Raw genomic sequence first — 72,089 nt, forward strand, 5'->3', positions numbered from 1 at the left:
GTTAAAAACATTATAGGATGAACAATCTTAGAAAGAAACCAACTAGGAACTACAAGAAAAACCTATGACTAACATAGGGTAGAAAAACCAACTTACAAAGAAAACATTGGAAAAATAAATACTGATTTTTTTTCCCCAAAATTTTAACTAGATTTTCATTCTTTGTATGATACCCTCATTAATGTTGTTGACTTTCATAGTAACACTATCAAGAGGGGTCATAGTGTTATCCTTGTTGCAAAGCCTCATGGTGGGATTGAGTACAGTCTTGTTTGCATCTTCCAATTTAGCATTCACTTCCTCTAAAGGATCCTTGTATCTCTTTCAAAAACCAACTTCCATTGAATTCTCCTTCTTGACCAATTTGGTACCAAAGGTGATAGATTCACTCTTGGACATAACCTAGAGAACTTCATCATATTAATTTATCCCAGAAAAGCCATAAAAAGTGATAGAACCTTAAATTTCAAGATAAAAAATGGTGTTAAAATTTCAATTTTTCCATTTTAGAAGGACATGCACAAGAGGCTTCTGAAATAGTGAAAATTAGGATTTCATGGGTACAAAATAGAAGTAGGTCTGAAATGGTAATATTTTGCCAATTTGCATGATGGAAATTTGACATGCTCCAAAAATGTGATTTGTCCCCATTTTAGAGTAGGTTTCCCATGGGTTACACAAAGTCATAATTTTGGGTGAAGGACACAAGAAGGCTTGCGAAATAGGGATTTTTTGAATTTCACAAGGGCAGTTGATTTGACGTAGTTAATTAGTGATTTTTGATGTTTTGGAAAGCATGTAGACTATATAATGTGAAATGGAGAAATTTTTCCAAAGTATAGAAGTTGTTTTAAATATTCATCGAAATGGTGAAAAGGGGCTTCCAATACATTAATGATCATCGTAATTTTGGAAGAGGGAGCCTCATAAGCATGCAAATAGAAAAATGACCATTGTTGGAATATTTTGAGAAGTACAAGGTAATTTTTTGAAATTTTAATTGGAAATAACTACATGTTGTACTTACACACCCAAACATGTATGGAATGTCATCAGTGAAATTTATGAGTTAATGAGTTATTAAATGTCACTTTTTTATTAGACCCTCATCGCAAGATGAATGTACAACAAAAATTTCAATGTGCATACTTTGGTAAATTCTTCAACTTGTGGGGTTTCATATTATAAGTGGAGAATGGGGATGCAATATAGGCGCATCTAGTGGGCTAAGAAGCCAAGAAAATTATGCAACCTTATCTATCTACTAAAGAAGAACACCAGTTTGACATCATCAATAGCGAATACCAATGTGTATGGAACCACATAACAAAATATCTAGACTATACAAGTGATTGTCATGAGCTTGAACTAGAAGAAGATAGGGATACAATTTCATGGGTATTGGTGGAATGGGAGGAACAATTGGGTGAATGTGCATATATCAATGATATGCTCAATTTTTTTTTTCCCTTCTCCCTTGAAGATTGTGACAATTTTATTATTTTTTAAGCCATTAATATTATGAATATTTTTCATTAGTCTAGTTAAACAATTTTGAAAGGGTAGACTAAAGCTTTGTTGCACATCTTCATTTACTATAAGGAGAGGTACCAAGACCCTTAAAAATGAGGATAATATCTTATAGCAATATAATATTATCTAGTAAAATATATACAGACTTGGGCATGTCACAAAATTGGACAACTTTTGCAAGTTTTGAGTGGATATTGTAATTGGACACCTCTCTATTGTACTCTTATTGAAGTTAATGAAAATAATTTGTTTCACTTAATAATTGTGTAGAATCATCCTCTATATTTATATAGATTGTCCTCTTGGATTTACATTTCCATTGATAGTTCAAAATTCAATACATTCCTTTGACAATTAAAATTCACAATATTTGTATATTTTATTCCATTAGTCTTCTAAGATTGAAATTAAAAAATAATTGATCTACAGTTTGTATTCAAGTTCTCTATCTACTGATTGATCATAAGAACACACAATCTCTAAAGATTTTTTATGATCTTGAAGTCTATATTGAATTTACTCTACTGTGTGTAATTGGAGTGAGGAACTAGTCCAATTTGATTTCAATAAAGAATATTATTAGTTGGCATTGGTGGAGTTATTTTTCATACTCAAGTGTTCTACAGTCCATGAACCCATATTTATTCAAAACATTTAAAACACTAGAATGAGAATGTGCTTGGATGTATGTGAAATAGCTATATGATATCTAAACAGATGAAATAGATGAATGATCTAACAAGATAAGCTCATGAAAATATTATAAATTTGATACTAAATAATGATAGATGATACTAAATGATACTAATAACTTATAGAAATGATGCTAATGACTTGATAACTCTTAGTTCCATAATACCTACAGTAAGTGTGCATAAAACACACCCCCTTTGCTCTTGAAATGACCTTGTATTTATAGATTTTTCTAGAATGGTAAAGTTTAGATTTTACTTTAGCTTTAGGAAGACAATTTTTAAATGTGGTCCACCGATGATAAGGAATTCATGAATGGAAATTGAAATTGGACTATTATACAAAAAAGGGGTATGTGATGAGAAATACTCATTGTTCCTTATTTTCTTTTATTATGTTTATCTTTTGGGATAGTTTCAAAAAGGTATGTGAGGATAAATACTCATTGTTTCTTTTTTCTTTTATTAAATTTATCTTCTGGTATATCTTCAAAAAGGTGATGATAAATAATTATTTGATTTTTTTTTTTCCTTTTTCTTTTTGAATTAATTTTTCTTTCTGAATTAATTTAGAATTTGAATTAACTATAATTTTTGAATTAATTTAGAATTTGAATAAATTTTTTGTTCACAATTAATTTAGAATTTGGATTGATTTTCCTTTTTATTTAGTTTAGAATATGGATTTGATTTAGAATTTGGATTGCTTTTCCTTTTTTATTTAGTTTAGAATTTGGAATTGATTTAGAATTTGTATTATTAATTTGATAAAGAACTTAGCCAATTAATTGATTAAATTAATTAGGCAAACAAATTGTTCTTGCGATTAATTTAAATGTTTTTTGTTTTCCCCATTTTTTCTAATATGGTCTTTAATCCTTGCTGATTTGATTAAAATCTTGGTGTTGAAGTCCTACCATTTTTATGGTGTTTAAAAATGACCCTCTTTGAGCTAATATGCAAAGCATATTATTTCATGAATATCTGATTGTTGACACCTTTAGGTTTACCTATTGATATGATGATTGGGAACTATGATTGTTGATGATTTCGTGATCTAATTTTGACATGGTACATGAATGTTGGCAATTTAATGACTGATTTTGATGTGGATATGATGATGTTCAAAACTATGGCGTTTAATGCCCTTGTCTTTGAAAATTTTGCTTGGATGCCCCTATTTGATTGATTGATTGTGCTTGTTTGTCTTTATGATGATATGAATATTGGTATGATATTGGATATTGAAGTGGTGTCCCCTCAGATATTAAAATGGAATGAGTCAGTTGCAAGATATGGATATTCCAAATTTTTTTCAAAAAATGATGTTGTGTGATAAAAAGGATTATTTAATGCGAAATATGTGATCAGTACCAATGTAGCTAGTCAGATTGGAGATGTCTACCCCAGAGAATATCATATCTATCAAATCAATTAGAGGACATGAATTATTCATTCAAATTGGTTAGATGGATAAGATATTCCCTTCTCAAGATATAGAGTTGGGAAAATGTTGTTTCCTCTCAACACATAGAGGTGGGCAAATGCGGTGTGCATCTCAAAATACATAGTTGGACGAATGATTCGTTCATGGTCAAACTATTATCTTGAAAGATAATTTGGATGACACTTAGATTTATTTAGGATAACTACCTTTAATGATGTGATTGATTAGATATGAAAATATGACTAAGGTAATTGGATAGACGTGTGAGGGTTATACCCATGACCATTTGAGTTAATTAAGCTTGGGATAACAAAAAATGAAGGGACAAAATGTGTGTATAGATAATGAGAAGATACAATGGTGCAAAGATCTTCAATTTTTGTGATATACATAGTCTATCGAGCCTACATCTTCAATTGAAGAGGATTGATGAGGATCCTAGTAACGATTTTTATAGTAGATGTAGAGAGAGATTTGATGAGTTAGGTGGCACTAGGTATACCAGGTACATGATCAAAAGATGAAGGCTTGGGTACCTCTAGTGAGAAGGAACCATCAGATTAGATTGTAGAATATGAACACCTGCACAATCCAATCTATAACAGAAAAGATGATAAACAAGAAAAATAAACAAACCTCCAATAATGAAGAAATAGAGTATGCTCTATTTTTTAGAGTAGAATCAAACAACTTTTTTATTGCAGATTATACTATTCCAAAAAACCATTACACTCAATACCATTGCTGGTATATTTATTTAGAAAAAGAACTAATTAAAACTACTACCTAATCTCAAGTTCTATATGACATCTTCACCATGATTGCATGCATTATTAAACATCAAATTTAGGAATTTGTATGACTACTAAAAAAAACTGCCAATAACCATGCAAGCTAACAACTATACATGAAAGTTCTAATTTTAATTGTTGTGAATAGTGGTGGAACTGGAATTTTCTATTTTTGAGCAGCAACAATCTTGGCATTAATCTTCATACTCCCCCTTGATTCTGAGAGGGCCAACAATCTGATCTCTGAGTGTCAAAAACTGATCTTTTGCAACTGCCTTTGTGAAGATGTCTGCAATTTGCTCCTTTGTGTTGATGTACTTCAACTCAACCGCTTTATTTTGTACCAAATCTCTGATGAAATGTTGTTTCAAATCAAAGTGTTTGGTCCTACTGTGACGAACCAGATTCTTGGCCAATTTAATGGCACTTATGTTGTCACAAAAAATCACAGTAGGCTGAACCTGTATCTCTCCAATTTCTTCAAGAAGCTTTCTAAGCCATAAAGCTTGTGTGCTAGCTGAAGTGACCGCAACATATTTCACTTTTGTAAAAGAGAGAGAAACCATACTTTGCTTCTTTGAACTCCATGTAATTAAACTAGAACCCAAAGAAGAACAATTACCAAATGTAGATTTTTGGTCATCCAAACAACCTCCCCAATCTGAATCACTAAAGCCAACAAGCTCAAACTTATTAGAAGAATAGTGAATGCCAAAATCTACTGTGCTTTTCACATACCTCAAAATCTCTTGGCTGCCTTCATATGTTCCTCTGATGGATTTGTCATATACCTTGAAACCAATGAAACTGAATAAGCAATATCAGGCCTTGTGTGAGTTAAAAATATCAAACTCCCCACAATGCTCCTGTATAATGTCTCATCAACAATTTTAGCACCATCATCTCTACATAATGTAACTCCATGAGAAATTGGAGTGGAAAGAGGTTTACAATCAACCGTATCAAATTTCTTCAACATATCTTTTGCATACTTTTCTTGACAATTAAAAATTTCATCTTTACCTTGATAAACCTCCATGCCAAAAAAGTACTTCATGAGACCTAAATCTTTCATCTTAAACTCATTCATCATAGAAATTTTAAACTCATCTTTCATCTTTGAACTACTACCCATATATAAAAAATCATCAACATACAAACTCACAATGAGAATATCATTACCTTCTTGTTTGTAGTAAAGGGTAGGCTCACTCTTACTTCTTTGAAAGCCATTCTGTTGAAAATATCTATCAATTCTTGCATACAGTGCATGTGGTGCTTGTTTGAGGCCATACAAAGCCTTCTTCAACTTGTAGACATAATCTTCTTTGCCTTGAATCTCAAAACCTTGTGGCTGTCCCACATATACCTCTTCTTCTAAGTACCCATTCAAGAAGGCACTTTTCACATCCATGTGATAAAAACTCCATTTCTTTTGAGCTGCAAGAGAGATTAGCATCCTAATAGTTTCTTGTCTTGCTACTGCTGCAAAAGTTTCTTCATAGTCAATGCCATACCTTTGAGTGAAACCTTTAGCACCCAATCTGGCCTTGTGTCTTTCAACACTCCCATCACTATTATACTTGGTCTTATAGACCCATTTTGTGCCAATCTTCTTCTTGTTATGTGGAAGATCTACAAGCTCCCATGTTTCATTCCTATCAATAGAATCCATCTCTTCATTCATTGCTTGCATCCAAACCTCATTAGCGCATGCATCTTCAAAACATGATGGCTCAAAAACAGCTTTAGCAAGTAATGCAAAATTTACTGTCTCACCTATTGGATCTTCTTCATGTGCTTGATTTTGACACCTCTCATAGATATCACTCAATCTTCTTACCTTCCTTGTAGGACTTGAGGATGGAATTTCTCTTGGGATTGGTGAGGGGTTTCTTGGTGGGCTTGGTGATCTTGAAATAGAACCATTAGCTGGCTGCTCATTATCATTATCAGCAATATCATCATCACCCAAAACTGATTTTGGCTTTCCAACATGTTGTTTTTGGTGACCATAAACTCCCCCTTCATCAAAAATCACATCTCTTGAAACAACAATCTTATTAGTAATAGGATTGAATAATCTATAAGCTTTTCTTTCCTCACTATAGCCCACAAAAATACATGATTCACTTTTAGCATCTAGCTTTTGCCTATTCTAATCATGGATGCTAACATAAGCCAAACAACCAAAAACTTTAAAATGATTTACGTTAGGCTTTTTCTCATACCATGCTTCATATGGAGTCATCTTGTGTAGGGCACTTGTAGGACTCCTGTTGAGAATATATATGGTTGTAGCAACTGAATTAGCCCAATAAGAATTGTTCAAACCCTTGGTTTGTAACATGCTCCTTGTCATTTCTACCATAGTACGATTCTTCTTTTCAGCCACTCCATTCTATTGGGGTGTGTATGTAGTTGTGAGTTGTCTTTCGATGCCATTCATCTTACAAAAATTCTAAAAATCATTTGAGCAAAATTCTTCTCCTTGATCTGTTCTCAAACATCTGATTGTGTTCCCTTTCTCATTCTCTACACGAACTTTAAACCTCTTGAATGTATCAAAGGCTTCATCCTTAGTCTTCAAAAAATATACCCAACACATGCGTGAGTAATCATCTATGAAAGTAATGAAATATGATGACTTACCCAAGCTTTGTGTTTGCATTGGACCACAAATATCTGAATGAATAAACTGAAGTGGGTGTTGGGCCCTCCATGCATTTCCTTTTGGAAATGATTCCCTTGAATGTTTCCGTTTTGCACACCCTTCACAAATCTGTTTATGCTCTTCAACCTTAGGTAATCCAAGAACTAATGCATTTGATGTTAGATTCTTCAAACTATTGAAATACAAATGGCCATACTTGAGATGCCACAACCAACTTTTATCCTCATAAGCCATATTGACAAGTTGATTGTCATTTTGACCAAACTTCAAAGGAAACATCCTATTCTTTGTCATAGGAACAACTGTAATCACTTTATTTTTTTGATTCTTATCATAGATAGTACATTGCATGTTCTCAAATACCACTCTATAATTCTTCTCACATAGCTTCCCAACACTCAATAAATTATGCTTCAACTTGGGAGTATAATAAATATCTTGAACACTTTTCATACCTTCCTTTTTCTGAACATCCATGGCTCCTTTGGCTGCAACATCCACAGTATTGTTATTACCAAGGGTAATATTGGATCTGTAACTATCATCAAGCTTTGAAAATATTTCTCTGTTACCAGACATATGGTTAGAGCATCTAGAATCTAAATACCAAACATCATTCACATTACTTTCACCTTTCCCATAACACAAAAATAAATTACCCGAGGAAGGATCCTCATCTTGTTGGGCATAATTTGCATTATTATTACCTGATTTCAGTCTACATTCTCTCTCAAAATGTCCATACTTATTGCAATGATAGCATTGGATGTTCCTTTTATCAAATCTACCTCTACCTCTTCCTCCTTGAGCACCTGCTCTTCCTCTAGATCCTCTTGAAAAATTCTGATTTTGGCCCCTTCTCGAGCCTTTGTTGTTGTTACTACTGCTACTAGCACCATTGTTCTTTGAAATTTGCAATTGGGAAGTAAAAGCCTTCTCATTAACACTGGTAGATGTGTCCCTTATTCTATCCTCATGTGATATAAGAGATCCAACCAATTCATCATACTCCATGGTAGCTAAATTTTTGCTTTCTTCTATGGCAATTACTACAATATTCCATCTCGGGGCTAGAGATCTCAATACCTTTTGTATTATTTGCTCTTGAGCAATAGATTCACCCTAAGTGGCCATTTTATGAGTCACATCTTTCACTCTCACACAGAAATCTCCCACACTCTCTCTCTCCTTCATCTTCAAGTTCTCATATTCTCTTTTCAAGGTTTGTAGCTTCACAACCTTGATATGTTCATTGCCATGGTAAGCATCTTTTAGAGTCTTCCAGGCCTCTTTTGTTATCTGTGCATCAGCAATTCGGGGAAACAAGCTCTTATCAAGAGCCATCTGAATGTGAAACAATGTCATTGCATTCTTCTTCTCAACTTCTTTCTTCAATTTCCTGTCATTAGGTTGGAGAGTATTCCAATCTGTAGGCTCTTCATATCTGGATTCAATGATCTCCCAAAAATCTTTCCCAATCAAAAAAGTCTTCATCTTGATTGACCAATATTGGTAATCAACTCCATCAAACTCTGGGATTTGCAAATTGTTTGCCATGCTGCTGTCTTCCAAACACCTTCAGCTCTAATACCAAATGTAGAATATGAACACCTGCATAATCCAATCTATAAAAGCAAAGATGATAAACAAGCAAAATAAACAAACCTACAACAATGAAGAAACAGAGTACGCTCTATTTTTTAGAGCAGAATCAAACAACTTTTTTATTGCAGATTATACTATTCTAAAAAACTGTTACACTCAATACCATTGCTGGTATATTTATTTAGAAAAAGAACTAATTAAAACTACTACCTAATCTCAAGTTCTATATGACATCTTCAGCATGGTTGCATGCATTATTAAACATCAAATTTAGGAATTGGTATGACTACTAAAAAAAACTGCCGATAACCATGCAATCTAACAACTATGCATGAAAGTTCTAATTTTAATTGTTGTGAACAGTGGTGGAACTAGAATTTTCTATTTCTAAGCAGCAGCAATCTTGGCGTTAATCTTCATAGATATGGGTTTGGTGCCCCTAGTAAGTAGGGCTCTTTAGATCAAATACATAGATATGGAATTGATACCCCTAGTAATGAGATCCAATGATGACATTGGCTAGATTCTTGTTATTTAACATAGATGTAACATAGGGATATTTTATGTATCAATATTTTCTCAATCCATTGATATCTATGAAGATAAATATCGAGCATGCAAAACATACTGATAAAGCCAACACAAACACAAACAGTTGGCATGAGATACCTGCAAATGTTGTGAGGTCGTTGTATTCCATCCTTAGCTGCTGCTACTCCTTAATCTTTGCATATATCATATAAAAAAAGATGCTTAGAACTACACAGACAATCAGTAAACATACCTCGCCAAACAGTGGTCTCAGTTGACTATGTGATTGAATATCACAGCCAAAAAAGGTGATAGAGATGCCCATCACTGCCAGTGAGCAATTCACGTACTTCCACTTCTTCATATTTTTCTCTATTTGGAGAACATATTCCTCATATTGGGTGTTATTTACCCTATCATTTTGACTATCATTTTCTTCTTCCTCTAGTTGGATATGAGATTCAGAATAATCATCATCTCTTAGCCCATTACCTGATTCCTCCATGATTGCCATTTCGTTCGTAGAAGTAGCTACTATTTCCGAATTGGACTCCATTTTTGCCCTTTCTTTAAAATTTAGATTATCTTAATATGAGATCACTTGCTTCATCTTTAGTAAAATGCATTGCAGTTTCAGGTTGGCTATGAAAGGCGTGCACTAGTTAACCAGACCACAGCGCACAAAATGAACTTATATGTTCTAGCCAAGTGGATTTCATATGGTGAAGGAATATTCTTGTAAACAAGTATATGATTATATTTCAAGTATTACAAAGATGATTGTATTCAGCGAAATTTCAGTGAGCTTACGAGCTCTTTGGACCCGACATGAGTCCGGCAAGATAAATATGAAGTCGTGGTAAGAATTAACAAGGTGGGACGAAAAGCAAAAGGTAGATTTATCTATAATAATAAGCATTTGAAAGGGGGAGGTTTAAGATAATACAATAACTAGATAAAGAACGTGTTTAAGATAATACAATATCTAGATAAAGAACACATTTAGGATGCATGACACTAGAGTTTGTCTATATTGTATTATTATTTATTGCAAGCAGTTACACTTGTGTATCCAGAATATACATAAGGGCTGCATGCAACACTAGTCCCTTCCTTTGGCAGGATTGGTGAGAAGTGAGTAGGATGAATGGATATAAGAGATTACTAGAATATACGATATTGAAATTTAGTGCACAGTCAACTATGTAAAGAAGTGGATCTAAATATAAGTAGAAATAGCCATATATCGGAAATGAATGAGCATGTTGAAGAAGCACATTTATGAAAAAAAAAGTGGAAGATTATGTAGGAGAATCAGCTACCATACTGGGCAAAACAATCCACCCATAAGTTTTTTTCAAAGTTCCAATTTCTTTCTGGGCAAAAAATTCCACTGCATCAGTTTTTGTTTATACGTCCAATTTCTTTCTGAAACACACTAGTCAAATGAGGTTAACACAGAGTATTATAATTTCTCACAAAACTGAACAATGAAAGTTAGATGCGGTTAACACAAAGTATTATAATTGCTCAAGGAAATGAACAATGAAAGCCCATGGCACTATACTGAATTTCAGGTTAAGTTTCATTGTAGTCCAAGCTAACAACAACTAGGTAAAGATCAGCTATGACCTCTATTGATGGACAAGTTTCCACTGCATGACTTATGCTACAGGTCATTCAGTTATGCTTCTGGTTCAACTACGTCAGTGACTTGATCAATTGAATATGGCTCTACATCTACTACTATTGGTGCCTACCTAGAATTTGTTTTTTTAACTCACGGCTCCCTCTAAAATTCTAATGGTGACTTCTAGAGGGGATTACATGAGCCTTTAGGTTTGTTGATTGCTGATTTCAAAATAGCAGAGCACAATGAGAAGTAGAACTGGCTTTTGATTTCAATGTCTATGTTTTCAATGCTTCAAAGCCAACGAAAGTGTGATATTGATGCATTGACAAAAGATCTAAAGACATTGGGAATAAGTGTACAAGATAGTCAATTTGTAGTGAAAGAGCAATTATTTGGCCCATACTAGGAGGAATGAAAATCATTTAATATTCCTACATACTATATATAGATTTTGTTTCAAGCATCACTGACAGAATAGGATATCGAATGACCTAGATATTTCACCATCAGAAGAATGTACCCAAACATGCCAAATCTACAGATAAAAGAGTTGTTCAAGAAGTGATCAAATTTTGTGGCATCTTCTATTATCTAACACATCTAGCAAAGAACGGGGGAGGAATAAATGACAATTGTAATTATTCTAATACTCTATTTATCTATAATTAGAATAGACCAATCTAGGTAAGCACACTTCCTTCGGTCGTTCGCTGTCTTGGCCCATACACCTGCAGACTTTAGGAGGAGTATGGACATTGGTTGTGGCTGATCCATTCTCATTCCAACTTATGTATGCACGTTGATCGTGGCTGCTCAATTCTCATTCATTGATTGGAAAACAATCAGATTTTCAGTTCCAACGGATTTGGGGCATTTTCACAAAAATTTTACCCATTCTACATTTAGTATAACCTCTGAGACTATAGCTTTTGATATAATAGAATGTATAGTACATAATTGCTTCTACTGTGTAAATTCTCCACTACAAAGCACACAAGTTTATTCAGCTAAGATGCAAGAGGGACATGTCCAATGCTAAATGCAGTGAGGCCTATAGAAACCTAAATGTGATTACATCATTAGGAAATCTTATTTAGTTATCTCTTAGGACATTATTGGTTAAATATTTATTATTTAATTAATTAATTATTATCCTTTAGTTAATTAATTAATTTAATTAACTATAGTTCAATTGATAAAATCAAATGATAACCTGAAATCAATTTATCAATTGAATGATTATTCCTTTATTAAATTAAATAAATCTTCAAATTTATTTAATTTAATCTTATATCCTTTATTTATTAAATAAATTATTTAATAGATCATTCCTAACCCCTAAAACATCCCTAAACACTACCTTTATCCCTAATCCAACTCATTCACCCATACTAACCTCACTTAGCCTCCTAACTAACCCATCCCATCAAAGCTAAGCCACTTGCCCCCTAACCCCCTTTCTAAACTAAGTCCAATCCCCTTCTAAAAATGTGCACAACTTTAAGCAAGGGTTAAGACATGCTAATGCAAGCCAAAGCCAACAACTCTCCCTTATCCTCTTCCATCCCTATCCAAGAGTATTAATGGCTCTTACTTGCCATTAATACCTCTTACATCCCGCACAATGTCTCTTACATCCCTCTTACACACTCATCCTCCCTCATTACTCCCTTTGACGAACTCTTATCCCATCTTCTCACACTCATCCTTCTTGTGACAAGTGTCACTCTCCTATTGGCTCTAAACATGCATAATCCATGTGCTCTCCTTTCGAAGCATCATAGCCCTCATTCATTCTTTCTCCTTCCTCACATCCTAACCCTCCATTTCTCTAACCTTTAGCCTATAAATGAAACCCTCTCCCTTCACAAATATTGTCCATTTTTATGCAAACTTATAATGCTATTTTGAGAGCCTAAAACTACCAAAATACCATCATAATGTTGAAATCCATCCATACCCCCATTGTTGAAACCCTCATCCATATACACACTTGATGGAAAACCCCCACTTATTGAAAGCTTGAGCACATCATGAGCATACATTCACTATCCATTAGGAAAATATCTACGTCATTGTAGGTTATACCATAAGAAGCCTACCATTCTTGGTTTTTCTTCCTTCATGGTGATAACCTTAGTCCTATCATAAGTGTTAGCTTATTTAGTTGTCTGAATATTTTTTTATTAAGTTAGTATTCCTTTTACACTAATTAGATTAGGTGATACATTTTGGCACACTCAGTGAGACCTCACATTTGGGTCACTACAATCTCACTTTCGCTTGTTAATATTTGAACTAACCAAACTGTCATTTTGTGTTTATTTGTGTACACAGGTGGTTTTCTAATAGTTTTTGTCGGCACCAAAGTCTTCGTAGTTAAGTGTGCTCAAGATGGAGTAGTACTGGGATGAGTGACCTCCCAGGAAGTCCTGGTGCTTCACCCCTATGAGCATCACATAGATCCAATGAGTGCTAAGTGTTCCATTTATTCTCATGAGAGATGGATTCATGTTGAATCACTGCTCATGAGATATGGGTCAATGAGTTTGACTCAAAAATCATATAATTAAATGTTGATAGCAATATCACAACCAAAGTCTCCTATCAAGAATTATGGTCCCAGCCATAAAAGAAAAATCCAACTTAGAAAAAAATTTCTCACCTCTTGTTCACGATCCTACAAATGCAAAATTGCAAACTCGCGGCTGTGGGATCACTGTCTTAAACCTGTGGGAATGCAGACCTATGAAGAAAAGATCTATCTCTATTCCAAAACAAAATGCAATGTTCTATTAAAACATCCCTTTCATTCCTACCAACACTATTCCCACAAGAACACTAGTTTTTACCAGTGGGATCACTGTTAAAGACTCACGAAAATGCTTGAGTTGTTTAGTCAACCAATACTCCCCACTTTTTTCCTCCTCCATTAAACCTGCTGACAAATTCATCGATAGGAATGATCCCTCATAGACTCGTGGGATCATCATTTTGTGGGATCACCCTATGATTTTTTACTCGTGGCCCATTTTTCTATGGTTTCACCAATTCTCTGTACTGCAATCTCACCACCTCTCAGTTGCATTCTCGTGCCATGGGATTGTTGTTTAAACCTGCAAGATCACTGTGTATGTCCATAAGATAATTGAATTGGCATTTTTGTTATAGGTATTTGTTGGAGAAAAATACTAATAGGTTTTGCAGGTTTTCTTAGATACTTGCTAAATAATTCATCTTTAAATGCTATGAAAATAAACAAAATTTTCCTTTTTGTGGAATGTATGCCTAGATTTTAGAATGCGTTTCATTGGAATGCTTGGATAGTTTAATTAAAAAGATCCACTATTAAATGCCAAGTATTTAAAATTGAACCAATGCTATGAACACTTCATTTAAAGGGGCAAACGAACATTATCTATGAACACCTCAATTTTAGTGCTTAAAATGAACTCATAAAATCTTGAATGCCTTAAGGATAAAATTGTTCTTCTTCCCTCCTTTTCAAATCTTTCATGCATGATTTACCTTTTATTAACTCGATTTCTTTTTATTGACTATTGTTGTAAAGTTGGAACGAACAATTGAATGCTAAGCTCATGTGTGTCTTCAAAAACTAGCTTGATTAGAATACACTAAAGCATCCAAATAGAAATGAATCAAGTGCCTTGTGTGTTTTGAGATTGTGTCCTCTAGCACATCTTGGTCTTTTCTATTTTTTTGCAACATAAGACTTTAAAGTACATGATGCATGTACCAAAAGTTATTAGCAAGATCATCCGCAACAACCTAGGAGTACTTCTAGCAAGTTCATTCACCTCTGAGAATCACATCCACTTTGGTGAGAAGCTCAAATGGGTAAAAAGTCTGGTTGGTATATAAACGAGGGGCAAGGTAAACTGTCTTGCTCTATCACCCAAGTTTGGGTGGTGTGTTTCTAGGAGTAGCCTAAGGTAGGAAAACTTTCTCATGATTTCAGCATGTCTAAAATAGATTCTTAAATGGATCACATATGTAACAAATATTTGGAGAGGCTCCACAGACCCTTTTACAACCCTATTTTAGTCATTCTTGATTTTATCCATGGTATGTTTATTTACAGTACAAGGGAAACAACATCTCTCAAGAATCCCTCACCATTGTGCTCCCCTAGTAGAGGCATAAGGCCACTTGGGTTTCATCTTCAAGGGTTGGTGTTCCCACAAAAGGGGAACTTCTATTTTCCATGCCTTGAAGATTCTTTGATGTGTATCATTTGTTGATCGACTCTTGTATCGACTCACCTCTTTGATTAGAGGGACATATTGCACTAGAATCAAGAGACATCAAGTTGTGGGCTATTGAATAGCATATTTCAACCAAAATTTGACCTTAGGGATAAAGAGTGTGTTTGAATTGTCTTATTTGTGCTCAAGATAGGTGAAAAACATTTGTAAAAACATACACAGTTTCTATGGTTACTATCAAATCCTTTTGCTAAAGAGATCATTTGTTTGTCTTTCTCAAAGTTGCTCTATCCTTTGAGAAACTATTTTCTCACAATTCATCATGATAAAAAGATCCCATCCTTGTTATTTCAAAAAAGGTTGTTAGCAAGTCCATTCGCGACATCTTTTGTCTCATTGGTTCAACTTTATCTTTTCCAAAACTATACTTGTTATCTCAAAAACAACTAGTAGCAAAATCTAGTTGTGAACAAACCTTTTTCTCCTTAGTCCAAATTTCTCTCTTTCAAAATATCCTTGTTACCTATCCTACTTGAAAAAAAACAACACATTTGTCTTCAAAATAGGTTCTCCTTACTTTTGTTCAAAAGGATTGTTAACAAGTTTATTCATAACAAATCCTAAACCTAGTTTTCCCCACTTTACTACTTCACCATTTCTAGAAACTTAGCTATTCCTCAACGGATTTATGTTTCCAACCCAAGGTTAAAAAAGTATATTTAGCATAGTCATTTCCTATAAACACCCATAGTTGTGATCAAATATCTTAGAGTTATCTCATGTTAGGCCAAACTAAGACCAAGTTCAAAAAGGCTAAACTTCCACAAACACCAGTTTACAAGGAAATAGGAGTAGAACACAAGAAATATATCCCCAATCTAGAGATCTCCAAACTAGACCAAGTTGAGAACGATGATGTAGATATTGCATTAAAAACTGAGTAGAATTACAAAATTCAGAACCTAACTCTCCAATGTGGTGTCGACCATAGCCTTATCAACAACTCTAGTGTTACTCACTCTGATTAGATCTTTATTTTTTCACACATACTCATGCACTTATCTCCTCATAGGTTTAGTCTTTCACATAAAATAACTACCCCATTCAAGCATTTTAAATAGAATCATCTCCTCTCATTTTGACAACAACCTTAGGTTTTCAAGAATCCTCCGCATATATCATTAAACCCTAGCACCCTCCACTTTTTACTCATCTTCTTAGAAACATTTGTGCACCACTTCATTAAGCCTTGTTTTTTGTAAAATAAGTTTCCATCCTTCTCACCATCATAGTTGTCCTTAAAACTAAGCATTGTCTAGGATAGGTTGTCACTTGTGTCCCACATCACCTTGAGCAAAAGGTTGGGATACACACTTGATCCTTCTTTGTCTTCCAAAAATGGACATAAGGCTACCTTAGGGTTTAATATCACCATCATATTTTCAAGATCATACTTAAGGGACACACAATCTCCTTCAGTTAGTATCATATCATTTAGGTTCTCAAGGTACCACTAAATGCACTTTCACACACTCTTCTTTACATTTTTTAAGGAAACCAATCCACCTTAGTCACACTTAGACAAATCACTTTTTCATGTACACTTAGTGTCATCCTTTTTTCATTTTTTCCTTAGAGAAGTTGTCTTTTCATGCCACCCACCACACATTTTGGTAAGAACACACAGAAAAAGAAGGATATGGATCCTAGTCATAGTAGTAGCACAGCTCTAGCTCAGCCATACCCCATAGTTTACATGACACCACTAGGTCCACCACTACAAATCCCTAGAGAGACATGTTCTTACATAGATATTGATACTTTCATGAACCAACCTGGCCATGCAACCATTGTTAATGCCATCATAGCTCAAAATAAGAAAACCATCATGGAAAACTTCTTAAGGGACAATGTTGGCACCTTTGAGTTTGGACACCCACCACCTACCAACATTACAGATCTTGCACATCCTCTATTTGGATGGAAACCATCATTCGTAGTGTCATCTATCCCTAATGATACTTTCTTTTCACCCAATAGTGGGTACCAACCACCACTAATAGAACCAACAGAGCCAAATATCTCTTCAACGCAGGTGACTACTCCCATTCCACAAGCCACCCATCCCATCCTCGCTCAACCCTTAATACACACAACATCTCAACAAACCATAAGTGTATCATCTAAATTTTCTTCCACCACCCTTCTCCCCACTTCACAAAATCCCCCTTTTCAACCCAACAACACTACATTTTCCCTTCCATCTTAAAACACATCCAATCCGTTCAGTATCATAATGCCTTCACTAGGGTCAAATACTTCATCTTCCATCCCACCCAACATCAGTATCAATCCATTTGTCACTAGCTAAAGTATGTTAGCCTCATTTCTTTTAGGGCCTTAGAGTTTTGGTACTACACAAGGACTTGCCACTAGCCTCCCCTTCAACACTACATCCATGTTGATACCCTAGTCACTTTCATCCCTCACTCCTCAAGTCTATTCATTACCACCCATGACCTACTATTTTTCTATGCCACCCTTAGGCCATAGCCAAACCACCCCTCCCTTGAAATACTCTATTGTGAATACTCTTCCTCACATCAACTACTTAGCCCCTATTAATACTTAGCTACTTTCTCAAGCAGGAGCACAACCAACATATATTGGGCAAGGCATACACTCCCAAAGCATGGACTAGGTCTTACCTACACTACCATCTTTTCAACCACAATCATCACACTAGAAATATGCCTAGGCATCCCCACTATATTATGTAGTAGGGCAAAAACCTCATACTCAATAGTCTACCTAGCAGATGCCATAGTATGCACAAACTACATTCCAACAACCCATAGCATCCATCCAAACTATCATGCAACCTATTTTTCCACCACCACCATATGGGAGTCAGGGTTTTCCATACTAGTATTCAAAATCTGTTACATATCCCACACTACACTCATTACCCTACCTTTAAACTCTGAATGGGATGAGATGAAAAATTCTCTCAAATCCCTCAAAGATGGGACAAACTCCAAAAAAATTTAATTCTAAAATGATTTTCCATATCCATTTGACAAAACTATCATGATGACACCCTTTCCTAAACACTTTGAGATCCCAAAGTTTGATAAATTTAGATGGAAAAGCGATCTAGTCACACATGTTTGAGAATTATATATGCATTTCCATGAAGTGGCCTATAATGATGTATTCCTCATGCAATTTTTTTGAAAAAGCTTAGGGAGGCCTGCCCTCGAATGGTTTTGTAGTATACCCTAGGGTACCATTAAGACCTTTACTGATCTTTCTGAATCCTTTGTGGCTCAATATGCTCATCTTATCAAGACTGAGTTATCTATAGTAGACCTAGTTCATACCAAGAAAAAAGGAGGAGAAAGCCTTGTAGAATACTTACAACATTGGCAAACCCTCACAACTAGGATCTCATGTACCATTGCAGAATGTCACATTGTCAAAATTTCCATTAACAATGCACATCCTAGTCTTGCCCATCACATGGTTATGAACTATTTACAAACATATGAGGACATTAAGGAAAAAGGGATGGGACTCCAGTAGGAGCTCATCAAGGATGGTGTCATCAAAATTTACAAGGAAAACACCTAGGACTGAGGCCTAAGCAATGAAAAACCATGGTATTGGAATAAGAATAAGAACATAGTGACAGATGGCATCGCTAACACTTGACATGTTCATATCGGTTGGGCAACAACCAACATACCTACCACATTTTGTCAACAACAACCTTACCAGAAACAACCACCAATCTATCAGTAACCTCCTATGCAAAACAACCCACACAATGTCCAAGTTCCTAGCCATCAAAATTAGACTAATGCTATCACACTTTCAGCTGGACATAAACCACATGTTTAGAGAGAACCTCATTTTTACACCCCCTTGAGGGAACCTCTTGATGCAATCTTTGAGAAACTAGCCAAGGATAATCTTATTCAACATCAACAAACACAACTCTTGGAACCCAATCAGTCTTGAGCATCGTAGTATAGGGATAATGAATTTTGCAAATTCCATCATGTCAAAGGGCATACCAGCCTCAAATGCATGCAACTCAAGGACTATGTACAAGACCTTATCAATCAAAAGGAGATCATAGTAGGGGCACAAGACTCACCTAATGTAGGATTAATGATCTATCAAAATTATTTTCCTCCTCACACTACAAACACAGGAAAAGCACCTACAAACACCCCTACCAACAAACCCAACAATGCTCAAAACAAACAAGCTGATAACTCAGATAAGTCTCAAAACTATACTTCAGCATATTTGGACTACAAGGACCTTATTGGCTACATGTCACAAGATCAACCATCTACCAATGTTATAAACATCAAAGGACCAAATGCCCAATGTGCAGTCACTACTCAATGAGCTTGACTCAATATAATTGGCCCATCTATATCTACACTATCAAGGCCACCTCCATTGAGAGAATTTTTTTCAGGATCACACTGATTAGGAAAATAGTATAATATCTTGAAACACATTGGAAACATGCTAGCTCAAATTTCCATTCTAGATCTCTTATGAACAAGCCCACTTTATCAAGAGATCCTTGACAGTACTCTCCATGAGTCATGTGCCCCCACTGACATAAATGCCACCAAGTTCCACAACTTGGATAGCCACCTTTCTGCATAGTGTGATTTTTCCTTCAAGACCTCTTACATCCTAGTAGTTGAACCTGATCATATACTTGCACTTTGCATAGCCATCATGGTTTCTAACTTCATGGTCAAATGCGTCATGATATATAATGGATCGACTTTACATCTATGTACCTTAAAATTCCTCAAATAGGTAGGATACAATAAGGCAAATATCTTTAATGATGTAATTACTATCAAAGCATATAAAAACTTGGAATGCACTACTAAAGGAATCATCTTGCTACCTCTCTAAGTTGGCCCAACAACTCAGAAAATGGCATGTCACGTAGTTGCTCTTAACCTTCCATAAAACATCCTACTTGTTCGACCATGGATACATGCCATGAAGACCATTCCATCCACATACCATCAGTATGTCAAATTTCCACATAATGTCACTAAGGTAACCATCCACACAGATCCTAAACCCTTTACTTATTGCAATGCGATCGTAGCTTCATACACTAACCATTATCTTGGCATCAAAATTTGCCACACCACAACTAGTTCCTCTAGCACTTGCCATGATCTGGATACCATTTTAGCCTCCACCCTCTCCATGGTTAAGATCAATGACCAAGGTTGTGGCAAATACAATCTCATAGATGCTTCTGTTGTCGATGCTCTACCACTTGATCCACATACTCAAGGTCTCCTAAAACATCAAGGGCCAAGGTAGATACCACATCTCAACTCAAATGACTCAACCCTACCACATTTATTACCAAGGGTATCCTCAATAGGGAGGAAACCACTCAAGATGTTAGTGCATGGCTATACAAAGAGCCACCTCCAAAAAGTGAAGAACTTCTTGATCACCTTAAACAAAAACACCCATGGTCACATTACCTTGCTACTGAGTAATGAGATTATCAAGGAGGTGGTCTAGGCGATTTGGAGTCAGGCATTAGGTAGCCTATAGAAGCATACTAAGAAAGGAAAAAGAAAGGCTTAGGCTATGGAATCCCTAGAACTAGGGGCACTATGAAAGAGGGCCATTCCTTCATCAACATCCAAAATAGTTCCATTGAGGTTAAAGACATCCCTAAGGAAGTAGAAAAGAAATCCTATGATGATATATTCCTTGAAAAAGTTATCCTTAGAGCCTCTATGCTCTGCCAGTTATCCCTGAATCTTGTAGACCTACCACTCCCTCACCCAACACTCATTGATTGGGACCAACCAAGTGTTGTCCATGTTGATAGATTCTCTATAGAGCACACACTTCTTAGATTCATGGGGGTAGAAACACCACATAAATGGCTACCACCATCATCAACATATGTCTACAAATTGGATCTAGCAGGCTACTTTGGGGAGGAGGAAATCTTTAATTGCAAAATTGAACTAAAAAATGAAACAAAAAGAAAGAAAGGAAAACAAAACCATCCTCTAGTGAATACTCCTCTAGAGCACCATTGAGTGATTCAAAAAAGAAAAAGAAAATAAAGGATGTATCTGATGGTGAAAACCTCTTAGAGGCACTCAAGGATGGAGATTTCATCCTTCCCCCATAGGATCACATGCCTACCATTTCATTAGTCTTGATAGAGGAAACTAGACCAATAAATATTAGTTTGACTGAAGTAGGATAGATCACATATATCACAAGATCTCTACCACCTAAGTAGACAAAACCTCTCATCAAAGTCCTCCTTGAAAATGTTGGCTACTTTGCATGGTCCTATCAAGATATGCCAGGGTTGGACCCCAAGTTAGTAGTACATCATTTGGCCATGGATCTAGAGGCCAAACTTGTCAAGCAAAAGCTCCATAAGATGCACCCAAAAGTTTCCTTACTAGTGAAAATAGAGTTAGAAAAATTGCTTGAGGTAAGGGTAAAAGCACAAATCTGTGTCACCATTTGTGATACCAAAACCTGTTTTGGTCAAATTTCATTTCTCTATCAAAACTCAAATTTTTTCAAAAACTAAAAATACCCTTTTATAGATCTCAGATTCAATATCATCATTATATAATTTTTTGAGTGTTTTGATTAGTTATAATATGTTATAATCTCAAAGTATTATAAGTCGATATTTCAACATTTCAAAAAATGCTCGCTCAAAAAAGGAAAAAAATTAGTAAATCATATCAAAAAAATTTAAAAATAATATTTATCTCTAGAGGAGAGAATCCTCTTCATGAATACGTAATTTTTTTTCAAGAAGGTATAGATTTGATAGGAAAGTTTTGACAGGAGGAAAAAACTATTGGATTCTGATAAGGTCAAACTTGAGTACTTATAACAAAGAAAATATACATCAAAAATAATTATTTCATTTTTTGTGCACTAGCTATACATGCCATCTATAAGATATTTTGAAATTAGAACAAAACAAGATGATTTGCATAGACTTGTTTGACGGGAACTACACCCTAAATTTTTAACAGTTAAAAAAGGGACTTCAAAATAAAAATAAAATGAATAAATTCGTACTCAAAAAAATTATAAAAATTATAGGCATAAAGTTCATTCAATTCTACACATTTCATCAGTTTATATCATCTTCATATTTTAAATGCAAATAACATTTTTTTGTCACTAATGTTGAACTGTCACATTCTGATATCACGTTTCTTTATAAAAGGTGACACAAGTTTGTACTTTTACTTGTAAAGATCATTCACCTGATTGACTACTCAGAATGGATCTCCATCATCATCCTTGTCACAAAGCTTTCTGATGATATTAGAATTTGGACAGAGCTCAGAGATCTCAACAAGGCTTGCCCAAAAGATGATTTCCCTTTACCAAACGTAAACATGATTGATGATCTCACCATAGGCCATGAGCTCTTATCACTCATGGATGGTTTCTCTAGATATAATTAGATTCAAATAGCTAAGGTAGACCAACATAAGTAACATTTACCACCCGTTGGGGGCCATTCTATTATAATGTGATGCCATTTGGGTTAAACAATGTTGGGGCAACATATCAATGCACTGTGACAGTCATCTTCCATAACCTCATCCATAAAACTCTTGAGGGTTACATGGATGACATCATAGTCAAATCTCTTAATGCTCTTGATCACTTATCTCATCCTGAGGAAGTGTTTGATTGACTAGCTAAACATTATCTCATGCTCAACCCTAAGAAGAGTGTCTTTGGCATTACCTTGAGAAAGCTCCTAGGATTCATTGTATAATGGCATAGTATTGAGATTGATTCTAAGAAGGTCAAGGAAATCATAGATATGGCTCCTCCTAAGACCCTAAAACAAATTTTCTCTCTTCAGGGGAAACTACAACCAACCAAGTGATTCATTTCCCAGCTCGTTGATAAGTTCCAACCATTTACACATTTACTCAAAGGGGATCAAGATTTCAGGTGGGACCCCATTTTCCAACACAACTTTGAACTGATCAAGAAATACTTGGCTAATCCACGTATATTGGTTCCTCTTTTTGTAGGACACCCACTCATATTATACATCATAGCTACCCCATCAGCACTAGGTGCTCTTCTAGCACAACTTGATGATGCAGGAAAGGAAAGGGCTGTTTACTACATAAGCCACACTCTAGTGGGATATGAGCTCAATTATACACAAATTGAAGAGGATTTCTTAGCTATGTTATTTTCCACTCAGAAGTTACATCATTACATGTTAAGTCACACTGTGCACCTCATATCCAAAATTTATCCTTTAAAATATATGTTGTCATGTATGGTACTCACAGGGTGTCTAGCTAAATGGGTCACACTTCTTAGAAAATTTGACATCCAATATGTCGACCAGAAGGCTCTCAAAGGACATGCTATAGAAGATCACTTGAAAGATGCCCCTTTGGTTGTAGATCAGCCCCTCATTATGGAATTTCCAGATGAGCACCTCTACTTAATTGATGCATAGCCCTCCTAGAAATTATACTTTGATGGACTTTACACATCCCATGGCTCTAGGACTAACATAATCTTGGTCACACCTCAAGGAGATTACATTCCTAAATATTTTAAGCTATAGTTCTAATGTACCAACAACATCTTAGAGTATGAGGCCCTTATTGTCGGGCTTAAAATAGTAGTTGAGTGCAACATCATAGAGCTACAGGTCTTTGGAGATTCCCAACTTATCATCAAATAGATCCTAGATGAGTATTAGACCAAAGATGAAAAATTTTAGCCTTACAAAGTGTTGGTTGATCAATTGAAGAAGCATTTTACTCAGTTCAATTCATACATATACCTAGATTACAAAACAAGGCTACAGACACCATGGTGACTATTGGTTTACTTTTAGAGATCTTGCAGGAGGCTACATAGTATGAGTTCTTAGTCAAGTAGCTACATAAGCCTACATATGAGAATGACGAGTCAACATGGGTATGCATCTTGGTTAGTCCCCAATCCACATGGTACCACAAAATTCATGCTTACCTACAAATGGTATCATATCTCCCCATCTCACATGAACCCAATGCTAGAACCTTATTTTCAAAGCATCCCATTATACAATCATAGATCAAACCCTATATCACCATGGCTATCATGATACTCTCTCCCAATGTTTAGACCAAAATGAGGCTACAATGGTCCTCAAAGAGGTACACACCAGATTTTGTGGTGCTTACATGTGCAGGATAGCCCTAGCTAAGAAAATCCTTCAGGTTGGATACTATTGGCCTACTCTAGAGCATGATGCATGAGACTTTTTAAAAAGGTGTCTACCCTATCAACAACATGCTAATCTAATCTGAGCCCTAGCTCAAGATCTACAACTTATTGTGTTGCCATGGCCATTTGCATGTTGGGGGTTTGACCTTTTTGGTATTATAGCACCTCTCTCTTTAGAAGGACATAAGTGGATAATCACCACCATAGATTATTTATCTAAATGGATAGAAGCGATCCCCCTTGTCACTTCCATAGAAGTTTAGGTATCCAAGTTCATCCTCTATCATATCATATATCACTTTGACATCCTAGCTACTATTTTTACTGACCATGGAGGCAATTTTGAAAATCTCAATATGGAGGAATTGTACACTTCCCTTCATATTCATCATTATTTTTCTAGCCCATATCTCCCATAAGGTAATGGTCAGGTAGAGGCAACTAGTAAAACCCTACTCAAAATCCTAAAGAAAGTTGTCAATGATTTTGACTGTGATTGGCATTTGCAAATCAACCCTGCCCTATGGGCCTACCACACCTCATTTTGTACATCCACAATTACAATCCCATATTCCTTGGTTTATGACACTAAAACAATATTACCTATTGAGGTTGAACTCCCATCCTTGCATATTTTTTTGCAGGGCTAGATGGGTAAAAGCACAAACCTATGTCACCCTTTTACAAAGGAAAAGACTAACAAAAGTATAATTGTTCAGCTTCAATGATATAAAACTAGTATTATTATTCAGAATTTGAAAATGAAGTACACTAATGAAATGTGTAGAAATGGATGAAGTTTAGGATTATAATTTTTAAAAATTATTTGGAATAAGAAATGATATAATTCTTATTCTTTAATGATAACTTTTTAGTTTCTGAAAAATGCTGGAAATCAGGGGTCTAGTTCCCACCACAAGACTACATAGAAATAACCTTATTTCCATTTGATCTCATATTATGTTATAGATAACATATGTAGCTAGAACAATCAAAAGTAAAAGTTGGTTTTAGACCTATATTTTCTCTTTTACAATGATTCAAACTTCAACTTATTCAAATCGATAGTTTTCATCTCTCACCACATTTTTCAAAATAATTCTATTCCACCTAAAAGAAAACTTATAGATTCTAAAAGAGGACACTCTCCTTTAGAACGTCATATAATTTTTAGTTTTTATTAATTAAATTTAATATTTTTTTCTTTCTCAAATTTGATATTTTCCTTAGTGTTAAAATATGTACTTGTAGAATTTTTTAATTACAAATTACTATATCTAATTAAAACAGTATGGACTCTATATGTGAATATTCTTGACTTTGAGCTCTATCAAATGGTGTTTATATGTTATTAAAAAAAATCATTAAAAATAGTAAGAGTTATTGAAATGACAATTTTTTGAAATAATTGGATTTCTTTAGTAATTAGATACTAACTCATATAAAACATGCATTTAATTGACATTTCCAATCAGAAAAGTGTGATACTATATATAACTTAGCTAGAATAAATTTAACAAGATCATATGTTTGGAAAAAATTGAGTTTTAGATAGATATACTCAAATTCAGTTGTTCTGATAAGTTAGGCTGAAAGGTGACACAACTTTACACTTTTAGCTAGATATCAAATGAGCATTATAGAATGGCTAGACTTACCTAGCTAGATTTACTTGACAAGAAAAGGCAGCAGGCCTATGATCACCTTGTGTTCTACCAAAATCACCTCAAGTACAACTTCAATAGGAAGGTACATCCATGCCAATTTCAAGGAGACATGATCCTCAAAGAAAACATGAAGATCCGAGAAGACCGAGAAAAGAAAGGCAAGTTTGAGCCCACATGGCTTGGTCCTTACATAGTCACAACTTCTTTTGGCTTTTCGGCCTATCAGCTATCCACACTTGAGGGTGAGGTCCTGAATGACCTCACCAACATCATTCACCTCAAGAAATTCTATGCCTAAAAACACTCAGTGTATCCTACTCCCTCAAGATGAGAAAATGGAAGAGAAAAGAAATGAGAAAAATAATAAAGAAAAAAAGCATCCAATGGTGAAAACTTAGCAATTCAAGTGCCTTGGATAGGTACCTTGATGAAAACCTAGTAATTAGGTGCCAGAGTGCTTAGCCTTATTATTATCTATCAATGACATACATCTACCCCATTACCCCTTCACACCTCGTCCCTCATCTTCTCATTTTTCAAGGCATTGCAAGAGTTTTATCCTCACATCCCAAGCATTTCCCTTTCAACATTCATTAGCTTGGAAAGCCTACCTTACTCACATATTCTACCATGGTTATCATATCTACCACATCCTTATGCTCCACCACATTTATCATATCAACTATGTCATATCATTGTACTCTACCGCATGTATCATATCAAGTGTATTTTATCCTTGTGCTCTACTGCATGTATCATATCAGGTGTATTTTATCCTTGTGCTCTACTGCATGTAACATATTAGGTATATTTTATTCTTGTGCTCTACTACATGTATCATATCTGGTGCATTTTCCCCTTGTAATCTACCACATGTATCATATCAAGTGTATTTTATCCTTGTGCTTTACCACATGTATCATATTTGATGCATTTTTTCCCTTATACCCTACTGCATGTGTCATATCAAGTGTATCTTAACCTTTGTACCATTTCTACATATCATAATAGGGTAAAATCATAGATGTGTGTCACCGTTTATGATACCAAAACCTATTTTGGTCAAATCACATTTCTCTATCAAAATTCTTTTTTTTTTCAAAAACTAAAAATACTCATTTATAGATCTCAGATTCAATATTATCATTATATAAATTTTTGAGTGTTTTGATTAGTTATAGTATGCTATAATCTCAAAATATTATAAGTCAATATTTCAACATTTCAAAAGATGCTCCCTCAAAAAAGGAAGAAAAAAAGTAGATCATATCAAAAAATTAAAAAATTAAATTTATCTCTAGAGGAGAGAATCCTCTTGATGAATATGGTTTTTTTTTTTCAAGAAGGTATAGATTTGATAGGAGGAAAAAATTGTTGGATTCTAATAAGGTCGAACTTGAGTACTTATAACAAAGAAAATACACATCAAAAATAATTATTTCTTTTTTTGTTCACTAGATATACATGTCATCTATAAGATATTTTCAAACCTGAACAAAAGAAGATGATTTGTATATACTTGTTTGATGGGAACTACACCCTATATTTTTTATAGTTAAAAAAGGGACTTCAAAATAAAATAAAATGAAAAAATTCTTACTAAAAATATTTTAAAAAATTATAGGCATAAAATTCATCCAATTCTACACATTTCATCACTTTACATCATCTTCAATTTTTAAACACAAATACCATTTTTTTTTGTCATTAATGTTGAACTGTCACATTTTGATATCCCATTTCTTTATAAAAGGTGACACAGGTTTGTGCTTTTACCCAATAACAGTATCATATCCTTGTAACAAAAACAATACTTATATAACATATCCATGCCCAAATACCTATATTACACACCTTCTATCTCCTCAATCCTAAGCTTCTCCCCATCATGTACATACCCACTGCTACATTCTATCATATGTTCCTGAGTCATCCATCCATTCTATAGTCATGCTTGTACATTTTTGAGTCTTATAGTGAAACCCTGCATCACTAAGCCAGTCATCTATAGAAAAGTATCATTTTGAATTTTGTCACCATCCTAAACATACTACTGCTAAATCCTTACAAGATGCTTCCTTCCCCATACCTTGCATTGGCCCGTCAGTATCCAGTTATCTTGATCTCTTTGGAAAAAGGTTACTTTATCATGGATTTGTTCTTTCTTCTTTTTTTTGGTTTCTTTTTTCTTGTATATTTTAGTAGGTCATTTCTAGGTGATTTGGGTTGTTCCCTGCTCAAGGTTTCCATGATCTCTTATATCATGGTGTACTGTGAATGGGGCAACTTGAAAGCATGGTTTTGACCATGACCTTTTTCTTCTTGTGAGTTAGTCCAATATCACCCTTGCATATTCCAAACATGTTTTCATTTATGATCACATGATGAAGTTGGGAAATATCATTTGGTTGTGGATCACCCTGCATCGTGTCTACTCTGATTTCTTTGAAACTCATGTGTGATGCTGGGACAATTCTTGCATGCTTGTTTGAGTTAGTCCTATGTAATAGTGGGGAAAAGGCCTTGACTTTCCTAGTAACCTTGGTACATCCCTAATATTCCTATATAAAATAAAGTGATCAAACTACATGGTGGTACTTCTTTACAAAGTATCCCACTCTCAAGCTCCTAGTGTATCTTCTCATTCTCAACATTTTCTCCCATACAAAGAATTACTTGTTCATACCACCTTCATGCACACGTGTACTCACCCCCTCCTACACATTCTCTTAGCCTCCTATCCTCTCTACCCCTACTCCCTCAAAAATCTTATCCCCCATGACCTACACTTTCCCCATCATCCCTATCTCCCTACTCAATCCCATCCATTTGTGTCTTTCACATGATGTGTCCTATTTAAAGTTTTGCATATTGTTCCTACCTGTTGACCATGGTCATGATTGATCAGTAATATGTTGCACCATTCTCCTACACCCCATATTATTTTTCCTATCACTCTACATACCTTTCACATCGTAACTACTCATCATTCCTACCCCCTCCTTAAATCCTTTCTCCTATTTTTTCCCTTTCCTATGCTACCCTCTTCTTTTGCATCACCTATCTTTCTCACCCTTCAGATCTTTCCATCATCATAATCTTTTGATTCAATTTCCTTATCCTCAAACTTTGAGCTATCTTCATTATCATACCCTTAAAAATTCTAAATCCCTAGGCTAAGGTTTCACCTTTATTATATTACGTTCTTTATCATAGTTCACTATCCCAGCCCTGAGTTCATATATCCTATTTCTATCATCCTGACTAAGAGTTTGTTGGTGAATCATTTTTCCAACATCACATTCTTAATGGTCAGTATCTCATTGTTTATCATAGATCATTATTCTAGATTGAATTTTTTTACATCACATCCCACCATCTCACTTTTTCTTGCATCATCATAAATTATGTTTATTTCCATTTTATTTTCCCACCATCATAGTGCTCCATTTATTCAATAGGTTATATCATCCTAAATTGTGTTCATTTATCCTCATCATAGTTTGGATTTATCTTATAATTCATTCATCATATGTTATATATCATATTTTATCATCCTAATCTTTTAGTTCACTTACCATATGTTCTTATCATAAGCCTTTTTAGTTCATTTATCACATTTTCTCATCATAGTCAGCATTCATGTTTAAAAATATGCTCCATTATCATCAAACTCACATTCATTTTATCATAGTTTGTGTTAATTTATAATCATAAGCCATTATCATAGTTTATGTTCATTTCATCACCTTTTATCATAGTTTAAATAGTTTTCTTTTAAAGGTTGCATCCATTTTTTATTTTTGTTTCTCATTTATTCATATTTTCATCTCTTAAGGCATGTATATATTATCATTATTGTTATCATAAATATCATCATAAGTACAATTTTTTTTGAACATCACATCATAAACATCACATCCTACATCACAAACATATCAATACTATCCAATCAAATCACATCATAAACATCACATCCTGCATCACAAACATATCAATACTATCCCATCAAATCACATCATAAATATCACATCTTGCATCACAAACATATCAGTACTATCCAATCAAATCACATCATAAACATCACATCCTGCATCACAAACATATTAATACTCTCCAATCAAATCACATCATAAACATCACATCCTACATCACAAACATATCATTACTATCCCATCAAATCACATCATAAACATCACATCCTGCGTCAAAAACATATCAGTACTATCCAATCAAATCACATCATAAACATCACATCCTACATCATAAACATATTAGTGCTCTCCAATTAAATCACATCATAAACATCACATCCTACATCACAAATATATTAGTACTATCCCATCAAATCACATCATAAACATCACATCCTGCATCACAAACATATTAGTACAATCCAATAAAATCACATCATAAACATCACATCCTACATCACAAACATATCAGTACTCTCTAACCAAATCACATCATAAAAATCACATCCGACATCAAAAACATATCAGTACTATCCCATCAAATCACATCATAAATATCACATTTTTCATCACAAACATCTCAGTACTAACCAATCAAGTCATATCATAAACAACATATCCTGCATCACAAACTATTATTAATACCTTGAATCTTATAAAACATCACATCTTGCCTCAAACCACATTAGTCTCTCATCTACCTCTTAAAATAGCCATATCATAAACCAAATCATGACATCATAAATCCATACATCCATATCCCATCCCAAAGAATGATATATATTAGCCACAAAGAATAAAAAATAAATTACCCCCTACAAAAATATCAATGTCCATCATAGTCCAAATATCTAGTATCCATATCATACAACTAATTATATCAATACATCAGGTCTACACCTGCAGAAAAACATCAAACGACAAATCCAAAAATAAAATATCAAAACCAACATATCACTACTCTCCCTCCTCCACTACTTCCTCATCATGGGACTCATAGGTATCCCTCTTTGCCCCTAGCACTACTGGTGGTGGAGTTGGTGGCCCCATCAGTTCTACTCCTATCCCCAAGCTCTCTACCTTATTTGCACTCCCACTCATCCCCCCTATATCGCCTCTAGCTCTGCCCTATCTTGTGGCTCTTCCCTGTGTGCTGAGACCCACCTATCTTCTATGAGCACCCAATGCTCCATCCACTCTCTCTTCCTCCACTCAACATTTTTGTGTAGGTCCCAACTATCCCTAACTATGTCGACAATCTATAGTGCTCTATCTAATCCATTGGAACCATTGCATGATACCTCCCTTAATAAAACCATGCTCTCTCTCTCTCTCTCTCTCTCTCTCAACTTCTCCACCTCTCCTTGCAACCTCCTTAGCTCTTCCATCCCTCTACCAACTGCCACCTATGCTCTCAAGATTTCCACCTCCACCACTAGTCTATCTCACTACTATTGAGTGGCATCTAGCCTCGCATATACTGCTTGCCTCTCTAGGCTCACCACCTCTAACTATTAGGATTAAACCATGAACATAAATAACAATTACATGCAAATATAACCAATAATAGAAAATAATAGATCACATAGAAAATAACACAAGACAACAAGATTTAATGTAGTTCACGAAATCCTTGGGCTACATCCACCAAATAGCAAGTCTGATATTATTACGATCCAATGATTAAAACTTGATTACAATTTGTAATCCCTTACATCTCAATACTGCCACGAGAACCAATTTCACATCACCATAGTGAAACAATCCCTAACCCTAACCACTTTTATGCAAGTATTTTTATGCCACTTTAGGGTTACAACATGTTGGTCATATGTTAGCCATATATCAGCCACAACATCAGCCACGCCGCATAAAATATTTTAGTGCACTACCCTAAACCCCAAATAATTTATTAATTATATACTATACTTCCCTAATAAATCACCACAAACTAACAATCTCCCACTTAGGGACTAATTAGACTCCACACTAGACAACAATCTGCCATTTGGAGATTGATCCTATACCAATACTACTACCACATGGGGCTCTCTCTAGATCAAACCACCCTGTACTCTGTTGTTCTTTTATTGATGTTTAGTCTAGAAGACCAATCAAAGCTAAAGAGGAATTCAAGTTCTCCCTTGTCACAACCTTTGTCAACATATCTTCTTGATTGTCATTTATATATATCTTGTCCAACTTTAACTATCTATCTTCCAAAACTGACTAAATGAAATGGTACCACAATTGTATAATTTTTTTCTTAGAATGCAGAGCTGAATTCTTTGCAAGATGAATGACACTTTGACTTTCTATAATAAAATAATCATCCCTCTAAGGGTATCCGAATTCTTTCAAAAAGAACTGAGGCCATATCATCTCTTTTGATGCCTCTGTAGTAGCAACATACTCTACCTCTGTAGTGGGTAATGCATTAACCTTCTATAACCTAGAAACCTAGCTCACCACTGCCCCACCAATAGTAAAGACATAACCTATAGTACTCTACCTAGTATTAATATCCTTGACCAAATCTGAGTCAACATAGCCCTATAAATCAATAGTAGAGCCGCCACCATGTAAAAACTTATTAGATGTTCCTCTCAAATATCTAAGAATACATTTGACTACATTCCAATGCTCAGTTTCTAGGTGACTCGTATACCTACTAACGACTCCCACTGCATGTGCAATATCTAGCCTATTACATACCATAGCATACATCAAGCTCCCTATAGCTGAAGCATAGGGTACTTTGGAAATCTTATCCTACTCTGCTTGTGTCTTGGGACACATCTCCTTTGTCAACTTCAAATGATTAGGTAAAGGTGTGTTGGCAGGTTTAGCATTCTCCATAAAGAAACATTGCAACACTTTCTCAACATAATCATCCTAAGATAGCATCAATTTTTTATTCTTTCTATATTTACAAATCTTCATACCTAAGATTTGTTTTGCTGCCCCCAAACCCTTCATAGCAAATGCATGTGCTAACTGAAATTTCAGCCCCTTAATATGATCCATGTTAGACCAAACTACAAGTATATCATCAGCATATAAACATAAAATAATGTAGCTATTATCATCCAACCTCTTAAAGTAAATATAATGATATGAATGACACATACTATATCCATGCTTATGCATAAAATTATCAAATTTTAGATACCATTATTGGGGTGCTTGCTTCGAGCCATATAAACTTTTCTTCAATCTGTACACTAAGTTCTCCTTATCGTTGAGCTCAAATCCCTATGGCTAAGCCATGTATATCTCTTCATCCAAATCATCATGAAGGAAGGTTGTTTTAAAATCAAGCTACTCTAAATGCAAATCTTTAGTAGCCACAATACTTAAAACAATATGGATAGAAGTCATCTTAATAATAGGAGAAAACATCTCATCAAAATTAATGCAATTTTTCTATGCAAATCCTGTTACAACTAACTTAGTTTTAAATATTTTCTTTCCTCCATCCTCTTCTTTTAACCTGTAAAACCGCTTATTTTCTAAAGCTCTTTTACCTATGGGTAACTTGCATAAATCCCATGTCTTATTCTTTAGGAAAGAATCTATTTCATCTTTCATTGCAGACTCCCACTAAATCTTAGTAGCCACCTGCATAGCTTGATCAAAACATTCAGATTCACCAACATCTATTAATAAAATAGAATAGAAAGAAGAAGAAAATCTTTCTAGAGGTCTAATTTGCCTTGCTAACCATCTAACATTCATTGATGTGTGTGGTATTTTTTGTTATGATTGTTGCACATCATGAGGAATGGCTAGAACATCATCTTTTGGAGTATCATCCAACACTACATAATCATCTTCTTTCTTCTCATGTTGCTGTAACAGATCTTTATACAACACTTTCTCATTGAATATGACATCTCTCCTTCTTATAATTTTATGATTTTCAAAATCCCAAAGCCTATAATCAAATTCATTAATTCCATATGCAACAAATACACATTTCCTTCACTTAGCTTCCAACTTGGTTCTATTTTTAAAATCTATGGGAGTAAGTGCTTCACAACTTAAGGTCTTGAGAAAAGAATAACTCACTTTCTTACCAGTCCATGCTTCCTTAGGAATACCACAACCCAAAGGAGTAGAGGGACCTCTATTAATCAAATATACATCAGTATTGATAGCCTCTATCCACATGTATAAGGGCAACCCATTATGCAACCTCATGCTCCTTCCATACTCCATTATAATCTTGTTTATGCATTCAACCACTCCATTTCCCGTGGAGTCCTAGGAATATTTTTCTATCTATGAATACAATTAGTGGAGCAATAATCTTCAAATTCATGACTGTAATACTCACCACTATTATCAAATCTGAGACATTTTAATTTCTTACCAATCTCAGTTTCAACCAAGCATTTCTATATCTTAAAAGTTTGAAATACATCAGAGCTAGTCCCCATACATCGATATGCACAAGCTCTAATTTTTCCTTTTTTTTTTCCTTCCTATTTTTCACAATACTCACTCTCTTTTTTTTTTCATACACACAACTTTCACAGAAATCCATATTAACACATTTTAGACCTAGTAAAACATTCTTTTAATGAAGTACTTTTGTACCTTTCTCACTCATGTGCCCAAGTCTATTGTGCTATAGTCTTGTATTAGATTTACAACAAATATTTGTTCTACCTACTCAACTATAGAAACTATTCCTAAAAATTCATTTTTCTCTGAAACAATTAAACTAGAAGGAACAATATGACCTACACAAAGATATAAGGTGCCTACTTTCACACATTTTTCTACTACAAGGGAAACTTTTGTAGCCTTCCAATATTTATCATTAAAAGTAACTACACAACCCTCATCACCGTGTTGCCCTATTGAAAGTAAATTCCTACTTAGCCTTGGAACATGTCTTACTTCATGTAGTAGCCAATGGTTCCCATTCTGCAACTTAATCTTAACTTTTCCCTTTCCAACAATTTGATAGGGTTCATTATCCCCCAAATAAATAAATCCAAAATCCCCTTAGACATAATCAATGAAATAACCTCTATGAAGTGTAGCATGAGATGAAGCACCAAAATCTAAAACTCATGAATCATCAACACTTTCTAAAGACAAAAGTAAAGCATCCTCTTCAGATTTGTTACTTACCACATTCGCTTCCTTCTCTCCATCTAGTTTATCTCCTTCATTTTTATTTTGAGTCCAACAATATTTCTTTTTATGCCCTGGTTTCCCACAATATCAGTAGTCATTTGGTATTTTTGACTAAGACCTCCTACCCTTTGACTTTTCTCTTGATTTCCCGTAATTTCTAGAATTATTTCCTCTTTCAGTCATTTTGCCTCTACTTTGTGCATTTAAAACACTTCCTAATGTAATCCACCTGAGGTTTTCCTATGATTTTTCTCACTCAAAATAACACTGATCACATCATCATATTTTAGGGTACTAGATCAAGGAATAGAATTACTCATAGCCATTACCAAGTCATTCTAGCTTTTAGGCAAACAACACAAAATCAAGAGAGCCCTAATTTCTTCATCAAAATTGATACCCACAGAAGATAACTAACTAGTAATAGTATTAAACTCATTTAAATGATCTACAATAGATGCACCTTCTATCATTTTCATATCAAATAAATATTTCATGAAAAATACCTTGTTTGAAGCGGAGGGCTTTTCATATAGTTTCACTAGAGTTTGCATAAACTCTTTCATCATCTTTGATTTTGTAATATTAAATTCCATTGATGGTGCTACGCATAATTGAATGCTTCCAAGTGACTTTCTCTCGAAAAGATCCCACCTATTATTTGACATAGATCCTTGATTCTTGGTTTTGCCTTCCAATGGCTTCCATAAATTCTTTTGATAAAGATAGTCTTCCATTTGCATCTTCCATAACTGAAAGTTTTTCCCATTAAAAATGCCAACCCTTAGGTTACCCTTGTCTACCATTGCTCCCACTCAACTATGAGACTCCCACTCAACCATGAGAATTTCCTGCAGATGATAACCAAAAAAACAACCTCACTCTAACAGCACTTGTTAGGATTAAACTACAAATAGGAATAGCAATTAAATGCAAATATTACCAATAATAAAAAATAATAGATCATGCAAAAAAGAACACAAGAGACCAAGATTTAACATGGTTCACCCAATCTCTAGGCGACATCCCCAAACGACAAGTTCAATGTTATTACAATCCAGTGATTACAACCTGATTACAATCCATAATCCCTTACAACTCAATACCACCACAAGAACCAATTTTGCATCACCAGAATGAAACAATCTCTAACCCTAAGCCCTTTTATACAAGTATTTTTATGCCACTTTAGGGTTACAACATATAAGCCATATGTCAGCCATACATTGGCCACAAAGAATTTATGAAGTATGTACAATACTTCACTAGTTAGTCACCACAAACTAACACTAACCTCCCCTTGAACTGCCCTCCCTCCACCCATAGTGTCCACACCTCTATCCTTTCTCTGTCTACTTGTCCCTATGCCACATCACACTCATGTTGCATTGATCTCACTATATATTGAGCTGATCTCTCTCGTAATGTGTGTCTCACAGTAACAGGCTAGGAACCTCATGTACCTATTGCAGGGATGCATATTGACCCACCAATCCATCACTTCCTCTACTTTTTGATGAGCCCCCTCCACCACTCCCATCTCCTCCACCTATCAGCCCCTGTAGCCTCTGCTCCTCTTTCCTTTAGTCCCTTCTCCATTGTTGGCCTCTCCTCTCTCCTCTCTAGTTGTGCCTCTCTCTCCTCCTGCCTCCTCTCTCCCCTCCACATCTACCTCGCTAGCCCCTCCTCCTCTACAATAGCCTCTACCCATTGTTGCAATCCTCTAACAACATATATGCCCTGTCTTGTTGCCTGGGCTATCTCCCCTACCACCACTATAGCCCTAGTCACCTGTGCTTGCCCTACTAACCTTGGCCATTAGAACCAGTCTCAATACTCCTGTGTGGAGCCTACATCTACTACTCCACCAAACCAATCCCACTAGTGTGGTGGTAACTCTTGCTAGGCCTACATTAAACCATCTTTCTATAGCACTGACCCATAAATCGACACTAATTCACATGTAACCCGCTGATACTAGTTCAGCTCCCTTGGAGCCTCTTTAGCCCATCTAAACTACTAAAAGGCCCTATTTGGCTAGTAATGCTATGCTATGTATTCCCACCACCCAAAAATGAAACATGGTGATATGATATATAGCAGACGTTGTCCCTCCTCTGCCCATGGCCCTAGCCCCATATACATCCTCCATAGCACTACCCTGATCTCATCTATCTTGACTCACTAGTAATCCACATCCTCTATATGATAATATATCAAAGGCTCTCCCTAGCTGTAAGCGACTGGCTCCTCTACTCACCTATCCCTCCATCAAATCAACATGAATGCCACAATATGCTCCCATGCCCACACCTATAATAATTTAGGGAATCCCATACTCCTCCCTTGCTATCCTACTCCTTGATATACAATCTAATGCAAATCCTAATAAAACTCTACCAACATCAAAGATCCCAAAGCTATCAAGACTCCTACATCCACTATTTGAATGATCATCAGTATCAATGCTAAGGTAACTCTTGTCCTACTTGTATCTAAGGCAATATACCCCAATAGTAGCCCACATACATAAAAATAGATCTACCTCTCCATAGCTACCTAGTCCAAGTGCTCATCCAATGCAAACTGCCCTCAATGGATCTGGCATACTACTCCTAGCCCCACTATCCTCTGTATTGTTATCTCTAAGGATATTATTGATTAAATATTTATCATTTAATTAATTAATCATCATCTCTTAGTTAATTAATTAATTAAATTAACTATAGTTCAATTGATAAAATCAAATGATAACTCGAAATCAGTTTATCAATTAAATCCCTATTTCTCTATTAAATTATATAAATCCTCAAATCTATTTAATTTAATCCCATATCCCTTATTTATTAAATAAATCATTTAATAGATTATTCCTAACCCCTAAAACATCCAGAAACCCTACCCTTACCCCTAATCCAACCTATCCACCCATACTAACCTCACTTAGCCTCCTAACTAACACATCCCATCCCTAACCCCCTTTCTAAACTAAGTCTAATCCCCCTACTAAACATGTGCACAACTTTAAGCAAAGGTTAAGACTTGCTATCCCAAGCCAAATTCAACAAGTCTCCCTTATCCTCTTCCATCCTTATCCAAGAGTATTAATGGCTCTTACATGCCATTAATACCTCTTACATCCCTCTTAATTTCTCTTAAATCCTTCTTACACACTCATCCTCCCTCATTACTCCCTTTGACCAACACTTATTCCATCCTCTCACAATCATCCTCCTTGTGACAAGTGTCACTCCCTTGTTGGCTCTAAACAAGCACAATCCATGTGCTCCCTTTTGAAAATATCCTAGCCCTCCTTGATCCTTTCTCCTTTGTCACATCTTGACTCTCCATTTCTTTACCCCTTAGCCTATAAATGAAACCCTCTCCCTTCACAAATATCAAACACTTTTATCCAAACTTATAATGCTATTTTGATAGCCTAAAAGCTAACAAAATACCATCATAATTTTGAAATCGATCCATACCCCTATTTTTGAAACCCTCATCCATATACACACTTGATAGAAACACCCCACTTATTGAAAGCTTGAGCATATTGTGAGCATATATCCCTTATCCATCAGGGACATATCTACATTGTTGTAGGTTATACCATAAGGAGCCTACCATTCTTGGTTTGTCTTCCTTAGTGGTGATAACCTTTGTTCTATAATAAGTGTTAGCTTATCTAGTTGTGTGAATGGGTCTTATTAAGTTAGTATTCCATTTACACTAACTAGATTAGGTGATACAAGGCCTTCCCAACCTAGGCATTATTTGAGGATATAGGGTATCGTACCATCAACAATGTGCATTGTTGGCTAGGCATATCATTGTTAGACATATATCTTGTGTTGTTCTCATGGGAAAAAAATAGGGATAGGAGGATCTGGAGGATTTGGAGGTCCACCATTGGAAATTTAGAAATCTGCACAATGGGGTCACTTCTACAACAACAAATGAAATAAGGATGATACCTTCATTGTAGATGCTCAAAATAACCTTAGAAAGGAGTCTTGGTGAAATAAAACTTAGGGAATGAGTTAAAACGAGTCAAGGGTGTGAATAAAAGTGCATCCAAAGAATTCCCATGCATTATACAACACAGTAAAATTGAAAATATGCTCAAATTTGAAGGATCATAGGTTGGGGCTAAAACTTTCCAACTCAAAAAATTTCAGTTATTAAGGCATTTGAAACCTCAAACACTATAAAAATGGGAAAGAAAACCACTTTTTGAAAATTTTGTTGGACATACTTTGACAAAATGAATAAAGAATTTTACTTTACATCTAAATTGTAATAACTTCAATAGGTTATAACTTCAAACACCAAAACTTTCTCCAGTTTAGTTGTTTGAAATTTTTCCAAACACATTTCAAGTAAGCTCTGATACCAATGTAATAACCTGAATAGGTTATAACTTCTTCAAAAACCAAATTCTTCTCTAGTTCATTTGTTTGACATTTTTTCAAACACTTTTCAAGCAAGCTCTTATATCAATGTAATATCCCCTTAAAAGGAACTAATAGGCAAGTGCAATTCTTTTGGTATATTCAATGCAAATACATGGAGGCTAGATATAAAGTACAAAAAAAAATTGACATACAATAATGACTACAGTTATGCAAAAATTTGATTCTAAATTATCACAAAAAAAATCATATGCTTATGAAGTATAATGACAACTACTCATAGTTACAAGAGGAACCTGATAATAGTGATGCCCAAGAATGAAAATGAATCAAACATAGATATTGTAGTGCAACATCATGCATGCGTACTATAGCAGCCAAAATCTATTCTCCAATTAAGCACAAATAGAACTCTTGAATTGAAGATCTTTTGCAAATTAAATGGATATTTCACCACCTCAAATGGTTGCAACACTAAAGAGTTAACATTCTCCAATGGCTGATTGAAATTGAAAACCTTAGTTTCTTCTCCCAAACTTAATATCAAATGCAATTCACAATAATCAAATGACAAACAATGAAGCTCTCACCTCTATTTATACTTTTCCTTCACCCTTATAGAAGGAAATACAATATTTAATAATTGCATTCTTTAGAAGTTTCTCCCTTTCCAATAATTAATGTGCTTTTAGAAAATTAAATTACCAGAACTTTCCCGCTTACAATAATTAATACATTCTCAATTAATTAAATTAATTAAAGATAAAGTCACCTTTTATTTTAATTTATTTAATGACTTTATAAGAAATTAATTTAATTAATTCACCCTTATTTCTCCACTTTTCCTTTGGAGAATGTCAAGGCTAAGAACTCAACTAAGATGCTAAAAAGATGGGGACATTAAAGTTTGCCCTCCTTGAAATTGCTTGTCCTTAAGCAACTTCAAGTTTAGATGTTGGAAAATCTCCTCATTCTCCCATGTTGCATCCTCTACTGGCAGATCCTTCCATTTCACCAAATACTCCCTTATAGTGTGCCACCTCAAGTTCTTTTCTCTGAAAACAATGATAACCTCTAGCACCGATATCAATTTTCTATCATCATCTAAGGGTGGGAGCATTGCAGAAGGAACAATATGATGTCCTAGTGCCTTCTTGAGGTGTGACACATGAAAAATGTTGTGCACCTTGGTCTTTTTTGGTAAATCTAACTCATAAGTGACCTCTCCCACTCTCCTAATAATCTTGAATGGACCATAGTATCGTGGTTTAAGTTCGTCAGCACCACTCTTCTTGAAAGTGGATTGATGGTAAGGCTACAACATAAGATACACCATATTTCCAACCTCAAAAGTCTGCTCTGTCCTCTTCTTGTCTGCATACTACTTCTACTGATTCTTTACCTTTTTTATATTATCCTTGAGATTCTTAACAATTTCTTGACTCTCTTGTAACAAATCACTTGCACTAGGTACTGTATTGTTGCTCAAAAAAAAATCCATAAAATTTGGTGCCTCATACCCATATAGGGCCATAAAGGGTGACATCTGAATACACATGTAATAAGTGTTATTGCACCAATACTCATAGAGATAAATCAACTTTACCCATGCCTTTTGTTTCCCTGCTATATAATATCTGAGATATCCCTCCACCCATTTATTTACTATCTCAGTCTGACCATCTATCTGAGGATGGTAGCTAGTACTCAAAGTGAGCTCTATCGCACACAACCTAAGTAGCTCCTACAAAAAGTGAGTCATAAACCATTGTCTTTGTCACTCACAATGCTTCAAGGTAAACCATGTAGTCTAAATATCTCTTGAAGAACAACTCTACCACCTATGTAGAAGTGTATGTAGCAGTGATTGGAAAGAAGTGTGCAAACTCTGTAAGGCGATCCACAACCACATATATATAGTACCTACCTTTGGCTCTAGGTAGTCCTATGATGAAGTCCATAAATAAACACTCCCACTTCTTATCAAGAATTAGAGGTGGCTGAAGTAAACCACCTGGATAGGAGTGTTCCTACTTATTTTACTCGTAGGTGGGATACTCCCTAATATGCTGAAGTACTTCTTCTTTGAGCCATTTCCATGTGAAATGCTCTCTAATCTACCAGTATGTCTTGTAGAAACCAAGATGTCCTACCACAAGTGAATCATGAAAATTTTTTAGAACAATCCTCCTCACTATTGATCTTGGACCCAAAAATATTTTCCCTTTGTAAATGATGAGCTCATTCACAATGGCGTATCTATTGTCCTGAATAGTTCCATCTATAAACTCAGTGTTCCACACATCCTTTGCATACTCTACAAGGATCAAGTGTCTCTAATCCTCTAATATATCTATCAATAAGATCAAATGGGAGCTACATGATAAAGCATTAGCAAATACACTTTCTATCCCTTTAAAATATGTAATATCAAAGTCATAGGACTCTAACTTGCTCACCCACTTCTGTTGCCTATCATTGAGATCTCACTACCCCAAAAAGTGTTTTAGGCTATTATGGTGAGTTTTGATACAAAATTTGTTACCTACCAAATATTGCCTGAATTTAGCCAAAGCATGCATAATGGCTAACATCCCTTTATCATATATATTGAAGCTCTACTCTAACCTATTAATTTCCTACTCTCATAAGCAATAGGGTGCTTCTCCTACATAAGTACCACTCCAACACCCTCTCTGAAAGCATCACAGTGTAGCTCAAAAGGTTTGTTGAAATCTGGTAATGCTAACACTAGATAGGAAGTCATCAACTCCGTAAATTTCTCAAAACACTCCTAAGCCTCAAGAGTCCACAAAAGTGCTCCCTTTCTCATCAAATATGTCAAGGGTGAGGCATGCCTAAAATATCCATCCACAGATCTCCTATAGGAACTACATAATCTAAGAAAGCCCCTCAACTATGTAAGGTTCACCAGTGAAGGCCACTCCACAATGGCACAAATCTTTTCAAGATCCATGTGTATGCCTTCTGCACTAATGATGTGACCCAAATACAACAACTCTATCCTACCCAAGTCACATTTTGACTCCTTTGCATACAAGGACTCTCTACCCGATATATCCAACATTGTGTTAAGGTGAACCAAGTGCTCCTCCCAAGATCTACTGTACACTGATATATCATCGAAGAAGATGAGTATAAAATTTCTCAACTGAGGATGGAAAACCTTATTCGTTGTTTCCTGAAAAGTAGTAAGTGCATTATTTAGCCCAAATGGAATAGCTACAAACTTGAAATGGCCACAATGACATCTAAAGGTTGTCTTCTTGATGTCCTACTCTCTAACTCTGATCTGGTGATAACCTGATCTCAAATCTATTTTTGAGAAGAAGTAAACTCCATGAAGCTCATCTATCAACTCATCGATCTTGGGAATAGGGTACATTTTTTTAATTCTCTTCCTATTAAGCACCCTATAATCAATGCACATCCCTAATGTCTCATCATTATTTTTCACCAACACCACTTGAGAAGTGAAAGGTGACTTACTTGGTCTAATGTGGCCCATAGCAAGTAACTCCTTTATGGTTCTTTAAATTTCATTCTTCAACCTCTTTGGATGCTTGTAAGGTGTAATCATGATGGGGTTAACCCCCTCCTCTAACTCAATGATGTGCTCAATACCCCTATATGGTTGTGTACTTGGTGGAATTTCACTAAACACCTTAGAGTGTTTAACTCTAAGCTTCTGAATATCAAGAAGATATTCAGTCTTCTATTGCCCCTCCTATGATGGCATTAACATGCACTCTATTGCCCACTCTATATGATCATGTTGAATCAACATAGCCATCCTTTGGAAAGAGGCCATTCTAAAATCATTGTTCCTGATTGCCTTAAGAATCTGTGTGTTCCCATTTACTTTAAACCTCATCACCATCTCCTTGAGATTAAGAGTGAACTCACCAATATCATGCAACCAACTCATTCCGAGGACTATATCTATATCTCCCATAGGCACAACATAGAAATATGTTGTAAAGGCATAATTATTAACTTCCAATAGGAGTCTAGTGATCTTACGATCACAATTGAGGACATAGCCATCATCTACCCTCACTCTAATTTTCCCAAACTCCTCTATTTGTATGCCATGCCTTTCCACCAACCTAGCATTAATGAAATTATGAGTAGCACCATTATCAACCAAAGTTATAACTTGTTGTCCACAAGTACTCCTCTCATTTGAAATGATCCTTCTTTCTTAATACTAGTGAGTTGAGCTTCCCTAAGTTCCCCATCTCGTTCCCCATCCTTGAACTCCATTTTAGACAAGTTTTTAGCCTTGTCTTCCTTTTTTTCACCATCTATTTTCTCTATATCAGATTGTTGGTCTAAACTATCTGATTCTGAGTCCTCATAGTATGTCGACATAACTTTGTTAGCTTTTCCCTTCGGTCTAAGAGGATAGTCATGGTTTGCATCATAGGTCCCTTATAGTAGAAATATATTTTTTTCTTTCTCAAATCATTTAATGTTTCCTTGTCAAAAGGTGCTAGAGTTTTTTCTTTAGAAGTATTTTTCAAATTAGTCCTCTCTAGTTTTTTATAAAATGGGTTGTTATCCTTACTAGAAGATGCTCCTTTGGACTGAAATTTGTTTGTTGGGGTTGCATGTTCTATACTTCTTTCCTTTTTCATAGCTTCCTATAAAGAAATGTGATCCAATGCTTTTATCCAACCTCATAGTGGTTTGGATATGCCTTCAATGAAAAGAACTATACATCTACACTCTAAAATGTTTGGCTCCATGACTGCCAACCGCTGAAATTTGCCAATAAAATACTCCAAGATGCCTATTTGTTTCAATTGTGCTAATTCCTAGAAATAAACCTTTGGATCTTTCTTGTGAAACCTTTCAACCAACCAATCCACAAAGTCCTGGTACTTTGTCACCTAATTATGCTAAAGTGTTACCATACCATGGTACAACCAATCATGTGCTACTACCTCCAAACGCAAAGTGGCATATTTGATAGCTTCAATCTCTGTCATTGGCCTTAGTGCCAAAAATGTGTCAAGCTTATGAATCCAACCTTGTGCTGTCATCTTATCACTCCCATCAAATGTAGGCATAGTAAGCTTGCCTATAACCCTCTTTAGCATACTATTTTGACCCCTAGGCCTCATATCCTATTTGAGCAACCTATAATGTTCTCTTCTTTGATTTACAAAGCATTCAAAGGTCACCCTCTCTTGAACCTATGGTGCCAATAATTCTCATTTATCATTTGTAGCTATAAGGATATCTGCAAATGTCTCATCCTCAACTTTCTCCATTGGTTCTTGTATTAGTTCTTCTCTAACAAAGATAGGATTCATGGGTCTATCTACTATTTTGGAAAGAGTTCTATGTGCTCTAGGTGATCCCACTACACTTCTATTATCCTCTTGTTCCTAATTTTGTCTATCTTGTGGATTCATGCGCTCAACCATGCTGGTGAGTGTCTACAAAGCCTGTGCCATTCTCTCTTTTCCTGTAACCATTTCTTTGTAAAATTCCCTTATTTCATGATCCTCATTCCTATTTTCTCTTGGCTACGCTCTTGCCTATCATCCATGGTGTCTAGCTACCTATAAAAACCTTGTTCCCTATCAAATAAAGCTTTCCTGTGAGTGAAAAATCTATGAGAGCCAACCCCAAGTGGCTGTATGTGATTTCTAAACCCTCGAGATAACAAGATTTAGCTCTCATACAAATTTCCTATCCTCTTACAAGGAAATAATAGGAAAGTTCAATTCTTTTGGTATTTTCAATGCAAATACATGGAAACTAGAAATAAAATGCAAAACAATTGACATAAGATAATGACTATAGTAATGTCAAAATTTGAATTTGAATTATAACAACAAAATTATATGCTTATGAAGTACAATGATAACTACTCATAGTTACAAGAGGACCTAATAATAGTGATGCCCAAGAATGGAATTGAATCAAACATCGATACTATAGTGCAACATCATGCATGCGTACTATAGCAGCCAAAATATATTCTCCATTTTAAGCACAAATAGAACTCCTGAATTGAAGCTCTCCTGAACACCAAATTCATTGGATATTTCACAACCTCAAATGGTTGCAACACTAAAGAATTTATGTTCTCCAATGGCTAACTAAAATCGAAAACCTTGGTTTCTTCTCCCAACTTAATATCAAATGCAATTCACAATAATCAGACGATAAACAATGATGCTCTCACCTCTATTTATACTTTTCCTTCACCCTTCTAGAAGGAAATAAAATATTTAATAATTGCATTCTCTAGAAGTTTCTCCCTTTCCAATAATTAATTTGATTTTAGAAAATTAAATTTCTATCCCCTTCCAATAATTAATGCTCTCACTAGAAGCTTCTCTCTTACAATACAATAATTAATTGTGGTTCTAGAAAATTAAACTACTAGAAGTTTCTCCCTTCCAATAATTAATGCATTCTCAATTATTTAAATTAATTAAATATAAAGTCACATTTTTATTTTTATTTATTTAATGACTTTATAAGAAATTAATTTAATCATTTTCTCCTTATTTCTCCACTTAACCTTTGAAGAATGTCAATGCTAAGAACTTCACTAAACATTACATAAATCTTGCTAAAATGAATCCATGGACTTTACCACATTTTGAATTTTTTTTTTTGTATGCAATTTTTTAAACCATTTTTATCTAAAATTGCAAAACTTATTTGTAAAGCCATTTTCATCTGAAATTGCAAAACTTTCTAAAAAATATAATTAAGTGTTATACAAGACTAAATTAGACAATATATAACTCCCACAAAATATTCTCTTGTAGTTGCTAATTTCCAACTATCTTTTCTAAAATTTTAAAACTTTTGCAAATAAAAACAAAAAACTTTAAAACAAACAAATTAAACAACATTAGACTCATTCAACAATAGATTCTCCATACCTATCAAATGTAGGCTTGTAAGAAAAATATTACAAATATTTCTTCCAAATTTCTTTCAATATCTTTTTGTCTTCCAAAGTTTCTATTAGTATCCCTCCCTTCCCTTCCACTGTAACTCTTTAGTTGGATTTGCAGCTTTTGTTTGCATATGAATCCTCAACAAAAATAGAAGCCATCAAATTTCAACTACACTACAATGCAAAAATATATTTGTAATGTTTTCAATAGTATGAAATCTTTGTTTTAAAAATAACCACCAAAGCTAATTGTAACTATTATGAACTAGAAAAAATTAAGTGTTGATTCTTGGTAATGATTTTGGTAATGCATATGAATGGAATCCAACCTCATGCCATTTTCCATCTTGGGTACATGCAAAAAACACTCAAAGAACATGCCAATAAATTCGTGGAGAACAAAAATATCAGGGAAGCATGTAAAGCCACGTACAATGTGCTGTGCAGAGCACAAGTTGCCATTGCATGGGAAGGCTCTTTTTTGCTGAAGTTTATTGCCATAAAAACAAAAGACTACCATTAAAATGAATGTGGCTAATTGAGATGTTAAAAAATTAAATACAAAAATAATGGAAAATTGAAAAGGTTTAAGCATTGTGCAATACTGTGGGATTATTATGAATGTATGCTACTTTCTGAAGGCAAAGAGAGACAAATATACAGAACTAAAACTAATTTTACTTCCTTACTGCCTTGCTAAAATGCATTACATAAAGCCTCTATTTATAGAGGTTTCAAAACTTTCTTGAATACAAAATACATTTTACACATGTTATAATATATTAAATATGGAATTAAATATGGACAGCTGGCTAGAGTGGCTGAGATGGTTCATTGTCTCCTATTTAATATGGATGGTACTAGAGTGTGGGCTAGACGGTAGATGGTCAAGTTGGACTGCCGACAGGCTGGGTGGTTGGAAAAATTAATACCTCCAACACTTCCCCTTAATTTTTGTCCCTAACAAATTTTGCATCAGTAATACCCAATTTCTCTCGCAGATATTCAAAGTTATTCTTTGGTAATGCCTTAGTGAAAATATTTGCCAATTGATCTTTAGATTTGCAGAGCTCAAGATATATTTCTCCATTGTTGACCAATTCTATGATGAAGTGATACCTTGTATCAATATGTTTGCTCCTCTTATGAAATACATGATTTTTAGATAATGCTACTGTTGAGTTGTCATCACAAATAATTTGTGTTGGTTCCTTTTAATGATGGTGAAGATCGAACAAAACTTGATGCATCCATACTGCTTGACATGTTGTGGAAGTGGTAGCTACATATTCTACTTCAGCTATTGAGATCATCACTATAGGCTACTTCTTTGATGCCCATGACACAACTAATTATCCAAGGTGAAAATATATCTAGAAATGCTCTTCCTGTCATCAATGCTACCTGCAAAATCACTATTAGTATAACCAATCAAACAAAAATTGTTAGCTTTGGAATATAGTATTCCATATCCCATTGTTCCTGCAATATATCTCAATATCCTTTTTCCAACTTGTTAGTGAGAAGTTTTTGGTGACTCCATGAACATTGAGATCAAACTAACACTATACATGATGTCTAGCCTTGTAGCTATCATATACATTAAACTTCCAACAAGTCTTTTAAACATAGTTGGATCAACATTTGAGCCCTTCTCTTCCTTGTTAAGTTTTGTTTTTGTTGCAACTGGAGTTGATGTTGGATTACAATTCATCACTTTAAATCTCTCCAAATCATCGTTTATATACTTGGATTGACAAATGAAGATACCTTTATCACATTGAATAACTTCAATGCCTAAGAAATATCTCATCAACCCCAAATCTGTCATTTCAAATTATTTCATCATTTTTGACTTAAACATAAAATCAAAATCTGTCCTTCCTTTATTAGTCTTAACATACAATGTGGGCTCATTTTTACTTCTATTGAATTGATTACTTATCATGTATGAATCAATCCTTTTATACCAAGCCCTAAGAGCTTGTTTCAAACCATAAAGTGCCTTGTTTAATTTATATACCTTTTTTTCATCCCCACAAAACTCATAACCAGGTGGTTGTTTAACATATACCTCTCCATGATGAAAACCATTCAAAAAAGCTGATTTTACATCCATTTTATACACTTTCCAATCATTTTGTGCAACTATTGCCAAAATTGTTCTAACTATGTCAAGTCTAGCAATTGGACCAAATGTTTCATTATAATCAATTCCATATTGTTGTGAAAAACCTTTAGCAACTAGCCTTGTCTTATGCTTAACAATTTCACCTTTCGCATCAAATTTAGTTTTGTAGACCCATTTGACTGCTATACATTCTTTTCCTTTAGGTAAATCTATTAATTTCCATGTGTTACTTCTTTCAATAGAGTCAATTTTTTCATTCATTACCTTCATCCATTTATCTTCTTTAATTGCTTCATCAAAATACAATGGGTCACAAGAAAATAAAGAAAAATTTGAGTAAATGTCTACATTCTCTTCTTCTTGATCATATATCTCTTTTAAGCTTCTTGTCTTCTTACCTTTGTAACTTGGTGTTGAGAATGTAGAATCAGATTTATCACTTAAATTTGAACCTAGAGGTGAGGCTCCTTACACAAAGTTCCTTGCTAGAGTATTGGGTGCTGATGGAGTCCCTTGCTCCTTAAATTCATCATCACTTTGTAATATTGATGCTCCTCTTGTGACTTGTTTGTTATCATTTTCATGCCATGAATCTTCTTCTTTAAATTTAACATTCCTATTAATGATCAATTTATTTGAAATAGGGTTATACAATCTGTAAGCCTTTGATTCATCATTATAACCAATAACGATGCATTTTTCACTTTTATCATCCAATTTCCTTCTCAATTCAGATGGCACTAATGAATAAGAAACACATCCAAAAACTCTAAAATGACATACATTATGTTTCTTACCATTCCATGCTTCTTGTGGAATTGTGTTCTTAACACTCTTGGTAGGAATCTTGTTCAAGATTTATACAACACATGCTACTACTTCTGCCCAAAACTCATTGGATAGATTTTTGGCCTTCAACATACTTCTTGCCATTTCCATTATGGTTCTATTCTTCCTCTCTGCTACACCATTTTCTTGTGGTGTGTACCTTGTGTTAAACTGCTTCTTAATTCCATGAAATCTACAAAATTCTAGAAACTCATTAGAACTGATTTTGCTATACTGTCTTGAAACTAACTTCTTTTCCTCCTTGAATGCGATGAATTTGGAAGGGGAACATTCAATTTTGAGTCATGTTGACCTTTTCAATTAACCTACCACCAGAATTTCTATCCAAGATTATGCAAACATCATTATCAAAAGAAACTTTGTAACCCTTTTGTAATAGTTGACCAACACTCATGAGATTGTGTTTTAATCCAGGAAAAAAATACACATCATGAATATATCTTTTTCCTCCATTTTGTGTCAAGACATTTATAACACCTTTTGTCATTATAGAGACTTTATTGTCATTTCCTAGCTTTACTTCAGATTTTAGAGAATCATCCAAGCTAGCAAACAAATCTTTATTTCCAGTCATATGGTTACTATATCCACTATCTAGGAACCATATATCACTAGAACTTTCTTGAGCAACATTACAAGTTATAAATAAACTTCCTGAATTGTTATCAAATACATCTAAGTAATTAACACCATTCTTATCAATCTCCTCTTGTTTCTTTCTACATTCACTTTCAATGTGACCAAATCTCTTACAATAATAACACTAAATTTGAGATTTATCAAACCTTGATGATGGGTGTTGGAATGAACTTCTGCCATGTCCTCTATTCAAACTCTAAATGGATTGATTTGTTCTTTCTTCTTGATTTGGACTTCCATGTCCATCTATGCTTCTACCTCTTCCTCTTCATCTATAGTTTGATCTTCCTCTTCCTTTTCCAAAAGATACCTGTGATCTAAAAGCATTCTCCAAAGAAGAGTTGTTATTTCTATTCATTCTTGATTCATGAGATAAAAGTGAATCCATCAACTCATCAATAGAGAGTATTGTCTAACCCTTAGATTCTTCGATGGCAACAACAACGACATCAAATTTTGTAGGCAAACAATGAAGTATCTTTTCAAAAAATTTTTGATCTGTCAAATCATCACCATATGATCTAATTTGATTAACCACATTCATTACTTGATTTAGAAATTGATCAATTAATTCTGAATCCTTCATACACAAATGTTCAAAATCATGCCTTAAAGTTTGCAATTTAGCAATCTTAACTTTTGATGTCTCTTGATATGTTGTTTCTAAAATATCACATGCAATTTTAGACTTTTTAGCTGCACATACCTTAGGGAAAATTAATTCATCTAAAGATTGTTGAATTAGAAACAACACTTTAGCAATCTTTTTCTTGCTATCTTGCAATTTATCCTTTTCATCTTGTGTTAATGTAGACTCATCTTGTGGTTCAATAAAACCCTTTTCAATAAGATCCCATATGCTTTGAGAACAAAATAATGTTTTAATTTTTATTGCCCAAAATTCATAATTTTTACCAGAAAATATTGGAAGTTGTAGTTGAGCTATACTACTTCCTGAAGCCATATTAATACTCATAGTTACAACTGCACCTTACAATTTTAAACTTTTCTTTACAAAGTAAATCCACCAAATATGTCTAAGCCAATGACATATAGCTTAACCAAACAACAATAAAATATTATTTTTCCCTTTTAAAAATTTTTGCTCATTACACTTCACTCCATGAAATCAACTCATACCTTCTCTCAAACATTAAACTGACACCTTTTGTTCTCTCAATCTTCACAGCCACTAATCTCCAACTTTAGAAAATGATGATCTACAAGAAAGAAAACATTAGAAGCTCCATTCATTGCTACAACAGTTATACATATCAACAAATAATTCTTGTCTTCCTAGGCCCATATCTTCATGCTCTGATACCAATTTGAAGGCAAAGAGAGACAAATACGCAAAACTAAAACTGATTTTATTTCCTTACTACCTTGATAAATGCATTACATAAGGCCTCTATTTATAGAGGTTACAGAACTTTCTTGAATACAAAATACATTTTACACATGTTATAATATATTAAATATGGGTGGCTGGCTAGAGCAGTTGAGACGGCTCATTGTCTCGTATTTAATATGGACGGTGCTAGAGTGTGGGCTGGATGGTGGATGGTCAAGGTGGACTGCTGACAAACTGGGTGGTTGCAGAAATTTATACCTCCAACACTTCTGAGGCATGAATTAATGTTTAAGTACAGTGAAAACATTAGTCCTGCCTATAGGCCACAGGAACTAATAAGTTCAGGTGATTCCTCCATTGGTAGTGATAGATGCATCCTTCATCACACTTGGCCCAATTTTCGGTCCAACTATTCGCTACATATGATTACTATGTCAATGTTGTAAAGAATCTTCTTTTAAAGTAGAGAAACAATTTTGTTATAAATATATCTATTTTGAAGAGATTAGAGAACATGCTCCTAATGTGGAGAATTTTCATTTATGAAAATATCTAATCTTTAGTCTTTACTTCATGGTGGGACATGTTACAATTGCAACGTACTTCTGCCAACAAATATTATTAACTATGGTGGTGGTTTTTGCATTTATATGTTAAAGATAGTGGGATATATAAAAAATAATTCTATAATAATATAATTTTTTAACCAGTTAAAGTGATTAGCACTTAGAAAACCAATGCTATTATCTGATAATTTGTTGACTATGAGTAAAAAATAAAATGTACAAGTAGAGAAATATCGTAGGTGGCTCATGCAAACAATATTTTAATAGGCAAATCGACATCACTCAAGGATTTCCAACATTGAAGGATAGATAGAGAGGACAGAATTGACTGTGTTCAAATTAGTCTAAATAGTACTTTGTTCATGAGGATGATAACAATTTGTTTAGTCAAAGAATCTTAGAAAAAGTTCATTAGGTTGAAATTTTATAATAGAAAAGAGATCCAAAATCCTAATACTCTCTCACTACATTAATCTCACACGCACTAATAGTCAATTATTTATGTACTAATAGTTGTTATTTAATTAACTTTCCTTTAACTTTTTTCCCATTTTTGTATTAATATTGGGACGTCTACATTACTATGAGGATACTTTTCTATAAGTAGTAGCGATTTTTAGTGAATGATAATGTATTAGTTTCCACTTTGAAATGGTCACTTTATGAATTTTTATGCAAAACAACTCCAACAATGAGGGTCATTAATATTGATAAGAAAATAACTTTAAGAAAATAAGTGTCATATGAATACACCCCTAAACAATCAATGAAATCAACTATACTATTTATGGCATTAAACTGCATGAGCTTAGCTATAGTTGTTTCTAGTGCTTTAACCTAGTTCAAGTTGTTAACCATTGATAATCATTGTGATTATTGTACTTTTCAAGAAGTAATGACCAACACTACTATTGTGATTTATAATTGTCATAGGGACATATGCAAGACTAAGAGAAACTAGTTAGTAGCACTGATTTATTCAAAATGCTAACTAATTAACTCATTCAACCCTACAAACAAAAAAATAAGAACCATAATCAATCCAAAATCAACAAATCATCAAACATGCAAATTGAAAGATTGCTTCAAGCTTCTGTTGCTTCTCTTTGATCGTATTAAGTGTGCACTCAGCTACAATTTTGGTCACAATTAGACCCTGAGCTCTGAGAAATATGATAAAAATATATGGTTTCAAATGATAGAAAAATGATAGAAAACTAACAGAGGTTAGATGTGAAAGTCAGCCATTGATTCCATTGAGAGATAGGAGGGTTGTTAATGTAGATTCTATGAAAATCCATAAATGAATGAGATCAATTTACGAAAAATCATGATGAACGGATGAGGATTAAAGAAACTAGAGAGCTAATTGGAAAGTTTATAATTTTGAACCAAAAAAGTTAGAGGATAACATCTGTGATATTTTAAATTTTTGAAGAGATAAAGTTTTCAAAAATAAAAAATGGAAACCAAGGCTGGAATTTGATGGTCACCCCTACCTATCATATGATTTTTTTATGACATCTTAGTCAATTTATTGCCTTTCATTTTATATTTTTTAAATAATATTAATTGTCATTTTTCACTAATTTATGAATAATTCAATAATACTTTTAAATTGAAATATTTTATGAATATAATATAAGTAATAATTAGTAACATTTTTCTATAAAAGGGATGTTTCTAAATTCATATGTTTAGCAAAATTATAAAAAAATACTTATGAAATTGTAATATATCTAGATTAAGAAAGTTTCTAAGTATTTATACTTCATAGTAATATTTTAAATTGGTAAAATGAGTTTATATTATGTATTATTTTGCAAGATAACTCAACTTAAGAAAGTTTTTAAGTTTATGTATGTACACTAATATTTTAAATTACTAAAACAAGTTTATATGAGCTAAAAATATTAGGACTATAACAAATTTTGACAGTAAATTAACAAATTTAAGTGTAATATTGACAGTTTTATAAAAATTTAACTTGTCATTCCATATGGTCCAAGAAATTTTATGGCTGTCATATATGGTTTAAAACTAAAAAAACGGCCAATACAACCATCAAATTCTAGGCCTAATGGAAACATTAAATCATTTCTAATTTTGGATTTTTGAAAAAAATTGATTTTTTAGTTTATGAAGATTTTCTAATTTTTAAATTTCATAATTTCTCATAAAATTAAATTTTTAGATTTTAGAGATTTAATTGAAATAAAAACTCATTTAAATTCAAAAGATCAAATTAAATAGTAATTAACCAAAAATTGATATTGAAAAACACATAAGCATCACCACATAACACTTGAGATTTTGGTAACCTAGAAACCCTCCAAGAATAAGAAGGTAAAATTGGGGTGGGGATGATACCCACAAAATAACTGCAGTAATAAAGTTTAACCACTTCTGATGGTCTACCCTATTAAAGGCATGCCCTATTAAAGGCTTTACACTGTATCAATAGCGACCTGGTTAAAGGATTTCAAACACTTTACAAGAAGTGTTACCCTATTAAAGGATTTCATCACCTATTTATAGGATCTTCAAAATAGCTGCTAAGTTAACCTATTACCATAGGGTTTTCTTTCTAATACAATTGTTGGAGAGTATTAGGTATAATGAACTTGATAGCTTACAATCCTTTGATTGTTGAATACAGGCACTTGATTTGCTTTCTCTGATCTTGATCCTCTATGATCTTGTACTCTTTTACTCTAAGAATTAGTTTTCCTTACACATCCTCATCCATCCACCACATGGTTCAATGTGATTTTGTCTTCCTTATAAAGACATTCGAAGACTTAGGGTTAGGTATGGATCTACGATCCATATTGAATCTCTATTTCTTGCTCATTCCTTGCATTTCTCTTATTGGTTGCATGCCTTGTCCATTTTTCTTACTGGTTGTATGTTGATTGCATGGGAAATACAAAAGATTTGATCTTATCTTTTAATCCTTTGAGATTCATCATATGTTGGCCATAAAAATGGTTTACATCTGAATTTGTAATGTTACAAACTCATATGTGCATTCTGTGTTTCTCGACACTTACTGATCTCTAATGTTCGACACTTATATTAAACTGGCTTACTCAGCACTTGTTGCATTTCTATATTGCTCGGTATCATCTATGACTCGGCACTCAAATGTCACTCTACACTTGTATCATGCTCAACACCTAAAGTCATTCGACACTTGAACTTCACTCGGCACCTGAAGATCACTTGGCTCATGAAGTCTTTCCTGACTCGGCTCATGTTGTGGCTCGGCATACATGGTGACCTCAGCTCCAATGTAGAAAGTGATTAAGTGTGTTGGCACTCAATTGTCAAAAACCATTTTGAGTTTAACACATTTATGGTTTCAAGAAGGACTCATCTTGTATAAGACTAGCGATAATGTTTAGTGTCAGGGAAGATGCACCCTATATATGACAAGTAAGAACGTCTAGATTTAGGAAACATACATCATGTATAAGACATATGATCATTAATTGATTGAATGATTGATAGAAAGTTTTTACTTTTTTTGACAAATTGATGGATTGATTGATATGATTGATACAAAAAATGTTAGTGAGAAATATGGATGAGCTAGAAGAATGATTTAGGAGAAATGATTTAGAAGAATTGATGGTGTACTATCAAGTTCGATGATGTATTGACTCATTGCTAGATTTTTTCACATGTTTTCATCATCGTTCTTTATTCAAAAGAAAGAGATATAAGTGCACCTAGATATTAACCATCTAGATTTCATTATTATCTCTGATTAAAAAGTATAAATATAAGGAATGTTTCAATATTATTCTAGGTTGGCTCATATCATGCATGTGTAAGGCTACTAGATGTGTGGTAGTTCTGATCACATTCACTATACATCATCCTTGCCCCAAAATTTTATTAAAACAATCCACAAACAACAAACAAATAATATGAGATGATGGACCATCATAGCCTCTCTGAAAACTTAGTGGCATCCTTGAGGAGTATAGGAACATAATCATGAAAGATAATTCAATAATGAAGTTGACATAAAGGACTTTGTCAACAACCTTACCAATCATTAACTGGATTGATTTGATGTTGATTTTATTGATTGATTGTCTTATGGGTCCATTATTGATTTGTGAAACCCCTTGTTTGATTTGGTTTGATGTTTGATCATCACATTTTGTTGCTTGTCATGATGTAGATATATTTTATTGTAATTTTTTTGATGTGTTTTGAATATTTCAGAATTTTTTGAGGATCATAAATGATTTTTTTGATCAATATTTTTTATGACAATTTTTTTGTCTGGACATTTTTTGAATTATTTTAAAAATTTGTTAAGACTTTAAGATTTCCCCCAATGTCTAGCAAGGAAAAGGATTGATAGATGGATTGGTATATGGATAAAAGCCAAAGGTTCCTTAGTATGCCTTGGAGATGTTCAAATGTTAAGGACTACCCATAGGATATGATAACATGTTTTTTACAAGATATGGTGATGATATAGTGCATTGATTGGCATGAAATATAGGAATGGACATGTCAAGAGGTTCTTGAAAACATTTTTTTTCATTTTTATGTCCTTTTAGTTTATAAAGATCAAGAGATGGATTTCAGTAGGATAATGATAGGTGAAGTAAGATCAAAGTAAGATCAAAATGGACAAGATAATGGATATGGAGTGAAGTTTATGATAAGAAAAGCAATACAAACCAAATGGATATGGATGGGATAATGGATATGGACAAAAGGGATGTTGATAAGATAATGGATATGGACCAAAAAGATGCTTCTAGGGATATCAATTGACTTGTCAAGATTAAAGTTTCAAAAATATGATATGGATGCTAATAAGATAAGAGATATGAGGGACATAGGACAATGGAGGAAAAAAAAGGGATGCTATATGATAGGAAGGCATGGATGAAATTTTCTCCCATGTATGGAATACAAGAAGTTCACAACTTACACATGATGCTTGTTTGCTAGAATTTCATCATGGTACTTATCCAAAGCTCCTCTTTGCAATGTTTTCACTATTGGATGAAATTATTTCTCTTGAATTTTTTGATTTTTTTCCAAAAGACAATTGACACATGATAGGTCATAAGGGAAGGAATCAGGCATAATTTTCCTTAGATAGTGATCTCCAAAGATCTAAAATAATAGACCATAGCTTTTGATGTTATGCTCAAAGATGTTGGTGGGGTAATGAAAAATATAAATGAAATAGATGGTTGGATGAAGCAAGAGAAGGGTTTATGCATTGGATAGAAAAGATGAGAGGATGAAAAATATGTGTCGAATAATGGATGGGGTATTGGAAGAGTTTTGTATGACCATATGGAAATGGTGATGAGGTCAACATTGGCACACATCTTGAAGGGTGATCGACAGGTGAAGGAAAATGAGATTTTGGATTTGATGGATGAATGGCCATGAGGTTTGGATTTAATGGTGAAATTTTCAGTCCATACTAATCACTCAATGTAGTTCTAAACTCGGTGACCACTAGTGACTCAGTAGATGTAGTGTTACTCGGAAGATATAATGTTGAGTTTACCTTGTTTCACTTGGTAAACATTATAACTTCCATGCTCGGTTTACAGTGAGTTATCATGACACAGTCTAACTACTCGGTAGACACTGAGATGCTTGGTGGATATTGAGATACTCAGTGGAAACTGCTGAACACTTCTAAGCTCAGTGAGTTTAGGAAACTAAGTATTGAGCTTGGTAGCTATACTGATATAGATAAGTGTTGTCACTAATGGCAATAGTAACTTAATGCCAACAATCTCCCCCTTTGTCATTAGTGAAAAAACACTTATAAGCCAAAACATATGTACATAACCTAACTCACTAAATTTTGGTTTTTCAAAATTGATCTTTGTAGAACTTTTTGTAGGACTGCTGCATATACATTTCTACATATATCTTCTTGATGATGTATATACAAAGATACTTATGTACACATGCTAATTCTATTGAGTGCTAACTCCCCCTTTCACTTATACTAATAACTCTCCTCATTTATTATGTTGAATCTCTCCCCCTTTTTGACAATAATGCCAAAGGGCTACATATATAGTTTATATGGCTACACCAAAGTGAGATAGAAAATCTTGATGAACCTTAAGGATGGTGGCAAAAGTATTATCCCAAGTCTACTAAAAAATTTGATTGGTGGAGAGAGGAATTTGAACTTCTATTGATAATTGGATCATGTGATCAGCCACTGAGAAGTTCTGATCTTGGACCAATGTTTTGCAATGAGCAATATGTTTCTGCATTCTATCCATGATAGGAAGGATCATGTTCTGGATGCCTATTAGTGTAGACCAGATCCTTGCTTCCTCTCTCTATAGTTCTACCGGCACATTTGCCAAATATCTAATTTTGGTGTGAAGGGAGGTTGTGGAGGAGTCCACCTTTAGCTTGGATGCACTTGATTGCATACCAATGTCTATCTTATTTAGCTTAGGGGTAAAAGCACATATCTGTATCACTGTTTGTGATACCAAAACCTATTTTCGTCAAATCTCATTTCTCTATCAAAACTCATTTTTTTTCAAAAACTAAAAATACCCTTTTATAGATCTCAGATTCAATGTCATCATTATATGAATTTTGGAGTGTTTTGATTAGTTATAATATGTTATAATCTCAAAGTATTATAAGTCGATATTTCAACATTTCAGAAGATGCTCCCTCAAAAAAGGAAAAAACATAGTAAATCATATCAAAGAAATTAAAAAATTATATTTATCTCTAGAGGAGAGAATCCTCTTCACAAATATGTAATTTTTTTTCAAGAAGGTATAGATTTGATAGGAAAGTTTTGATGGGAGGAAAAAACTATTGGATTCTGATAAAGTTGAACTTGAATACTTATAACAAAGAAAATATACATCAAAAATAATTATTTCTTTTTTTGTGCACTAGCTATACATGTCATCTATAAGATATTTTCAAATCAAAACAAAAAAAGATGATTTGCATATACTTGTTTGACGGGAACTACACCCTATATTTTTTACAATTAAAAAAGAGAATTCAAAATAAAATAAAATGAATAAATTCCTACTCAAAAATAATATAAAATTATAGGCATAAAATTCATCCAATTCTACACATTTCATCAGTTTACATCATCTTCATATTTTAAACACAGATACCATTTTTTTGTCACTAATGTTGAACTGTCACATTTTGATATCACGTTTCTTTATAAAAGGTGATATAGGTTTGTGCTTTTACCCTTAACCTTTATTTCTTTAGTAAAACAAGAAACATCATGAAGTTTGGCAAAAAGTGATGCTTCATTATTAAAAGAATTTTCAAAATTACTCAAAAGTGTGGACAATTCAACTTGCTTGATTGCTATCTGTTGAACAATATGCTCTAGCACCTTGTCATCAAATTTCCTTTCAGCCTTTTCAATTATTTTCTCTTGTCTAGAAGGATCTTCATTAAATTTTTGTATTGCCTCTTCTAACTAAATCAAAATGTGTTGAGTGAAATCTACTTCAACACCTATAGCTTTTGTAATTATATCTTTGGCATTCTCAATTATTCTGTACTCCTTATCTCTTTAAGACCTTAACTGCTTCTACATAGATTTAATCTCTATGAGTTGACTAGCTAACCTCATCTCTTCAATGGTAGCAGTGTAAGAGTCAATCTTTGGTATCACTATCTCTATGTCTAAGTCAATGTCTTCTTCAATTTCCTTTCCAGTGATCAAAAATTTTAATGGATGCTTTTGTTTGACTTATGTGATTACTAGTTTGACTTTTAGAACAGACATAATAGTGGAGATAGAAGGGCTAGTAGTGAAAAATGGGATAGGACTCAAGGATTAATTGCCAATAGAAGTGCTAACTGGATCAAAAATTGAAACACTTCCCAAAAATGGTGTCACACTCGGTAGAGTACCCATAGTAGTATCTGAACTGATTCGAGTTGAAGTGGATGTAGATAATGCTGACAAAAAAAAACTATAGAACTTATTGGAATAGATGGAGACAAAACTATAGAACTTACTATTACACTAACTGATGGTGAAGGAGCTAAGGTAGCTCACTTGGTAGCTGAAGAAGTGACAGGCAACTCAGTAGATAAAGTGCTTGGCACTTCTGTTTCAAATACCTAGAGCTGGGATGTGGCTAGTGAAGATTGAGAAATTGAAGTGACTATTGTTGTGCTCACTAATTCACTTGCAGAAGTTGTCTCCATAGTAGATTTGTTAGTCTTTGGTGGAGAGTGAGGAAGGGATGCAATAATTGTTGTTGCAATTCTTTCTGGGTCATCTTCATCTATTTCTTCCTCAAGTGCTTTTTCCTCCTTGTCTTCTTCCTCTTTTTCTTTCATAAGTGCATGTAGCTCTCTTGGTGTAATTGTGATAGATGGAGTGTTATCAAAATCATCATTGTCACTACTATCATCATCCTTAATTTCAATAGGATCATCTGATGGCTTCCTGAGATGATATGCATCACTTCAAATATCTATAGCATTTTTGACAACTGATTCAATGTCTTTTAATAATATAAGACAAGTATTGAATCTCTTATTCATTCTTCATTCATGATCTTTCAATGCCTTTTTGAATTTTGCATCTGTCAGACTGGGTACTAATTCCTTTAGTTTTTGTTCAAATATATCCTTGACAGTTTGTACCATGTTCTCCCATCTGACTTTTATTTTGTCAAGAAGTACTGCTAGAATTTGAGATGCAAATTGATCAAGAGAGAATTTCCAATTTCCTAATTTTTCCATTACTAAGTCTTCAATCTCCTTTTGTTCTGCAGGAGTTCGAGTTTCATATTTGAGAGCTTTAAAATTGCTGATACCTGCTCCAATCCTTAACTATTTTAGTCTTCCCTTAAATGTGAGTGGAGACCTGACAAGTACAATTTCCTACTTGCCTTCCCTAGTTCTCCTAGTGAATAATGCAGTTGACTTCTTCTGAGGTTTAGTGATAGACACCTCTCCTTTCTTCTTTGGCAGTTCCTATTATTTTTTAGATTCATGTTTTTCACCTTCTTCTTCTTCTTCTTCTTCCTCATCATCATCATCATCATCATCCTCTCCTTTACCTTCAGTAAGCATTAGAGGTCCTGCTGCAATTTTTAATTTTTCTATCTTGCTCTTGCCTTTGCTTATAGCTTGGGGTAGCTTGATTTCAAGCTCAATTCTAGCCTTTGCTTCATCATAAGTGCCAAAGGAAGGAAGCTTAGGATCTACAGGCTCATTCACCAGTGCTTCACTAATATCTCTAGTTTTGTCAATATTGACCTCATAAGGAAGAGATATTACCCATGCAACTCGAGGTTTGACTGCCTGAATGTATACTCTATCACAGCCAACCATGAAGCATACATCATCTTTGTAGTCTACAACCAATTTTGGTGAAATTTAGAACCTGTTGTTCATTCTTTCCTTAAAGTCTTCAAAGTAATTATCCATAACCTTCTCAAAGTTTTCTTTCATCTCAGCAATAAACTAATTAATCTGATATAGAATTGGGGTGTCTTTTCTCCATACAACTGAGCCCTTTGATGGAAAGAATTTTTGAACATAGAAAAATAAACAAGTTAACTAGGAGCCAAATTTATAGGGATTATTCTTTGAGGTCCTTATGCTTTCCATATTCTTGTTCAATTGTTTCAACAATAATTCTGATAGATTGAATTCTAGACTTTTCTTCACAATCTTGAATGCCAAATCCATGGCCTGTAGTGCCTGCCCCTGGTTTGCATTTTGTTATCATTTCTAAACTCTTTTGAAGCTAGTTTTATGTTGTTGGTTACCAATATTCTTTTGAGATTATCAGATATTGTGCTATGGATTCAGTTTATTATGTAATGAGATTACTTAGACTTTACATTTGATGTATGTATGATAATTATTTTTAGTGTTCGCAATTATTGATGATGATTATTACATTACTTTCAGTTATGAATGATGATTAGTAAGATGATTTATTATCATATGTGTTTTCTTATGGATACTTACCCCATACTTGCATGTGTATGGTGTGCGTTTTTGCTTTGCGTGTTTGCTTTTGTATGGCGTGTCTAATGTGGTTAAGGAAGGGAGTCATAGTCACCTGCTAGTCAGAATCTACACGATGCACCACTTCCCACCATTGCCTATTTAGCTTAGTATATATTGTGCTTGTACATGTGTGGTTTTTATGCAGGTTGTAGGTACCGGGTATCGACTTCCCTGAATTGCCAGGATGAGCATACCCTATCACATCATCTCAATGATAAGAGAGGGGAGATAAATTCTCAAGTCTAAATCCCAACCCTTTAAGCCATTTGTTCTAATTGAAAAATTAGGACAAGTATCCGAGTTGAGTACCCTTCGAATATGTCGGATGACATAATTCATGATTAAAACCCTTGGTTTGATTTTGTATGTATTTTGGCTATGATGGATTTTCATATTTTATTCTTGTGAGTCTTTAGTGTATTTTCTATTAATTAAGCTTAATTAAAAGATTTAATTAATAGTTTAATTAAATAAAAAATTAATATGGTATTTTGATATTTATTTTATTTAATTGGAAAATTAATTAAATAAAATAATTAAATTTGAGAATAAAAGTTAAAAGTTTAAATTTGGAATGTGACAACATTTATTTTAATAATAATATATTTGGAGTTCATTTTTAAATAAATGACTAAATATTATTATTATTAAACCTAATAAATATTTTAGCAATTAAGTTTTGGAAAATAAAATTTAAAAGTGGAAAATATATTTTAAATTATTAAAAGATTCTAGATTTCATGTGCTAAAATATAAATATATTAAGATTGAAAAGTGGAATTATAAAAGTTAGTGCATGAGATTTAATAAATAAATTAATTAAATTGGAAAGTGTAAAAGTAAATATTAAATTAATTATTGTGCATTATTTTTAATATTTTCTCACATAGGAGTTGGCAAATTCTCGAGAGTTGTCATGTAGACAACACTAGAGTTTTCACTCTAAGAATGCAGAAGTTGTCTACACTTAGAAGTTAGCATTTTATTTAAGCACATGGTGTCTACAACTTTAAGACTCATCTAGAAGGTTGGAGAAGACTCATGCTTGGTTGTCATGCTTATCTTCTAGTTGTTTCTAGAGACACTCTAGATGCATCTTAGAAGCCTTTAAATAGAGGCTCTCCTAGTGTGTTTGGACAAGCTGAATGGAAGCTAAAAGCTACAAGCTAAAATGGAAGCTTCAAAGCTTACATGCTTTGGAGAAGCTCATATGCTCATATATTTTCTACATGCTTCTATGCTTCTTCTAGCACTTCTAGTCATTTGGAAGTTTTTGGTTGGCTTGGATCTTGGAAGAATTACAAATAGTGGAGAAGGAAGAGATTTTCTATGAACTTCTGAGGAATGACGGATTAGTATCAGTGTCCAAGTGCACTCATGATATTCACATATTCTCTTTGCACTATTTCTCTTTCTGTCCTCATCGTGTCTATTATATGTGTCTGAATACTCTTTGTGATTGAATCTACAATTAAATTGGAATCTAGATATTTTATTGGTTGAGTAGAAAACATTAGGAAAAAAAAAACTTAGATCCAATTAAAGAAGAAATTAGATCTAAACGGGTTTGGGTTCGAATTAGAATCAAATTGAAATAGATTTGAAAATGGTTTCAAAATTTATGGCCAAATCCATTAGTGAAATTATTGGATAAATTTAGAGAACAATTACCTTTTAGGAGAAATTCTTAATTCATCACAAATTGTCTCGTCGCTGCCCCTTGGATAGACCCGAACTCAGTCATTCATAACTTTTTATCATGATCGAATTTGTCCGATCGCTTCTGTCAGAATTGGAGCAACTTGGCCCTCTCCAACATATTTCAATTTCAGCCTGATCCAATGCTTCATTAGGGAGATATGGCCGTTGTACTGGAACTATTTTATTTAAGGACAAATATTTCTCCATTTCCCATAACCAAGAGTTCTTTATGCTTAAACTTCACAAAAATAATATATCAAAGCCTAGAATGAATTAAAGATATTATTGCAATCTTCCTTTATTAGAATCTTATTAATATGCATTAGTTTTATATGGTTTATTATCTAATCTAATTAAATCAAATTTAATTAAGAATAGTTAATAGTAGAAGAAGTGTAATTAATTATTAGTCAATCTAAGTAAATGAATTTTTAAATGAGAGAAAATTAAAAGAAAAGAGATTTTAATATAGTTTATATAGTGGACTTTTAATAATGTATATTGAATACTATTTAATATAGATTAAACAATTTTAGAGTTGTTTAATGAAGATGATAATGTTAAGAATTTGGAGATTATTCATGTTAAAATCTACAATGAGTCGTATTGGTTTGTGATAGGGTTTGTAAGGACTAGCAAACTATTAATAAATAATGGTTTAAATAGATATCAACAAATTTGATTAGAGTTAATCTAGTGGAAATTATTTATTAATTGAAGTTTGTAAAAGATAATAATTTTTGGATTTGGATTATAATTGATTTTAATCAATGTTCATTGAGTTGACAATATGAATATATGAGATAGAGCTTTAACTTGAAACGATTATCATGATGAATGTGATCTATTAATAAGATTCTCAATATAGCTTGTTATTAAATATTAACCAGTTATTATTATTGAACTATTAAAATGATTATTTGTGCATAGGATTGTAGTTGACTTTTAACGTACAACTATAGTTAGTTATTAGTCAACTAATACTCATTGGGTTGATGGTTGGTTGTGAAGTTATTAATTAAATCAATTAACTAGAGTTAATTGGATTTAATTAATAATTAAGTTATGTAATGGAGATTTAATTGATATAATTCTTTTAATGATATTGCAAGAAATATTGATATCAAAGTTGATAGGTCTTATTCTTAGGACTTGAATAATGACCTTAGATGTTTTAATGGTGAGACGTAGTAATATTGAATTGAAAACTATTAGAATGACAAGAGTCATGGAATTGTGTACCTATGTTAATTGATTGATTTAATTGATCATTTTAATAAAGTTATAACCTTCTTAATCAAAGATTGATAATTGGTCCTTTTATAAATGAATCATGATCTCTTGATTATGTTGAAATGTAGAAATAACATTAAGAAATAGTTATTCAATTAGTAATATGGATCTTAGCAAATAAAGCAAATGATTTAATGAGTCAAGACTTATCCTTAAGTTATTCTTAGAATGTAATTCTTAATAATGGAAGGATAATGTTATCGGGGAACAAATGGGTTGACTTGTAGGTCAAATGATGAAACTTAAGACACTTGAAGTATACTTGCAAACAGGAAACTAGAAACCGCTACACTTGAAAATGAAAAATGAAACTCTACACTTTATTCAACTATGTGAATTTAGTAAACCAAAACATGTGTTTGCATCATGTATTCTCTATGCTTCTTGTTTTGGGTTTTGGGTTGACTAGTGTTGACCAATCTAAGGTTGTTACCAGAGGCTTGGGGGTTATGAGATGTGATGGCATGTTGATTTTATTTGGTCTCGATCTTTATAAGCCCAACCATGGTAATGTGATCATATGCTCTATGAAATGTTTGTATTTACTGATTGTTATTGTTCATCAGTCTTCATGTGTGAAGCTAAGATGTATGTGTATGAGACACTTGAGCTAATGATTTTTGAGTCATGAATCAGTTATCCTTGGATTATTTTCTAGTCACCATGATGGGACTGAAATGTTGATTTATTTCTTGATGATGTTGTGACATGTTTGACTCAACCATTTTGGAGTCTTCGATCAATATGATTTTGAGATATTCTTGGTCGCTTGTTGAGAACCAATGGATATTGTGATTTATTTTGAGATATACTTTGGTTATTGAGAACCAATGAATACTTATGATTATCAGTGATGCCTTCAGTTGCCAATAGAGAACTATTGTGGTCATGATTTTCTATGGATGCTTTTTGGATGCTCATGGAGATTTGATGATTCTTATCTTGGAGATTTGATGATTTTTATTATGGATATTTGATGCTTATATTGTGGATATTTGATGATTCTTTTTATGGATTATTTTTTGGATTTTTTTTACAGTCGCTTGTACAAGACTGTGGTGATTTTATGATTCCATGAGCTTAGGGTAGGTAATCTACTTGTAGTTTCGAGAAGTGGCTTGCAATGGGGGCCAGAGCCCTAAGTGGCTGCCAGGGTAACTCATTGTAAGTTTGATTAATAAGTGATAACATTTACACACTAAATAGGGATTAAATGAACCTAAAAAGATAATTGTTTTGGTTCTCGCTGATGCCTTGAGTGCTTGTACAGGCTAGGATGGGAGTAGTGAGAACACATGGTTGTGACCGTGCATTCTGTAGTATGCCTCATCAGTATGCAAGGATACTAGTGGCCGCATGAGATCAGTATGGACCCGTGGAGTTTAGCTAATTGCCAGTGTAATTTGTACGTGATAAATGTGATGAAACTTTCCTGCTTGCAGAGTAGGTTTCCAACATGTCTTTGTGTGCCTCTGGGAATTAGATGTTGATTTTGTGTGTGTTTGAACCTTTGAGATAGTATACTTTTAGGATTCCTGGAATATTAGAGATTTGTGCTTTTTGAATTGATATCCTGTTTGGGACTTGAGATTATCTCCTCAGCACGGTGGGAGTGAACCATTTAGGTTCCGCGCGGTTGGGTGGTAGTGTATTTTTCACTCTTATCATTTGAGATCCATTGAAACACCATGGCTGGAGTATTCTTGGTTGGTATTTATCTTCATTCTATTTTTGGATCATTATGATAGATGATATACCTTATGATGGATATATTTACTGGTATGTTTCTTACATTGATGATTTGCATATGTTAGTTGATGATATGTTATGCTTTACTTTGCATGTTAGTAGGGTCTTTTAGGAGTGACATTCCTACTATGATAATACTGATGATCTCTTCGATGCTTTGGAATGTTATGCATGGAGAGATGGCTAGGATCCATGATGGTCTAATGATGCTATTTACAGTTGGGAGGAACTGTGCACTTAGTTATGATTGTGATATATGGTAATCCTTTATGATGGATGTCTATATCTTTTGTGATGATGTATCATGTATAATATGTGGTTTCATTATGTTATTGCATCATGGATTAGTATTAGATGATGATGTTCTTTATTTACACAGATGATTATTCTTTTAAACTTTTCATACCTTGTAACATGTACAGTGGATGATTGAGCAATTTCAAAATGTAATTACTTAAAGGACACTTGTATATTGTTTAAGAATGTTGGATGTATCATTGTTATTTCATAAGGATGTGATGTTAGATGAATAGTTATGATTAGATGTGATTCAACGTTAAGGGATCTTTAAAGAATATAATCTGTTATGTTATGTTTACTTTCATTTGGATTGTTGCTATTGCTTCCATTACTATGCGTAAGTTGTAAATGGTTTAACTTCCATGTTTAAAAAAAAAATTGTTTGGCAAACTTAGTGAAATTCTTTGGATCCCTTGGCGGGGCATTACATGGCCTCACAAGGCACACTGTTCAAATGACTAGAGCTATAAATCTTGTGAGCAATGATGTGAATGCCAAACCTTAATTCAACATCAGAGATAGTGCTAACCTTCAAACCTCTACCATTCCATTCAGCTAGGGTTTTCTTCTAAAGTTCATCCTGACCTAGGGTTTTGGTTGTTTTGGCTTTGCTAAGTATGGGGAGACCAGTAATCTTACAAATCATCTTCTTGGCGATTAATACTAGCTGATCTAACCATAGTTGACCATTGTGAACATGACTAAGTATGTACTTGATCCACTTAATTTAGAAACTTCTTGACATATGTGAGATATGGGTTAATTCTTTGGTCTCTAGATGCTTATGCTCGAGTTTCAAAGAGCCATCAACACTCATTTCTCCTAGGGTATTTTCCATTTCTAGGTTTCCAATCTCTTGAACAGAACATTTAAAATGTGTATGAATATCATTTATGAGGAGTACCTTTGGTGGAATTTGGGATTGAGCTCCATTAAGGTTAAGTGACTCTTCAATGGCCAAAATAATTTTGGAGTTAGACACTTTCCATTCTACACCCTTTACTAGCATCTCCGAACCCTTCTTTGTCTTGCTACTATTACTACTCCCAAATGCCATCATTGCTTGGTAGGTGTAAGAAATTTTTTTGAACAAATTATTCGCTAGAAAATTTCTTAGAATCACTTGGAATTTGCTTGAGTGCACCTAGAAATCTCTTAGCTCAGAAATCATGGTGAAGAATGAAATCAAATTCTGCCCTTTTGATGAAAATTTTGCCATAAATGCTCAGTACGAAGGTAGTTGAGATGACATAGTGCTTGACAAGTTGTCATTCATTACTTGGTAGAAGCTTGCAGCTTGGTGATCGAACAAAACTTTGGTTACTCTCGACCTAGCTTGGCAAGGTCTTCAACTGTCTTTCCTCTGTAGATGCAACTCGACAAAGGATACACTTTCTTTGATCCTTGTGTATCTAGAATACTGATTTGATCATTTTGCTTTCTTTCATTTGGAACTGATTGAGATATCACTTGAAGATGCAGTTCCATATCCTTGTTTATGGATCTAACTGGAAATGGTGGAGTCACCCACTTCTTGAGTGACATTGCAATTATTTGAACTGTTCTACTTGGTAGATTTAAGAATCATTGTTGCCTCATCTGCTTCCAAATGTTATCAGCTTTATCTTTCTTTTCATCTTGAATTCTTCCTATATTCATGCAATTTTTAGATATATGATCAAGTTCTATGCATTTATAGAACCTTATAGTAGTGTCCTTCCTTAGGTGATGTCTTGCACAGTTTATACCAATATGTCCATATTCTCCACAATAATGACATCTGCACTAGGTATTGTAGTCCCATCCAAATATTGCTTTAACAAGTTGTTCAGTTGGATTGAATGATTTGGATCTACATTGGAATGCCTTGTGACCATGCTTCTTGCATTTGTGACAATTACCTTTAAATTTTAGTTTCTTCTTGCATTCATTAGCTTTATGACTATGTTGACTGAAATTGTAGCATTTACCATTGAATTTACATTTTTCATTGCTCCAACATTTGTTTAATGTGTGACCTGACTTACCATAGTGATTGTAAGTAGGTCTTTGATTCCTTTGGGCACCTTGTTTGGAGGTTTCACCTTCTTCCTTATAACCAAGACCGGCTTTACCTTTTTGTCTATGAAGATTCTGCTCACTTTGTTGATTTAATTGAGTCACTTTGTAAGCTTTCATTGATTTGTCTTTCAAAGATTAAATCATTCCTTAGGCTTTCATTTTTTCAGATCTCAGATTCATAATTTCTTCATTTGTATTAGATAGTTGATCTATAAGATCTTTATGCTGATTGGATTGATTATTTCTTGCCTCCAAGTCTTCATTTTCCTTCTTTCTCTGTTCCAAAACTTCACATAGCCTAATTGATAGGATTTCTTGTTCTCTTTTAAGCTTTCTTACTTCTTCTTGTAGAGAACCATTCTTTGTTAGGAGTTCCTTGATTGCCTCATTAGCTTCATCTGAAGTACTTGATGGTAAAAGGTCTTCAATCTTTTCTTTGACATACTGATGGTCATTCATTTATCTTGCAAGTTCCTTCCTTCTTTTTAGAGATTGGGAAAGATGCTCCTTTGCTTCTTTGAGTTGAGTCATAGCCATTTCCAGATCTAGCCTTTTCATTTTCAATAGCTTTGTCAAGTTTGAATATCTCCATTGTCCTTGATCTTTTCTCAAGCCATCAAACTTTATCTTGAGAACCACAAAGCTCTTATATCAATTATTGGAAATATTCAAGATATGGCGGGTTACTAAGAGGGGATGGGTGAATCAGTAACCTCAAAACTTTAATACAATTCAGCACTTTAATCATATATACTATTCACCATTCATTCATCTAATCTACTATATGTATGAGAGATCAAACATTCATAACACATGTACATAGTGATTTGGTGACCCAGAAACCTTCCAAATAGAAATTCAAACTAGGGTGGGGACGATACCCACAAAACTTCAATACTACAGTATAAAGTTGGCCTATTAAGGCTTACATTGACCACTTCTAGTGATCTACCCTATTAGGAGTAGAACGGACTACTAGGTCCACCTTTTTAGAGGATTTATAAACATACAATGAAATTTGCACTCGGTTAAGAGATTTACAAAAGACTGTTAAGTCTACCTTGTTAAAGGATCTAGAAACCAGTTCACCTGTTAGGATGAAATAGTAGATTTGACATACAACTTGATTGCTAATTAGATCCTTGAAGTACAGATCACCTTTTGTGATTGTTGAATCTTTACTATTCCTTGTTGACCTTGCTGAGTATTCTACTCTGCTGCTTATTCGCATTTACACTTCTCAAAACATTACACGTCTATTTCTTGATACTCTCATGCATACATTGTAAATGATATAATACATTACATATATATCATTCCAATAATTATAATTGCAAGGTCAGCTAAAACACAAGTGAAAAAAATGTTACTGAGTCAACCCAATAGTAAATAATTCGGGTTCACTAAACTGACTCGGTGACCTTCTGATACTCAATGTCCACTGCATTACTCGACATCATCATGCACTCAGTAGAAGTGAAGGCCTGGTCCATACTAATCACTCGATGTAGTTCTGAACTCGGTGACCACTGGTGACTCGGTAGATGTAGTGTTACTCGGTAGATATAGTGTTGAGTTTACCTTGCTTCACTCGGTAAACATTATAACTTCCATGCTTGGTTTACATTGAATTCTGATGACATAGTCTGACTGCTTGGTAGACACTGAGATGCTCAATGGATACTAAGATGCTTCGTGGATACTGAGATGCTCAGTAGATACTAAGATGCTCAGTGGAAACTACTGAACACTTCTAAGCTCGGTGAGTGTAGGAAATTGAGTGCTGAGCTTGGTAGCTAAACTAATATAGCTAAGTGTTGTCACTAATGGCAATAGTAACTTAATACCAATAGAAAAAAGTTAGATAAAAATCATGAAGTCACAAGGAATAAGCAAAGATTAGTTCTCAAGGGGTATGCACAAGAAGAAGGGATAGACTAGGGAGAAACATTTAGCCCTATTGTAAGATTGGAAGGAGTAAGAACTCTGCTTGTTTATTCTACATAGAAAGCTTTCAATTTTTATCAAAGGCATGTTAAATTTTCATTTCTGAATGACATATTAGAAGAAGAGGTCTATTGAAAACAACTATATTTAAAACAACTAGAAGAATTTTTTGATGCTAACACCAAAACCATGGTATGTAGACTACAAAAATCTTTATATGGTTTAAAGCAAGCACCAAGAACATGGTATTAATGGCTTCACAATTATCTGGTGAAGATTGGATTTGAATGGGCTAGTGACAATAACAATCTGTACTTGAAAATAGAGAAAGGAAAAGGTATTTTACTAGCTGAAACTTTTGTTTATGATATCATATTTGAAGGTTAAGATGGTCAATTATGTAAGAAATTTGCAAATCAAATAAAGAAATAATTTGAGATTTCTATGTTTGGAGAGATCAAGTTCTTTGTTGGTTCGCAAGTATATCAGATGCAATATGGTATATACATCACTCAATCTAAGTATGTGAAGGAGATAATGAAAACTTTTATATTGGAAGATTCAAAGCTACAAAGCACAACTATGGTGATAGGACATGAGTTGTCAAAGAATATTGATTCAACTGAGGTGAATCAAACATTGTACAAGTCTATGATTTAAAAATTGAAATATGTAGTGATAGCAGACCTGATATTGCATTATTTATTGGAATAGTTACAAGATTCTCTGCCAATCCTAGGGAAAATAATTTGATGGTTGTTAAGAAAATAATGAGATATCTGAAAGGAACAGAAGACTATAGTCTATACTACAAGAAAAATGAGAAGT

Source organism: Cupressus sempervirens, chromosome 10 (assembly GCF_028749045.1).
Source record: "Cupressus sempervirens isolate cs-2001-9-10 chromosome 10, ASM2874904v1, whole genome shotgun sequence".
Lineage (NCBI taxonomy): Eukaryota > Viridiplantae > Streptophyta > Pinopsida > Cupressales > Cupressaceae > Cupressus > Cupressus sempervirens.